Genomic DNA, 72,089 nt, shown 5'->3' on the forward strand with positions numbered 1-72,089 from the left:
AAATGACTTGTAGCTCTTTGGCTCGAAGCGTGTTAGGGTATAAGGGATTTATTCCCTGCTCAGAAATGTATAGCCTTCTCAGATGGGTTACCTGGTATTTTATCGAGATAACATGAATCAATCAGATCTTAAAATTCTGACATTTCAAAGTCACCAATTTCACTGGTTCACTGATAAGGTATGTAGATTGCCTCGTAGCGGGGTGTGAGAGATTTATTGTTCCGCTGAGAAATGCACGTCCAGCCTGTTTTCTTCATGGTAGTGTATAACGGATTTGTTTACCGCTGTGAAATGTATTACCCTCTACTCTCAGGCGGGTTATCAAATCAGAATTCGGATGTGGGAGTAAGAATCTAAAGAAACTAAAATTGAGTGATAGTAAAGACAGAACACTGTTACTAAGGATATGTTGGAGTATAAGGGAGCGACAGCGTCATGACATCAGCCCATTATGGCGCAACTCATAAGGTGTACGTTTTCGCAGGATACCTTTGATTTTCCAGTGAACCCCTCTTTGAACAGCTAATATAGGTGTATTGTATCACTAAGGTGTCAAACCCCAACTATCAGCTAAAACATATATCTGATATCCGATTACGGTGTAAAACACCATTCGTTAGCTCAAATGGACACCATCTATTTTTGCAGAACACATCCGTAAGTGAATGCCCCGTTCAAGCCAAGATGCAAATTCTCAGTAAAACCCAGACTGGAACACATGTTGAAACCGTGGGTTATATTGGGCGAGATGAAACAATGGAGCTGAAGCATCAGCTCTATCACGGCAGCAATTATGGATTTCACAACCGAACGTTGATTGTCGGGACTCTGGAGGTATTTAGAATACACTTCATAATTTCGTTGCTTTGTTCTGTGGTCTTCAGTGTAAACAGCGCACTTGAAGATCATATTGAGAACATCATTGATTTTCTGCCGTTCTCTTTACATACCATTACATTCTGTATCACAGTTTGTTAATGTGTTGATTTATACACCTGTGCATCAACACCTGATGCTGTTCTGTATATGTCTTTAAGGCTGTTTATGAACAATTGTTTAAGACTTGCTTTAAACCCTTATTCCTTTCTCTTAGGCCGGTCAGTAACTGACTGAATAGTCGGGCTAAATTGAAAACCTCACGATAAGCGTTCACTTCCAAATTCAAAGGAACCGAGATCTAAATTGAAACACAGCATCTTTATCTCAATTCTACCATGATTATTCTCTATGACTCTTTGGAGTGAAAACAATGAGGGAAGCGGAATAGGTGTACGCTGGATTAGAATGGGTTGTCTATTTCTATTCAGGAAAAATATGCTTTTCTCACATGTATGGCAGGCACAGAAATAGTGTAGCACAACTACTGTTTTCTGTGTAAGCCAGCATGAAATATGCACCAATATACACCATAGATACACCATAAGTAAACCTGAAACTGATTGTGTCAAAACTTGTAAACAGATGTGGACGAGTTTACTGCTTCCGTCGCTGTGTTCAAACAAGGATAACAGAGTTCGCGGCAGTAAAAAAACTCATTCGTGTTTTAGACTTGTAACTCATATAAAAATTTGGAAGGGTCTGCCTTAAGGGAAATTGGTTTGGTAACCAGGAAGTATACACATTTCATACATATTACATATTTACTTTGACGTAAATGACACTCTGTCAGTGCAAAATATATTTAGTAGGTTGTATATGAAGACGTCAATCATCTGGGGAGTGCATCGTAGCTTTGTATTACCGACCGGAAGCGAGCACATTTGCAAGAGTTTGCAGTTAGTTTAAGTTGTACTGAAGGTGGACCCTGAAGGGCTTCTAAAAACTTACTTTTAATATCAATGTTTCAAATGTTAATTCTGCTCAGCTATTTTGGTTAATCGCATTATGTTTATGATTATATGTGTCATTAGCAACATGATCAGCAACATGTTCATAATGTTTATAAAGGAAACAGGCAATTGTTGAAATTCATCACAGGACAAGAACATGAAATAGCCCGGGCGAGGTTTTGTCATCGCAATATTCATTGTATTGATACAGTGGGCGCCATTTGTGATCAAGAGAGTGGAAAATGGTTCTGTCAGGTTCGGCGGCCTTTGCATCCAGCTGTTGCAGGAACTGGCCAAACAACTCAACTTCAGGTTTCATTTTTCAGTGTTTAATGTTTTTTCAATGTCTCTTTGTGAGTGTGTGTGTACTATCACGAGGTGTAAAATTGTTTTTGCTTAATCATGACACTAGTATCAGCATGCAAGGTAAATCCAAGGTTTCCTTTTCGTTGATGAACGGTTGTTACTGAAGTATACTTGTGTTTGTCAGCTACACCCTCGTGGAGCCCGAAGATAGGGAGTGGAGTCGGGTACTGAACGGCAGTTGGACGGGCCTGGTGAAGTTACTTACTAATGAGGTAACAGTCATAATACACAGTAACATTTAGTGTCTGTTAAGTGTGCTGGCATAAATATAAGGTCCAACGTCATACGTCAATACTCTTATCATCGTTACATCGAAGTAAAACGTTACCTTTCAATTTGGGCATGTACCAAATTTTTCCAGACGAGTAACATCACATCACGTTGGCGTCATAATAACTGCAGTTCATATAAATGGTGTTGAGGTGAAATGGGGTTTAACTTCGCGTCCAAGATTATTGCACTTATATAGTGACGTGCATGCACGTGTGTGTGTGTGATTGCTTGTGCAAAGTCCTGACTGATGCCGATTATAGTGCTAGCACACTGAGATACCATGCCGCAGTTTAACATGAATACCCCACTCAGACACAGTATACTAACTCCGAGCCTACCAGTGCTTGTCTTAGCCCCTTAATACCAAGCGCCAGACAGGGTAACAACAAGTACCATCTTTTAACGTCTTTCGGACCTTCCGCTCTCCGGTGGACGCTATACCACTGGACCATGGAGGCTTGTCAGACCATATGAATGTTTATGGGTTAACGTGATAAAACGTTTCAAATGATGTCAGACTGGGAGTTCATTTAAAGTGATTATGAGCAACTGTGAAACCGACACATTGTATCTGTGTCATTAGCATTTGTGAGTGAATATGGGTTTACGTCACTTTTAGCAATATTCCAGCAATATGACGATGGGGGATATCAGAAATTGGCCTCACACATTGTATCAATGTGGGGAATCGCACCCGGGTCTTTGGCGTGACGAGCGAACGCTCAAACGACTAAGCTACCCCACCGCCACTTTGGCATAAGAATACGATCGGTCAACATATCAAATATTTAGTTACCAGACAAACAAAGTGGTATTCCAAAAGTGACTAGAAGTGCCAATTTTTGTGAACATAGTCCCCCTTTAATGTGCACACTTACAGCTTGTTTATTAATTCAGGAGTAAAAGTAGTTGTTTTCACACTTACAGGAAGTTGATTTAGTTGTGGCACCGATGGCTGTGAGTGAGAGCAGATCAAAAGTCATCGACGTCACACTCCCATTCTTCTACGTCAACTCAGCTCTTATATTCGGAAAACAAGATCCCAATACCAACAAATGGTTGACCCTACTCTCCCTGTTCCGCTATGAGGTTCTCATGTGTATCCTCGTCTCCCTCATCTTCTCCACTGTCTTCCTCTTCCTGATAGAAGAAGTGACACCTGTCCATTCGTGGACAGACGACAGACCCACGGATATGCCGACCCGTTATGGGGATATATTCTGGTATCATTTTGGAGCCCTAATGGCGAAAGGTAAATCAACATGGTCTCAACAGCAAAGTTTCCAAAATGCAATTCATAAGCGATGAATTATTATTGCAATATACATGTTCATTTGAAAACCTACGTTGTTTTGTGATTCTTCACAAGAATGCAAACTTGGTATCTCCGTGAAGGAATACCTGTCATATTAATTGTTGGCAACCTTTTATCTCGTTTGACATTGGTGTATAAAGCAACGGAAAAGATACCACATTACGCATTATCACCCGATGAGACAAAATCAGAAGACAGCTCATTATACTGTTGCAACGTTCGATGCAGATACCAGAACATTTATACACAGGTGCATTGATGTTTAATAAAGCCTTTATCATTATTTCAGGAGGAGCATATCTCCCCAACACAGAGTCCGGACGTACAATGCTCAGCTGCTGGTGGATGTTCACGGTGATAATGGCGGCTACCTACAGCGGTAATCTCATAGCCTTCCTCGCCGACGGGCGACAGAAACCTCCCTTCTCCAACCTGGCTGAGATGGCGCAGCAGGACACATACCGATGGGGTTTTCTCGGAGGATCGTCGTGGGTCACTCTTTTTCAGGTCAGTACATGTGCAATATGTATGAGTTTGGCTTGACCCAATACCGGACTTCTTGCGTGACGAGCCACCAGGCATGCCATACACAGTTACCCAAAAAACTGACTTCTCTTTAAACACATTACCATATGTTACCAAATCTGAAGCTCTAGCAACTGATGTATTCAGTATGCTTTCTCTTTCTGCTCACCCCTTTCGAGAACACTTTATGTCATCACTGATTTTCGGTTGTCCATTCATATAACTTTCACAGCTATTTTGGAATCTTGACGGCTATTTCACAGCTATTTTATAATCTAGACGGGTTAATCTCTTGCATTAACATTTATATTTACTATAGTGGCTGCATGAACTACTAGCACAACGGAAACAGTTTTCACAGGCAATGACGGCAATGTAATCGTAGTGATCTGTGAAAGGGAGGCATAAGATTATTAATAATATTTAATGATATATACAGAACCCATGGCCTGTTTTCAGGAATCCAACATATCCGTTTATCAGAAAATATGGCACCATGTGGAGGTAAACATGGCCAACGACCCTAATTGGTTGAGTAAAGAGGGCGATGAGCACCTGCGCCGAGCGGCCGAGAGCCAGTTCGTCTACCTCGCGGAAGAGTCTACTTTGGAGATGTGGGACGACCCACGGAGGTGTGATTTACAAATGATAAGGGACAGCTTCCATTACAGCAAATATGCAGTTGGCCTACCCAAGCACAGTATATACACCCAGATAATCTCCAAACAGTAAGTACAGGAGTTTTTCATTTTTTGTTTTATAATTATCCTCATATTAAGGATTTTCGGACGCTTCAGAAACATTCGTCCCTAATAACATCTCACTTACCTATAAAAGACATGTACACATCTTCAAAACAAGCCATCATCCAAGTATTTACGATGTCAGTGCATCTTTTTTGCTGATCAAAATTAATCTGACCTACCATGCTATGATACTTCAACTTGACCACCAATTGTTATTGAAGGATTAGCTGTGTCAGCAAGCGTCCCACCTGAATACTTTCAATAACCTCATTTCATGCTCTTTCGCACCCATCCATTCATTTAAATCTTATATCGGCTAAATACAGTCAATGAACGATGTTAGGCCTCCCACATATTTATTACATTGCAGCGATGTACACATATTAAATGATGTAACGTGAGGCGCATAGATACGTTTTTGCATAAATATTAGTTTGATGTTTTGGTAAATATTTCAAATATTTCACCTTTTTCAAAAGTTTAAATTAAATCGCCATAAAGCTACCGTTTGCGTAAATCCTAGAAATAGATTGAGGGCAATATAACAATATTAATCCGGTTTCCGAATAGACGTTTGCGCATCCCTGTTGAGGAGGATAATGTTGTATACTTTCCATTCACTTTTGCAGAATATTAAAAATATTTGAAAGTGGCCTCCTGCATATGTGGTGGAATCAATGGAAACCCAAACATCAGTGTGAGCCACTAAGCAGAAAATCGAAGAGGATGGACTTTTTAGCCTTGCAGAGCGCATTCTATGGCGCAGGGGTGGGTGTGGCCATGGCACTCGTGGTCCTTATGATTGAAATCATTAATAACCGGAGATGTAAACAAAGAGAGCAAGCACGGTCTGAGAGTGTTGAAGAGTCAGTTTGCCCTGTTAACGTATCTCAGGATCAATCCTACCAAGACACACCTTCTAGACCCTGTGTTGCAAAAGAAGGAGTGAGTAAGTGAGTGAGTATGGTTTTACGCCGTTTTTAGCAATATTCCAGCAATATCACAGCGGGGGACACCAGAAAAGGGCTTCACACATTGTACCAATGTCGGGAATTGAACCCGCGTCTTCGGCGTGACGAGCGAACGCTTTAACCACTAGGCTACCCGACCGCCCCTGCACAATAAGGACCTTATGGCGGCTTGGCGTATGTAACCCCATCTTAATTATATCAGCAGATATTAGCAGCAGTATTAGATATGTCGATTATGTTGTAAGGTATTATCGTCCATTGGTATCGCTGTATCGTATAAAATCGGAAGAAGGATCTCATCAGGATCAGCTCGAAAATCGGTCGTGTCGACGACCGTCGTAAGCATCTGTGAATAGAACATACTGTCAAATCCAACTGACATTCCTGTTGACATATCCACCAGGTAATTAGAAATGATCTACCCTGTCTGCACAAGGAGGCGTTGGAAGCTGGTTTGTTACAAGATTGAGACCCCTGCAAATTTGCCAAAATCCTTGTTGATGGCTGATTTTCTTTTAGCAATGGTCTCACCATGCGCTTGTTTTTCTTGGCAGTCTGTTTCCGTCTCCTGCGTATACAGTCTGCTAACATCAACATCAAGATTGTTTAATGATTTTAAAGCGCTAACTACTTTGGAATGAACGACTTAATGTTGGTAATTAGTCATACGTGACTGAGAGAAGACTTGATAACTTTGCAAGAATGTACATTTTTACAATTTCATGTGTTACCACAAGATTTACCCAATGCACGAGAAATGGAATCTGTTGTGGCGGATAATCAAGACTGGTTATTCACTAACATTGGCGTTTTATATTTACTTGAACTGGGTCGATGTTTATGCTGTTGGACTGAAGTCCCCGAGTTTCATCATAAGCTGAGTAGCATGTCCATTAGCCGGGGCAACTACAAGAGAAATGTTTGGGCCTGGACAGTAAAACTGAACCGCCCGCTCCCCCACTAATATGTTTTTAAACGTTTTTCTTCAGAAGCAGCAGAATCTCTGCACTTGTACATAGCAGTCGTAATACATATCGTTTTTGTAAGTTTCATCAAAATCAGTAAATGCACTATCGTGTCACTGGATTTTATGGTCGATCAATCACTTGATAATCAAGACTGGTTATTCGCTAACATTGACGTTTTATATTTACTTGAACTGGGTCGATATTTATGCTGTTGGACTGAAGTCCTCGAATTTCATCATAAGCTCAGTAGCATTCCTATGCTGAGACAACGACAAGAGAACTGTTAGGGCTAGACAGTAATACTACAGCAACCATACCCCCTCCTCCCCAAATAATATATCTAAACCGTTTTTCTTTATTTACAACAAGCAGAATTTCACTTCAAGAAGCGCTTGTACACAGCAGTCGTTATACCAAATTAACATATCGTTTTTATTTGTTTTAACAAAATCAGTAAATGCACTATCGTGTGACTGGACAGATCACCGTCGCATGGCAGAAGTACTGCTGTGCGGCGTCAGAAAATTAATACATTTTTATGCCAATTGTGTGAATAATGTATACTTTTCACATGTTTTTTTTGCTTTTTACGCTCAGTGGAATCCGTTTCGGCGGAAAATCTAAGACTAAGACTAAGATTTAGATCTAAAACTTTAAACGTGATCCCAGCTTCAACTGAAATCAATTTAACAAATTGTTTAACCCAATTCTTCGCGAAAGCGTGTGTGTGTGTGTGTGTGTGTGTGTGAGTGTGTGTGTGATTCACCCCTATCCGTGGTCCGCCATCACCACACCCGTGCACGTATAAAGACTGTGACATAAGTCATTTCTGTTTTTATCACATTAGGCTGATATTTTAATACCTTACCTGGGCCCACTTGCACAACGCGATCTCAGCGCTAAGATGATCTCAACTCCCATACTTTAACATAGGCTTACAATACTTACAACAACCAAGATCTTCTCAACTGAACAAGTAAAGTCAAAATATTTGCTTCACTTTACATTATCCTCATTAGCCCCCTCCACACGCAGCCCAGACAGCGAATGGGACTTCTCCCAGGCAGCGCTGCCTAGTCAAACCCACCAAGCCCCTTTATGCCGAGCGCCAGACAAAACGTGCCATCTTTTAACGTCTTTTGTTATGACATGGCCGGAGATCGAACCCCGTACCTTCCGCTCGCCGGGCGGACGCTCTACCACTAGACCACGGAGGCGATCTGTAAGAGTGAGAGTGATTTGGGACTGATGCCGATATTGAAGAACAGGGCACCGCGTATGTTTGTTTGGTTGTATTAAACGCCGCATTCAGCAAGATTCAAGCTACAGGACGACGGTCTGTGAATAATCGATATCACGAGCACCGATCCACGCAATTCATCCTGGTATACGATGATATGCATGAATCACGTCAGCGAGGATGACCATCCGGTCCCTTCAGTCGCCTCTAAAGACAAGCATAGTCGGCTTTTATGGCAAGCATGGGTTGCTGAAGACCTATTCTACCCCCGATCGTCACGGGTTGTGGTTACATCTAGGTGTTGCAGTTTTGAGGAGTTCCATCGGGATTTCATTGTACTCAATTCATAACAGCAAGTGTCAAAGTAAATTCATTTAATGCTTTTGTTTAGTCCTAATCTTATCCTGTTTCTACTGTATTTTCTCGTTGTTCTTCACAATTAGAACGTTGTCAGCTTATTCATAAAAAGATCATCCATATCTTTCTCGTCTGTTTTCTTTGAAATAGTGTTAAATCACGCTGTTTATCGGTACGTGTTTTGGTGCACACATTATTTCTCGTAAATATTATGGACAAATAATTATTTACTGTCCCATTTCCACATGCATGACATCAAGTTGTCATTAAAGACAGCATATCATTGGTGAGATTTATTTTATCAAAGCATATGTCATCTTAACTTTACTAAACAGCACTATTTGAAATCCTGGACTTCCACATATCTTTGTGAAATTTGGGGATAGGGCAGGACGCAGGCACTCCCATGGACACAAGTTACACTCACCTCCTTGCTCGACCGTTATGCATACAAGTCAGTGCAAAATCAAATCAAGGGATTTAGCCACGAAATCTAACCAATCTGATATCGATCAATTATTGTCAAACAGCCAGTTCCCTTTCCCTGGTTTACCCATCTGAGCTAGGAATAAAAAGGTCCAGTGAAACCGCTTCATCAGTTTCACATTTAGATTGATGCACACATACAAATATTTAAGAACCATTTGTGAAGGTGCTGTGAATAATGCTTTGCTTTCTCTATTTGCTCTCTACGTGACATAGCAATCGGCTTATTACATAACTGCCAGCAGTAGGGTTACCAGGGCCAACACAGAGACAACACAAATAAGAGCAATCATTAATGTATAGACATGTTAAACTCAAGAGACATTTTGTCTATTGCGCCGGTGAGCTCAATACGTGCAAGCGTAATGCCTACGTCAAGAGATGCCTGAAGATTACACTGCACTCAGCACGAAATACCTTCAACGTACCGCGGTCAAGTTATGTGAATACTGTGAACGTGAACCAAGAGACAACCGATGAGCATCACTGGCACGGTAGGGTAAAATTATAAGTTAAATTGGTTTTAGGTTCCTAATAGCTGATGTGTAATTATTCATCTTTTGAGAGTATATATAGCTTGTGTCTGATTCAAGCCGCGTAGTAAACATGTTGTATTCGAGCAGCAGTGAATCTTACTCCAATATAGATTGCTACCAAAAAAGGTGATCATGATTTCCTGATAGTAATCTTGTGAAATGCATTGTTTGGTGGATGTTGTAAAGTATTTTATCTTGAATCATAGGAAATTATCCGTGTTGCTCATGTCTATATATAACTAATAGCTACGCAATATATTGTTGTTATGTCCGTCTCAAAATCATCATATTTTACAATGTATTGCTATCCCCTGACCGTCACAAGGTCCAACCGACCTCTGTAATTGATAGTTCAAGGATATTTCCACAAATGTGCACATCTTGCTGTAAATCAACGTACGAGCTATGCATGTATCCTAACGTATTGTAAACATGCGTGAAATGCTATCATTGTAAAAAGAGATGTAGTTAAATTTTATTTTTGCATTTGAAAGATATGCTTATTCAAACAACCAGAAAATATGCCACGTCTACTTTATCAAACACGGTAACTAATACATTATCTTACTAGTTAGTATAGGACCATAACAATTTATATAAACTACATGTATGTAAACCTTTTACATAAGAAATCGATATGTCAGTTGGACTTGTTAGGCTTATGGTCGGTTACAGAAAATGACGCTTCAGACAGGTAATTATAGTTTTTATTTAAAATGTGCGTATCTCCGAACCACAGTGGCAAGGGATATTATCTCAGTATATGTGAATGCCATGCAAGTCATTAAGAGGCAGCCTTCCGGAAGGAGTACACTGATTTCTGGCGCCAAATGAACAAAAGCTACATTCTACTCTGTCAGTTAAACGTGGACCATCCACGACAGTTTCACGTTGTATACTTGGAATAGACCATGAAGGGGGCACGTTCCTGCATGTAGAAACCATGTAAAATGTGTCATTATTTGTCGTCAGATTTCCAACTCACCATGTATGGTCAGTTGCTTGATACATCGTAACGTATCTTGTGTACCGTCAATAAAACAAGAGAATCATCAAGAAGCCTATGTGCTTGTGATCGTCAATATACATAGTGAGTAAGTGAGTGAGTATGGTTTCCTTCCGTCTTTAGCAATATTCCAGCAATATGAAGGCTGGGACACCAGAAATGGGCTTTACACAATATACCCATGTGGATAGTCGAACTATGATCTTCGGCGTCATGAGCTAATGCTTTACCCACAAGGCTACCCCACCACCCCAGAATACAGAGAGAATGAGAACCATGATTGTACAGGCTATTATATTGATATGTTCAGTATGTAGTGGGTGAGTGAGTATAGTTTTACGCTGCTTTTCACAATATTCCAGCAATATCACGAATATCACAAGAAATGGGCTTCACGCATTGTACACATTGGGAATGGAACCCGGGTCTTCGGCGTAACGAACGAACGCTTTAACTAGGAGAGGAATCGGATCAGTGCAAACTAGAGGGCGGGTGGACGGACTTTGACGCTGACGTTAACGGTTCGACAACTTTTTCAAAAGACATTTAGTCATATCATTATGTTTCGTTGGCGTTTATTGTTTTACTGAGTGAGTGATTTGGGTTTTACACCACGTTAAGCAATATTCCAGCAACATCATGAAAAGGAATACCAGAAAGGGGCTTCGCAAAATTGTAGTCATATGGAGAATCGAACCCGAGTGTCGACGAGCAAAGGTGAATCCCACGGACTACCATTTTGGGTGAAATGGCACCGCGTGACGCTGACAGAGCAAGGAGTAAGATGAGGTTTTAACTGGTAATCAAACTTCCTGGTGGGTACAATGAACACGTGATAGAGGAGCTTTAGATCACGTTTCTACTGGCATAAAGAGTAGTTCAGTATTAAGACCTGCTGAGCCATAAAGAAATATTACCCATTATAACAGATTAACGAAAAAGTCTTGAGATAAACTTTGCTCTGTGGATGTATTTATATAGCCATGGGGTGTACTTAAAGCATTAGTGACCGACCATTTGATATTGGGGGAACTGGGATTTTATGCAAAATAATACATTGTCCATCAAAAATTTTGAAAAAATAAATAACTGTGCTTTAGATTGTTCAAAGAAAATAAAAACTGTCTGCAACAAAATTACATTGTGGCAGGGTGTTTTAAGACTTAAAAAAACCCTTCCAACCCCGACCCCCAAACTAATATGGTAGGTCCCTTAGTTCCTCAAGCCGAAAGTCCGGGTTCGATTCGCACATGGGCATAACGTCGTATAAGATATATCATGTCGTTATGTTCTGGAACATTAAGTGTCATTGTACAGGAAAAGACGCAAGTCACTACATACCATAATGCCCTAAAAGAGATAACAGAGAGGTTGATCACCCGACCCAGTGTCTTACGACAAGCAAAGGCTGCTGAAGGTCTAGTCTGACCGAGATCTTCACGGGTCGGGCACCTGATATGAGTACCACCATACCAGATAGAGGATAATAAGGATTTTTCATTTATACTTGAAATGTAGTTATACCTGATATCATTTTACCCAGAGAATATAATATATTCGAACATGATTTAAACCTGGACCGCTACCAATCACCAAGCAAATGAAGTCTTTCACTCCTCCTTAAATAAACGTCGATCAATGTGTGGAGCAAACATTCAATTTTACATTTCACGCAATATACGCAGACCTTCATTATTGCTTATCACGAATACTGCCTCCGGGCTGGCTCCAAACAATGGCGTATCATGGGTAACGTCAATAACAAGAAAGTACATTTCCCAGGGGCTTTTTCGGGAACTTAAAGACAATGTATTTGAACTGATTGAAATATTCATCCAGCCGAAGCACAACATAATTCAATCTTTAGTAATGACGGTGTATTATCTCCACAAGGTAGGAAATCAATACCATTGATTTATTTAAACTCAATTATCCCGTTGCCGTCTGAAGTAGGTACCTGTGTTCACATCGACTTTGGCAGTTAGTCTGTGGGGTCTTCACAACTCGACGGATCAGATTTGTTTCATGAGTATACAAGACACAGTGATATGGTCAACGCCAGCAGTGTTCATTTCTCTGTCTACACTAGAATACTATGTTCGGTTACACACGTCATCACGTCATACCTTACCTGTAAGGTAACCAGCGTTACTAGTGCTAATAATCCAAACGGATGCGATATGAAAACGGACGCTGCACATGTCGATAACGTTTGTCAAGGGATGTCAACCTGAAGGTATCAGACAGAAGAACATCACTTTGAGGTTGCAATACGCGATCAGGTAAAAGTTTATGGTCTGTGCTTTTCGTGCGTGTAGGTGGACTTTTACATTGTTTTCAGTCGTGTAACTGAAAGTTTATTTATACTGACAGGCAACCGTGTTGGCTTTGATGTTTGTCAAATGGATCCATGCAAGCAATAGCAGTGACAGCGACTTTCGATGCCCGGGAGATGAATATTAATCAACACAGGCTTACTCTGTAGCTGGGATATTGAGTCGATGACGTACATCGCAACAGCCATCAGAATTCACACATGTGCTAATGGACGCTTCACAGCGTTTTGTAACAGGTGTTGTTTATCTTATGTCTGGGTTTCACACATATTATGCTCTGAGGATGAAAGCCGGGATCGTGTTTTGATTGAAAGTCCGAGAGAAGTAATCCGATTTTGTCCAGACATACAGACTCGGAAACAGACGCCTGTATGATGTCTGGGATTTGTACCTTGCAGTTTATCATCTTCTTGATGTACAAATCCTCGCATGTTTTGACACTCTCTCTGAGTAAGTTCAGTTCATCATGCTACTATTTTCTACAAATATATCTATTTTAATTCACACGTATTGAGTATTTAGATTTGTCGACTTGGTAACGTACATTAACAAATGAAATAATGTAATGTAATAACATGTTTATCAAGTACCAATGTACACACGCACCCAAGAAACATAAATTTGTGTGAGCATTTGGCAAACAATTGACACGCTGCAATGATTTATTTTGATGAAACCCTTTCACCGTAATTAAACCTGTTGTTTTAATAATACCATTAGTACAATTTATTAAATGTTTCTCTCCATGAAAAACTGATATGTTGAATATGGTAGTTGTTACTTGTTGAATGGTATTGTCAAATGTGATGAAGTGAAGGTGTGCAGAAAAGATCCGTAGGAATAACAGAAAAGCGTCAGTTAATTGTGTGTTTTCAGTGAGTAAAATGGTATATGATTCTATTAGGTTCAGCATCTAATCGGAATACTTTTCCTACCAGATATCTTGCTGAGTATCAAGGAGCATGATAAATGCCCACATCCTGTGGTGTGCCATAGAAATGTATCAGTCAATAGTCAGTTAAATGTGACCAACTGGCTGATCTCGGCTTGGGACCAATTTGCTGCGTCGAAGACAGGTAACATTGTTTCTTATTTAGGATATCGCTCAGTTATCACTTAACATGTATACCTAGTGCTGACGAGTTCGTTCTTACTTCCTTTTCTAAGACTGCACAAAAAGATCCAAAAGGATAAACAGCTTCAATTCAAATATGACCCATTCGACAACTTTTATAATGTATGTAGTTATATCGGTACATATGTCCTAGTGGCACAGTTACGGCAATGGTTACGTTCATGAGTTTCAGTGAGATCGGTACATGGGGACGTGGTGATTCTAGCATCGCTCTCTCCCTGTCAACATCACTTCAGTCCCTCCTGCCACGGGAATGACATCAACATCAGCCTCTGCTCCGTGGTCTGCCCCGCCTTTCTATCCAGCCATAGAATGTACATTCAATCAGTGTTCAGCGTCACAAACACAAAGCAGTCCTACTTTAATGCCCTTACAAGACCCGATTCAATGGAGGTTGTCATGAGAGGAATTAATTTGATACTCGGTCATGTGAAATGGAAGACGTTCGTTGTTATAACGTCATCCTATGAAGGTAGGATATACAACAATCCACGTTATCCAAAATCCTGTGACAATGATTAAGGAGCATGGCCAGATATTATATAGTATTCTCCTAAAGTAACATTTCTTGCAATTGACAACTGTCAACCACGGATATACTACGCAATTTCGGACACAACAGACATTTATGGATATAAATACAACTTCGGATGCAACAGTCAATTTTGCATATGGCTTACAACTTCAGCCACAACAGTCAGTCACGGACAGTGTACAGAAATTAGTATAAAATTCGCCATTCAACAAAGCTATCATTGTACTTAGACGATAGTAACTGGCATGACAGGTAAAGCTAGGCTGTCAATTGAGTGGGGCCCTTTAACATAAATCTGAAATTCCCTATCTGCAGACAAGATCACTTGCGTTAGACCTCAGTGTGGAGTAAGATATGTTTTGGGTAAATTTATTACTTCAATGATAGCCGTCTCCTCCCAGTCGAAGTAAACCATTAACCATTTAACAATGAAAATATTATAGTACCCTCTTGGCAATTATTTTATTATATGACAAATTTATATTGAATCTTGTAACTGACTATCCTATCAGAACATCAATATTAAACACATACACAAAGAAAGCTATAACGGATATAATACCTACCAAATTACGTTATCAACAGTTTTGACTACCCTGTCTGGAGGTAGACTGGCTTCTCTCAAGTTACTGCTGTATATGATAGATGATCCCAATAAGCCACAAGAAAGTATTGACCTCTCCAGCATATACCAGCTGCTTCCAGAAAAGGACCTCAACCTTCTTGTGATGTGTCCCTCCGATTGTATACAGAAGCTCCTTAATCAGGTAGTGCCTGCAAACTTCAGTTTGACCCACAATAACCATTACTCAGCCTTCTTTCACAACGTATCAACGTTCATTATTGCGCATATTAAACTTCCAGAACGAGATTTTACAATGATTATAACATCAACAGTAACCGCAGGAAAGATGGAACTCTATGTATGGGAATGCAGAGTTCCTGAAACTTTACACCTGTTGTAAGGAATATTAATGTGTTCCATTTTGTTACGTATTTCGCACATTTTGTAGAAATATTTGAATTAGGCATAAGGGTTAGGGATATATTTATGAAGACCATATAATCAATTCTATACTGCATGGACTCTGATTGGAAATGGATATATTATGGAAACGAAGTACAGAATTGGTTATATGACGTACATAACTGTTTATTGTCAGGCTCGCTTGCTGGAATCGAACATGTCAGTGACGAGGGCATCTGGGGTCTCACAGTGGCTGGTGGTTCCTTCTTCTGGAAATGTCATGGACATTGCACACAATCGTGAACCATTCAAAACTGATGATGTTGTTTTCCTGGAGTTCAATCCGTGCTCTAGGTATTATTCACCACTGGTAAGCAACTGTGGGTTTTGGGTGTATCGTATAGTAACCATTCGGGCTGCAAACCTTCAACAGAACAATTATGTCACTAAATAATTATTGTTATTCATGGGAAATGAATTTCTTGGAAAAAAGAAAATAATTTGAATGTTTCTATGGATCATTATAATGTGGATATGTATTTTCAATCCCCCGAGGAAAAGGATTTACATCAATAATTCCAATTGAATTCCTTCATCAGAATCAATAACCTTGTAAATTGCAAAGTACATATATTCCGTATATTTAATGATGTGTTAGCTCCTGTCATATTTACAGAACCTGGAGATGATCACGAAGCATTTGTCAAGCTTGGAAAAGATTCTTATGACAGCTCAAGCGGCTGACAAAATACAATGGATACAGAAGGTATCTGTTTTCAATAGGGTGACTCACATGGGGATCGAATGGCCACAGTGCCCTCATTAACTGTTTGAACATTGTGATTTAAGCTCACTTTATGTTCTAACTAGCCGTCACATGTAAACCTGTCCTAAGGTCTATTCAGGCTTATAGTTCCAGGCAATACATAAGAACTTTGTAAAATCACTTTTATTAGCTCATATATATACACTGCATAACTAGGGTAAGGCGTTACAGATGTGTGGCCTGACTTTAAAGCCCAGCTTATACGGCTGTATTGTCTGGCTACGATATACCATAATATATGAGTAGTTAATTCTGGATGGATAAGAGAGCAGTCAAACAGTTCAGGTATTGTGGTCAGAGCAGATCGATACGTATTGTTTTCGTAAGATGACCTGGGGTTAAGATATTGAGGCACTAAAATCCCTTTGTTGAACAGCCCTGGATGAGACAAGTCCAAGTGTGCCTATAATAGTTCTCGGTGATCTGGGGAAACCTTTGTCCTAGCAAAAGGTCTTTTGGAGATGGGTATAAAGACAAATCTGTCATAAGCAGCGTGGAAAATTCAAAATCCACGAATGTAAAATAATGAAGACAAAATTAAAATGTGGTAGAAAAGAGTTGTTCGGTTGAGCTGAGGTGAATTGTGCTGTATCACTTTTACCATGTCTTTTAACAGCATGTCTCTGCCCTGGGAATATCATGACAAAACCACATATACCCCAAGTGATACAACGAATTCATCTTGCCGACATGTTTTCATCTGCCATTGTAAAATAATTAAAACAACATTGATTTTTGATAGAAAAGAGCTGTTCGGTTGTGTTGGGGTCAACTTCTGCTGTATCGCGTGACTTTTTGTGACTTTTTATATAAACGTGCAGCTCCTTGGCTCGTAGCAGGGTGAGTATAAGGGGTTTATTTCCTGGTCAGAAATTTATAGCCTTCTCAGGCAGGTTACCAAGTATTTCATCAAGATTACATGAACCAATCAGATCTCAAAATTCTGACGTGGAAGTAAGAGTTTAAAGAAACTACGATTGAGTGATAGTAATGACAAAACACTATTTCTACGAGGGGCGTTCAATACGTTTGCAACTTCAATATGAGACCAAGTCGCAGAATATCTTTTGCACTTTTACTTTTCAATATAATCTTCATTCACCTCAATACACTTATTCCATTTGTCCAAATCCGCAGATTGGCCCTCTGACCACGCCTCTGTGGCTGCCTTTATGTCCTCGTCATCCTAGAAGCGTCTTCCATGTGGGGCAAAATTCACAGGAAATAGTCACTGTGGGCTAGGTCTGAGCTGTACAGTTAAATCACCCACCCAACAGCCAAGACTTAGCCCCCATTGCGACTTGGTCTTATATTGTAGTTGCAAAACGTATTGAACGCCCCTCGTAAGTGTACGTTGGAGTACAAGGGAGGGGCAGCGTCATGACATCAGCCCATGATGGCACAACTCATAGGGTGTATGTTATCAATGGATACAATGCAGTGGACACCTTTGATTTTCCAGTGAACCCCTCTTTGAACAGCTAATATAGGTGTATTGTTTGACTACGGTGTAAAACACCATTTTCCATCTAATACATTTGTGAAATCTGATCACGGTGTAAATTCCCTTTGGTGAGCAAAAAGAGGTGTATTTGTTTCACTATAGCATAAAACACTTTTTGCTAGCTAAAACACTTGTGATATCTGATTACGGTAAAAAAAACAATTCGTCGGCTCAAATGGACACCATCTACTTTTGCAGAATGCAACCACAAGTGAATCACCCTTTCAAGCTAAAATGCAAATTCTCAGTAAAACCCATACTGGAACAGATGTTGAAACCGTGGGCTATATTGGGAGAGATGAAACAGTGGAGCTCAAGCATCAGCTCTATCACGGAAGCAATTATGGATTTCACAACCGAACGTTAATTGTCGGGACTCTGGAGGTATTTAGAATACACTTCATAATTTTGTTGCTTTGATCATACTGAGAACATCATTGATTTTCTGTCGTTCTCTTTACATACCATTACATTCTGTTTCACAGTTTGTTAATGTGTTGATGTATACACCTAGACCCGGTTGTATCAAACTTTAATGATGCATTAACGTGTCATTAAACCTCCATTAACTAATGTATCATTAAATCCAGTTGTACTTACGCGTTTTAAATACGTCGTGCTGTCATTAACTTAATGAAGGTCTGGGGCATCATTAGTGTGTCATTAAAAACAAACATGGCAGCGAACATATTGTTTGAACGCTTAGGACGCACAAGGAAAGACCGTGTTTTCAGAAAACGAACTCATCACCTCGAATCCATGAGCGATGAAGTAAGGGCCCGCTACCGTTTTGGGAGGGCAAGCATCAGTTATATCTGCGATCTTGTGAGAGATGAATTACAGCCCAAATCTGCAAGTTCGCACGCACTTAGTGTTGAACTACAGGTAAAAGTTTGATAATTAACACGTCATCACTAGAAACTCAGCAAGTTTGAAATAAATATAGTATCATACCGCCACATTGGGCAAATTTATATCGGCAATCTTTAAGTGGACGATACGCAGTTCTGCGTGGGTCTGCTCACTAATACGTGTGTTGATACAGTATATATGCAGCCTAATGATACCAACCTTGTAAATATATTTCACAATTGAAAGTAATGCAAATTCATTGATTCTTTTCACTTCACCCAAGAAAGATACGTTTTCAACTTGGCGTTGTCAGCCATAATCAGTTTCATAAAGGGGAGTTACTCTAATGACATAAACTAAATGTTTCGTGCATACTGAAGAGAACAGTCTTGCGTGTTCGATCCCGGCCAAAAGAACCTTTTAATTATTAAAGTATGCACATCTTATATCAATCATTAATACTTTACTTACTGACACATAATGAAAATCAGCAAAATAAATAACAAAAGAGATATTAGTGTTATGGAAATATTTGAAAATTTGTCAAACCTATCATAAGCCTCTTTAAAACCATTTTATCAGGTTCTGGTAACCCTACACTTCTTTGCAAGTGGAAGTTTCCTGCAAATCACTGGCGACACAATAGGCATTGACAAATCAACGGCCTCACGAGTTAGGAAGGTTTCCCTTGCCATCGCGTCTCTTGTGCCCAAGTTTGTTACCTGGCCGTCCGAGGGGGATATAGGCGACATTTGAAAGGAATTCTACAATATATCTCGATTTCGTGGAGTCATCGGATGTATCGATGGGACACATGTACGGATACAGGCACCATCAGACAACGAACCTGCCTTTGTCAATAGGAAAGGCTACCATTCGATCAATGTTCAAGCAGTGTGTGACAGCCAAGGTGCGTTAAATAAATTCTTATTTACATAATAACACATAAAAGGTCACTGTAAAACCTGTGCACGGAGCATACACGTCCTCCCTTCAAAGTCACAAGGGCAATACGTTTACGTCCCTGACACCATTCACATTGTTAAACGAAATAGCTATCAGACAAATCTTTATACTATGATATGATTTCAGTATTTGTTGTTTAGGGCCGCGATCAGCAGACATTTAAGCTATATGGCAGTGAACGCTATATAAACCAGGTTCGATGGCAATATTGGTTTATATTAGCATTGACCGTTTTGTCTTGTTCTGCAGGTAAATTTATTAACTTAGTGGCGAGATGGCCAGGTAGAACGCATGACAGCCACGTGTTCAAGAAGTATAAAGTAAACACCTGGAAACACACCATACCACTCTACAAGACGGCGTTATTCTTGGTGACAGTGGATACGCATGTCGTAAAGCCATCTACCCCCGAGCAAAGGCTATTCAACTCCTCCCATAAAAGAACAAGTTCAACCATAGAAAAAGCATTTGGGTGGCTCAAACGGCGTTTCCATGTTCTGCACGGTCAAATCAGGATGAGCCCAGAGAGAGTTTGCACCATCATTGGTTAGCTTACTAAGATAATAATAAAACTATGAAATAAATTTGAAGCTAACCCATATATAAGATCCGAAAACTGTACTATAAATAAAGTTTTAACATGAAATCAAATTTAGACATTAAATACTGATAACGTATTAGGTTTGTAAGTACCCCAAATCGCATATATAGCTGGAATAGTGCACACTCACATGACATAAGAATCGAATGATAACAATACTGTAAACCCTTTAAACAATCTTGCTATGTTTCACAGGTGCTTGTGCTGTGTTGCATAATCTGGCGATAATTCTTTGTGAACCCATGCTGGATGTTGATGGGGAGGACGACAGTAACATTGAAGGGAAATATACAAGTCCCGAAGATGGACGGTACATCCGTGATTATATCACAAGACACTATTTCACTAACTGAAATGGTCACACTGCATTTGGGTTACCATAACTATACTGAATGCAGCGATACCAGGTGTAGAGAATGGTTAAAAGTGTTGGCGGTAGCATATTTTGCCAAAATAAAATTGAAACAAATGGTTAACCAAATGTTTAAGCGTGCACTGTTGTCTTTTCATTTCATTTCATGGGATATGGTTTCCCAGCTTTGTTTAACTTTAATTTAGATAACTGCGTATTTATTGTCCAGTTTACAGTGCGCGTTTCCCTCCAGAAAAAAATACAGCTGAGCGCTACACGCATACAATGAGTGTGATTTTGTTTCACAACGCCAAGACTTCATGGTGAGCATGTAAGGTTTATTGTGTTTCTGGAGTTGGAGTCTATTATATTAATTTTATTCAAGATATATTTTAATATGGTTCACATAAATTTCGTCGAAATCGTGTGTTATCTGATGGCTTATCGCACCATCTCACTGTCACTGTTAGTTGTCTCCCGTTCGTTCAACTGGAGCGATACAACATACAACACAACACTGTAGCACATTATCAAACTAATTGCTCTTTTTAATGAACAATTGGAACATATAAAATATGAGGATGTCTTTTTCATTCTTGGTTCATCAAGCCATCCAACTCCAATCGGAGCTTCTTGTTCATGAGTTCAAAGTAAATAGTTTGCTGAATGTCTTTCTTTTTCTGCTCAAGCAAAACCTCATACTGCAGTCGGGTGATGTCATCCTGTTTGCTCTTTCTCTTGGTGACACGATTTGATTTCCCCACAGTCTGGACCAAAGGCCTGAAAAATACATTGTTTTTGGATCATGATTATCATGCGAGTCTCCGTGTGTATAAAAAGTGACTTTTACGCTGTATACGCGAGTGTTAAAGGCCAAAATTAGTATGAGTGTTTCAATCTAAGGGATGAGCGAGTAGAGAAAAGGACTTGGCATAACATGTATGTTAGCACTGCTGCAAGAAGTAAGATTCCAGTATTATATAATACGACACACTCTTCGATGGTACTGATGTCGTCATCTAATGCAGATGCGTCAACAGACAGTTCTCCTTCTTGGTAGATCTGTGTGCTGGAACAACTGGGCACAGACGCTTCCTGAGTAGGGACATCGCCAACATTTTCTTCTAAAGCCCGTGCTAACAGGTGTAAAGTCGAAAGAGAGCCAATTACATCGGCGACTTCAGTACCTGCACACACATAAAGTTATTTGCACATTTATTTAAAATAAGTTAAAATAAAGTTAATTAATATTTTTACACTGTTAAAACGGGAGAGGTACGGCACCAGGTTATTATCATTACTAAAGGAACATGATATATTAGAATTGTATGATATATTTGTGTGATGACATGGCCTATTTTATGTCTTCAGCCACCTTCAGAAAAATTACTTTGCTATAATCAGACATATTTTTTCAACCAATTTTCGTTGTCATCAGAAAATTCACTCTTGAAAAGTATAAATGCTTCACATAAAATTTGCATTTGGAGACGAAGAATGTCAAGATTTGAACTTAACATCGAAAGACACAACATGAACTTTTGGGTTAAGAATAGGGGTAATGAGAGTTGCCCGCCTTCTCGTTTCACAAAGGCTGCCTGTCGGAGAACGGATGAGAAATACCATTACAAATGTAAATGTACACTGTGTATTATTTTCACACGCGGCAATTTCATTAAAGGTGTTGTGAAAAAGGTTGGTTTAATGTTGTTGTTTTTCATTTCCTTTTAATAAATGCTCATCAAATCATGTGAAATACCCGATTCCCCATAGCCTTGTTCAACGTGTATTAGCGAATTAGGCTACTTGTTCGTTGTATCATGTAAAGTACGTACTTTTTTAACACTTCCAACAGTTTGTGTATAGATATACCCATTTGCATCACTAGATCGTCCGATTCGATGCCCGTGAGTCCAGTAAAACTGGGACATTCCTTGTAAATGTCGACTATCGTTTCACTCGTTGTGGAAAGTGGGGCAATACAGGGCCCTCCCCCGGTCTTCCTTATGTCCAGCTGTCTGTTGCTGAATTCCCTTTTGGCCGTCTGGTGCATGTTCGTCCATTTTGTTTTTATTTCTTTTGTTGTACGCTGAGAGCACCGAGAGCGTTAACTTTGGAAGTTATCTCTGCCCAAATAGCCTTCTTTCTCTCGTGGGTAACGGTGCTATACAGCTTACTGTTAAGTATAAAGAAGTGTTTCTCCACCAACTCAGCTAATAGTTGAATTTCGGAGCTGTCGAAATTCTTGTTTCTATTCCTAGGTTTAGGTGGATACGATGCCATTTTGACAGACGACCGGAAGTAATGCGTACGTGTTTACGTCAAGGAATTGTGGGAAATATTAAGGGGAAACCCCGAATTTAATGACAGGTTAATGAAGACACTTACATTAAGGCATCATTAGATAATGTTATACTAATAAACGTTTGATACAACCGATTTTAATGATGCCATTAACTAATGGTGGATTAAGAATTTAATGTATCATTAGGGTTTAATGTAGCCATTAGTTAATGAGGCTTTGATACAACCGGGTCCTGTGCGTCAACACCTGGTGCTTATCTCTATATGCCTTTAAGGCTGTTCATGAACTATTGTTTAAGATTGCTTTAGACTTTGGTTCCCTTCACTGTGACCGGGCAGAAACTGACCGAATCGCCGCGCTAAATTAAACATTTGAAACCTCACGATACGCGTTCAATTCCCAATTAATATGAACTGAGATCTAAATTGAAAATCAGCAACTTTATCTCATTTTACGATGAGATAGTGAGTGAAGCAGCATAGGTGTTGTGGGTTGTCTATTTCAATTCAGGAAACAAAACAAATGACGCTTCAGATGTTTCAACAAAAACATTGTTTGCATCAATATGCTTTACTAACAAAGGCAAGGTGTGGCAGGCATAGAAAGAGTGTAGCACAACTACTGCTTTGTCAGTCAGCATGATACATGCGGCAATAAAGATGAGCCAGCAAGCATTTCAAGGTTTAATTTTACACCGCATGTCAATATTAATCCGTTATCCCCTTCATTATGACGCAGAAAATATAACATCACTAACTATTGTACAAAAGCTCCAAATGTCAAGCTCTTTGATGTCCCCAAAGCTTGAAATACACTTTCACAGTCAATTTCTATGGTGATATCGAATATTCCTTTTGTTGTATGGTTATCAAAGCCTCGGACAGTAATGAACTTTCTCAATGATTCAACGCCTGGTTTTTCAGAAGGTGTTCATCTCCGTACATTGTTTTACAGTGTGACATGATTGTGTATGTATGATGCGTTACCTGGCAATGCAGCCGGTACGTTCAACTAATGTCTTTTCAACCGCGAGAAACATTGTTTTTTTGGACCAACTATGACTTTTGTAGTCGTACCAGAGTAACAGAGTGCAATTTACATCGTAGAAATGTTTATACCTCGATGTTACCAACCATATATCTTTAAGTTAACTTGAAATTGATTGTGTCAAAACTTGTAAACAGATGTAGACGAGTTTCTAGCCTCCGTCGCTGTGTTCAAACAAGGGTAACAGCGTTCGCGGCAGTAAACACAACTCATTCGTGTTTTAGTCTCATATAAAAGTATGAAAGGGTCTTTCAAGGGAAAATGGTTTGGTAACCAGGAAGAATACATATTGCATACATATTTACATTGACGTAAATTGCACTCTGTCAGTGCAAAATCTATTTAGTAGGTTGTATATGAGGACGTCTAGGGCGTGAATCGTATGTATTACTGACCGGAATCAATCTTGTCAGCACATTTGTAAGAGTTTGCGGTTAGTTTAAATTGTACTGAAGGTGGACCCTGAAGGCTTCTATAAACACTCTTTCTGAATCACTGTTTCAAATATAAATTCTGCTCAGCTATTTTTGTTAATCGCAAACTATTTGTATGATTATATATATCATCAGCAACACGATCAGTTACATGTAAGAGATATTGGTCATACTGCTTGGTAAAAGACAGGCAATATTTGAATACCATCATGGAACAAGAAGAACATGAAATAGCCCGGGCAAGGTGTGTCATCACAACTGTTTTGTATTGATACAGTGGGCGCCATTTGTGATCAAGAGAGTGGAGAACGGTTCTGTCAGGTTCGACGGCCTTTGCATCCAGCTGTTGCAGGAACTGGCCAAACAACTCAACTTCAGGTTTCATTTTTTCTGTGTTTAATGTTTTTCCAATGTCTCTTTGTGAGTGTGTGTGTACTATTACGAGGTGTAAAATTGTTTTTGCTTAATCATTACACTAGTATCAGCGTGCAAGGTTAAACCAAGGTTTCCTATTCGTTGTTGAATGGTTGTGACTGGAGTATCCTTGTGTTTGTTAGCTACACGCTCGTGGAGCCCGAAGATAGGGAGTGGGGTCGGGTACTGAACGGAAGTTGGACGGGCCTGGTGAAGTTACTCTCCGCTGAGGTATGTTACATACATGATACACAGTAACATAAAGGATCTGGCATAAATATAAGGTCCGACGTCAAAGGTCAAACTTCTTATCATCGTTACTAATCCTGACCGAGTAAAACGTTATCTTTCAGTTTGGGCGTGTACCAAATGTTTCAGATGAGTAACATCATGTCACATTGACGTCGTAATAAATGCAGTTCATATAAATGAATGCTTATGGGTTAATTTGAAAAAACGTTTCAAATGATGTCAGACTGGGAGCAAATTTCAAGTTATTATGAGGAACTGGAAAACTGACAGATTGTCTCTGTGTCACTAGCATAAGTGAGTGAGTGAGTGTGGTTTTACGCCGCGTTTAGCAATATTCCAGCAATATCAAGGGGAGGGACACCAGAAACGGGCTTCACACATTGTACACACATTGTGGACGCTTAAACCAATACGCTACCCCACCGCCACATAAGCATAAGAATACGATCGGTCTACATAACAAATATTCAGTTACCAGACAAACAACATGGTATACAACGAGTGCCCGAGAGTGACATTTTTTCCGAACATAGTCCCTCTTTAACGCGCACACTTACAGCTTGTTTATTAATTCAGGAGTAAAAGTAGTTGTTTTCACACTTACAGGAAGTTGATTTGGTCGTGGCACCGATGGCTGTGACTAAGAGCAGATCGACAGTCATCGACGTCACACTGCCATTCTTCTACGTCAACTCAGCTCTTATATTCGGAAAACAAGATTCCAATATCAACAAATGGTTGACCCTACTCTCACTGTTCCGCTATGAGGTTCTTGTTTGTATACTCTTCTCCCTCATCTTCTCCACTGTCTTCCTCTTCCTGATAGAAGAAGTGACACCTGTCCATTCGTGGACAGACGACAGACCCACGGATATGCCGACCCGTTATGGGGATATATTCTGGTATCATTTTGGAGCCCTAATGGCGAACGGTAAATCAACATTGCTCAATAGCAAAGGTTCTAAAATGCTATAAAGTATTCTTTGCATTAAACAAGCTATGATACTTTCTTATTATGGCAACACATGTTCAGTTGAAAAGCTACGTTGTTTTGTTATTCTTCATCATAAGAATCCAAACTTTGTATCTCCATAAAGGAATATCTGTCAAAACATTTGTTTGCACCCTTTTATCTCTCTTGTTTTAACATTGATGTATAGAGCAACAAAAGAGATGCCATATTATGCATTAGGACCTGATGAGAGAGAATCACATGTTTTACATGGCAGATGGAATTAATTGATTTTGACTTTGTAGAACATAGGTTAGTCTGTTCCATCCACGACTCCAGTGTGTGGTGTCTGTAATAAGGTTACCAGGCAAATACACATATAACAAGAAGTGAATGTGTGGAAGACAACTAAATATACCGTTGCGACATTCGGTGCAGATACTAGCACCTTTATTACACTGGCGCATCGATGTTTAATAAAGCCTTTATTATTATTTCAGGAGGAGCATATCTCCCCAACACCGAGTCCGGACGTACAATGCTCAGCTGCTGGTGGCTGTTCACGGTGATAATGGCGGCTACCTACAGCGGTAATCTCATAGCCTTCCTCACCGACGGGCGACAGAAACCTCCCTTCTCCAACCTGGCTGGCATGGCGCAGCAGGACACCTACCGGTGGGGGGTTGTAGGAGGATCATCGTGGGTCACTCTTTTTCAGGTCAGTACACATACAATATGTATGAGTTTGGCTTTACCCCAAACCGAATTTCCTGCGTTACGAGCCACCAGACACTTAACCTAAGGTGAAAATAAGACAGGCTGACTTCTCTTTAAACATATGTTACCAAATCTGAAGCTCTAGCAACTGATGTTTTCAGTATGATTTCCAATTTTGTTTACTCTTCAGAAACACTTGGTGTCATCACTCAGTTTCGGTAGTCCCTTCATAGAACTTTCACAGCTATTTTGGAATCTGTTTCGGTGTATAATCTAGACTGTTTAATCTCTTGCATTGACATTTATATTTACCGTAGTGGCTGCATGAACTACTAGCACACGTAAACAGTTTCCACAGGCAATGACGCTACTGTACTCGAAGTGATCTGTGAAAGGGGGGCATGAGATTATTGATAATATTTTATGATATATACAGAATCCATGGTCTGTTTTCAGGAATCCAACATATCCGTCTATCAGAAAATATGGCGCCATTTGGAGGAAAACATGGCCAATGACCCTGATTGGTTGCATCAAGAGGGCGAAGAGCATCTGCGCCGAGCGGCCGAGAGCAAGTACGTCTACATCGCCGAAGAGTCTACTTTGGAGATGTGGGACGACCCACGGCGATGTGATTTACAAATGCTAAGCGAAAACTTTTATTTTGGCAAATATGCAGTTGGCCTACCCAAGCAAAGTAAATACACACAGCTATTCTCAAAACAGTGAGTTCAGGATATTTTTATTTTTGTTTGGTAATTATCCTCGTATTATGGTTTTTTGAACGCTTGAGAAACATTCGTCATTTCCCCGCTAATATCTCACTTACCTTTAAAATACCACATCTTCAAAAGAAGCCATCATCCAAGTATTAACGATGGCAGTGTATGTTTTATGCTTATCAATGAGAGAATCCAGTATAAAGTGATGCTGATTTGTGTTCAATGCGAGACACAATCAAAAACCAACTTATATCAGCGAGTTTCTTGAAGAGTACGTGCCTGGGAGATCTCTCAGATCAAGCTGCCAGTCCCTACTCTCTGAGCCTAGTGTTAGAACGGCGACTTTTGGAGGTCGGAGTTTCGCCAAAGTTGCCCCTGAGCCATGGAATAGGCTCAGGAACATTGACAGTCCTACTTTGTTCCAATCAAGACTCAAAACCTATCTTTTCACCAAATCTTACTTGGAGTATTGAGGCTTTGTGTTTTCTTCGAACTGGATACCAGCGCTATATTAATCTGTAGTTATTATTAATATCAAGATAAATGTAACCTACCATGCTATGATATTTCAACTTGACAACATATTGTTTTGAAGAATTAGCTGGGATTGCTCAGCAAGCGTCCCACCTGAATACTTTCTATGGCCTCATTCCATGCTCTTTCCCATACATTCATTTAAATCGGCTTAATACAGCCAATGAACGATGTTAGGCCTCCCACAATTTTATCACATTGCAGCGATGTACATGTATCAAATGCTATAACATGCGGCGCACAGATACGTTTTTGCATAAATATCAGTTTGTTATTTTGTAAGTATAATTCACACCTATTTCAAAAGAAGGTTGACATTAAATCGCCATAAAATTACCGTTTGCGTAAATCGTAGAAATAGATAGAGGGCTTAATTAAATTATAAATCCGGTTTCCGAATAAACGTTTGCGCATCCGTGTCAAGGAGGATAATATTGTATAGTTTCTATTCACTTTTGCAGAATATTGAAAATATATGAAAGCGGCCTCCTGCATATGTGGTGGAATCAATGGAAACCCAAACATCAATGTGAGCCGCCAAGCAGAAAATCCAAGAGGATGGACATTTTAGCCTTGCAGAGTGCTTTCTATGGTGCAGGGGTGGGTGTGGCCATGGCACTCGTGGTCCTTATGATTGAATTCATTAATTACCGGAGATGTAAACAAAGAGAGCAAGGACAGTCTGTGAGTGTTGAAGAGTCAGTGTGCCCTGATAAGTCATCTCAGGGTCAATCCCACGAAGACACACCTTCTATAACCTGAAGTACAACAGTGTTGTACAAGAAGGACCTTTTTGAGACTTGGCACGTGTAATCACATCTTGATGATATCAGCAGAAATGCATTGGCTTCAAGTATTAGACATGTCGATTATGTTGTAAGGTACAATCGTCCATTGGCATCGCTGTATCGTCTAACAATCGGTTAAAGGGTCTCATCAGGATCAGCTTGCAAATCGGTCATGTCGACGACCATCGTGAGCATCTGTGAATAGAAGATACTGTCAAATCCAACTAACATTCCAGTTGACACATCCACCAGGTAATTAGAAATGATCTAACCTGTCAGGTTAGGAGGCGTTTTCACAGCTATTTTGCCCGTTACTTCAAATGGAATCTGTTTAGCGGATAATCAAGACTGGTTACTCGCTAACATTGACGTTTAATATTTACTTGAACTTGGTCGGTGTTTCGGTTGGTGGGCTGAAGTCCCCGAGTTCCATCCTAAGGTCAGTAGCATTTCTATGCTGAGACAACTATAAGAGAAATGTTTGGGCCAAGGCAGTCAAACTGCCTTCCACCGCCACCCACTCCCCCTACCCCACTAATATATTTTAAAAACGTTTACTTACAAGCAGCAGAATCTCTGCACTTGGCAGTAGTAGCACATATAGTTGTTATTAGTTTCAACAAAATCGGTAAATGCACTATCGTGTCACTGGATTTTATGATTGATCGATCACTTGATTGTCCGGTTTGATAACAGGTCACCGTCGCATGGCAGAAGTACTGCTGTGCGGCGTCAGGCAATAGATACCTACTTTTTATGTAAATTGCGTGAAAAATGTTTACTTTTCACAGCTTGCTTTGCCCTGTTCGCTCAGTGGAGTCTTTTTCGGCGGAAGATCTAAGACTAAGACAATGATCTAAAACTTTAAAAGTGATCCTAGCTTCAACTAAAATCCAGTGTCTTGAGTCTTGAATGCTTCACAAGAGGATTATTATTATTTATGTAATTTGTTTTACAGAACATGGTGTTGCCATGGAAAAGAATTATATATTCTCATGTATAGCTGTTTGCAGTGGCCTTTTACGGCAAGCATGGGTTGCTGGAGACCTATTCTACCCCCGATCTTCACGGGTTGGGGTGACATCGAGGTGTTGCAATTTTAATGGTACTCAATTCATAACAGCAAGTCTGAAATTTAATCAATTTTATGTTTTTCGTCAGTCCCAATCTTTCCCTGTTTCTACTGTATTCTCTCGTTGTTCTTCACGATTGGAATTTCTAACGTTTTCAGCATATTCATAAAAAATCATTCATATCTTTCTCGTCTGTTTTCTTTGAAATACTCACTCCACGTCTTTAATCACGTCGTTTATGGGTATGTGTTTTGGTGGACAAATTATTTCTCGTAAATATGATGGAGAACAAAAAGATTTACTGTCACATTTCCACATTGATGACATCAAGTTCTCATGACAGCACAGCATTTCATTGATGTCATGTATTTAATGAAAGCATATGTCATGTAACCTTTACTGAGACAGCACTATTTGAAATCCTGGACTTCCATATATCTTTGTGAAATTGGGGGATAGGGCATTTAGGCAGGACGCAGGCACTCCCATGGACACAAGTTACACTCACCTCCTTGCTCGACCGTTATGCATACAAGTCAGTGCAAAATCAAATCAAGGGATTTAGCCAAGAAATTTAACTGATCTGATATTGTTCAGTTAGTGTCAAACAGCCAGTTCCCTTCCACTGGTTTACCCATCTGAGCTAGAAATAGAAGAGACCAGTGAGACCGCTTCATCTGTTTCACATTAATTATGCACAAATACAAATATTTAAGAACCATTTGTCTATAGCAGTGATGTACATTGCATAGAAACTGGCCTGAATGAGCAAAGCTGGCAGTAGTATGGTTTGTTACCAGGGCCAACGCAGAGGCAACACAAATAAGAGCAATCAATGAAGTATAGACGTGTTAAATTCAAGAGACAGTCAATTGCGCTTGTGAACTCAATACGTGCAAGCGTAATGCTCACTTCTGGACATGCCTGTTGATTATTTTTCACACAGCACGAAATACCTTCAACGTACCGCGGTCAAGTTATGTGAATGCTGTGAACGTGGACCAAAAGACAACCGATGAGCACCACTGGCACGGTAGGGTTAAATTATAAGTTTAAATAGTTTATTAGGTTCCTAATAGTTGATGTGTTATGATACATCTGTTGAAAGTATTCATGGCTTCTGTCTGATTCAAGCAGCATAGTAAACATGTTGTATTCTATCAGCAGTGAATCTTACTCCAATATAGATTGCTATCAAAATAGGTGATCATGATTTCTTGTTAGTCATCTTGTGAAATGCATTGTATGGTGGATGTTGAAACGTATCCCCGTGAGATATATCTCTGTCTTTTTCTAACTAATAGCTACAGAAATATGTACATCTTAAAATTTTCATATCATACAGTGTATTGCTATCCCCATACCGCCTGAAAGCCAAACCGACCCCTGTTATTGATAGTTCAATGACATTTCCACAAATGTGGACATCTTACTATAAATCAACGTACGAGCTATGCATGTATCCTAACGTATTGTGAACATACGTGAAATGCTATGATTGGATTGTCGTTAAACTTTATATTTGCATTTCAAAGATAAGCTTTTTAAATCAACCGAAAAAGATATGCCACTTCCACTTTATTAAAAAAAGGTAACTTGATACATTATATTACTAGTTAGTATAGGCCCTAACAATATATATAAAATACATGTATGTAAAACGTATTACATAAGAAATCGATATGTCAGTTTGACCTGTTTGGCTTATGGTCGGTTAAAGATGATGAGTCTTTAGCCTGGTAATTATAATTTTTATTTAAAATATGCGTATCTCCGAACCACAGTGACAAGGGATATTATCTCAGTATAGGGCCATGCATATGTGAATGCCATGCAAGTTCTTCAGAGGCAGCCTCCCGGAAGGAGTACACTAATCCCTGGCGCACACTGAACTATAGCTACATTCTACTCAGTCGGTTGAACGTGGACCATCCACGACAGCTTCACGTTGTATACTTGACATAGACCATATGGTGTGCACGTTCGTGCATGTAGAAACCATGTAAAATGTCTCATAATTTGTCGGTCAGTTGCTAGATACATCGTACCGCATCTAGTAAGTATGTCTCGTCAAAAAAACAAGAGAATTATCAATCAGCCTAACGCCTTGTGTTCGTCAATGCACAGAGTGAGTGAGTATGTTTCTACGCCGCTTTAAGCAATATTCCAGAAATCTCACGGCGGGGATACCAGAAATGGGCTTCACATATTGTACCTATGTGGGGAATCGAACCCGGTCCTTCAGCGTACGAACGAACGCTTTAACTAGTAGACTACCACACCTCCCGAATATACAGAGAAGAATCGGATCAGTGTAAACCTGTGGGCAGGTGGACGGACTTTGACGCTCACGTTAACGGTTCGACAACGTTTTCAAATGACATTTAGTCATATCACGATGTTTCATAGGCGTTTATTGTTTTTGAGTGAGTGAGTTTGGTTTTAAACCACATTAAGCAATATTCCGGCAACATCACGCTAAGAGATACCAGAAATGGGCTTCGCATATCGTAGTCATATGCAGAATCGAACCCGGGTGTCTTCAGCGGTGTGACGAGCCAAGGCTAACTCCACCGACTACCATGGGTGAAAAGGTAGCGCGTAATGCTGATAGAACAAGGAGCAAGAAGAGGTTGAAACTGGTATTCAAACCACCTGGTGGGGACAATGGACACATAATAGATGTGCTTTAGATCAAGTTTCTACAGGCACAAAGAATAGGTCACTGTTTAGACCTGCTGAGTCACAAAGAACTATTACCCGTTATAAGAGATAAACGAAAAACCTCTAGATAACCTGTGCTCTGTAGATGTATTGATATAGCAATGGGGTGTACTTGAAGTATTAGTGACCGACCACCTGATATTCGGGAGAATTTCTTGAAAATAATTGTGCTTTAGACTGTTGAAACAAAATTTGTCTGCCACAAAATTACATTGTTGAACGGTGTTTTTAAGACAAAATATTCAGGCTCATAGTTTTGACTAAAACAATATCTTGTTTTGCAGCTGTAACTGAAAAAAATATGTAGTCTCTTTACAAAATCCCAGCCCCCTACCCCCACCCAAAACCCCCAATAAAAATGGTAGGTCCCTAAGTTCTCCAAGCAGAAGGCCCGGGTTTCATTCCCACTTGGACATAACGTCGTGAGTAAAACAATAACCACTCATGTAATATTATCCACATCACAAACATAAAATATATCATGTCGTTATGTACTAGAACATTCAGTGCCATTGGGCAGGAAAAGATTAAAGTCACAATAGAGAGATAACACAATCTCAAGCAGTAAATTTTCTGCACAGGTCCAGGAGATATTAACAGTGGCTAACAAAAAGCGAAATACATGTCAACAGGCGCCAGAAGACTAAACACCCCATGTACGACAACTATACGTGAGAGTAGAGAGTAGAACGTTTGTTGTTTAACGCTGTACTCCAGCAATATTCCAGCTCTATGACGGCGGCCTGTAAAATATCGAGTCTGAATCAGACAATCCAGTGACTGACATCATGAGCATGGGGTACAATGCCATGCATCAACTAAGTCAGCGAGCTTGATCACCCGATCAGGTTAGTCGCCCATTACGACAAGCATGGGTTGCTGAAGATCTATTCTGACACAGATCTTCACGCGACGGGCACCGGATATGAGTACCACCAGACCACATAGAAGACAATGGAGTGAATCTATTTATACTTGAAATGTAGTTATGCCAGCTATATCATTTTACCCAGAGATTAGAGTCGTAAAATATATTCAAACATGATATAAACCTGGACCGCTACCAATCATCAAGCAAATCGAGTCTTTCACTCCTCCTTAAATAAACGTCGATCAATGTGTGGAGCAAACATTCAATTTCACATTTCACGCAATATACGCAGACCTTCATCATTGCATATCACGAATAGTGTCGCTATGCTGGCTCCGAACAATGGTGTATCATGGGTAACGTCAATAAAAAGAAAGAACATTTCCCAGGGGCTTTTTCGGGCACTTACAGACAATGTATTTGAACTGATTGAAATATTCATCCAGCCAAAGCACAAAATAATCCATTCTTTAGAAATGACGGTGTATTTTCACCACGAAGAAGGAAATCAATACCATTGATTTATTTAAACTCAATTATCCCTGTGCCGTCTGAAGTAGGTGCCTGTGTTAACATCGACTGTGCCGATTAGTCTGTGGGATCTTCACAACTCGACTGACCAGATTTGTGACACGTAGTCACGTCATACCTTACCTGTAAGGTAATCAGATTACTAATACTCCAAATGTATACGATATGATAACGGACGCTGCACATGTCGATTACGTTTGTCAAGGGATGTCAGCCTGAAGGCATCAGACAGAAGCATATTACTTTGAGGTTGCAAAACGCGATCAGGCATAAGTTAATGGTCTGTGCATTAAACAAGGCGCGGACCTTACATTGTCTTCAGTTGCGTAATTGAAAGTTTATGTATATTGAGAGGCAACCATGTCGGCTTTGATGTTTGTCAAATGGGTGCATGCAAGCAATAGCAGTAACAGCGACTTTCGTTGCCCAGGAGATGAATATTAAGCGTCACATACATTATTCTGTAGCTGGGATGTTGAATTGATGACGTACATCACCAATGTCAGCTAATCGACGCGACACATCGTTTCGTGACAGTTGTTGTTTTTGTATGTCCGTGTTTCACACATATTATTGCCTGAGGATAAAAGCCGAAATCCTGTTTTAATTGACCAGGTCCAAAGAAGTTATTCAATTTAGTCCAGGCACACAGACTCGGAAACAGACGCCTGTATGATGTTTGGGGTTTGTACCTTGCAGTTGATCATGTTCGTGATTTACCCATCCTCGCATGTTTGGACATTGTCTCTGGGTGAGTTCAGTTCATCATGCTACTATTTTCTACAAATATATCTATTTGAATTCACACGCATTGAGTATGTACATCTGTCGAAGTGGTAACAAATGGTTTACAAATGACATAATGTAATGTTATAACATGTTTATCATGTACCAATGCACACGCGCATGCAAGAAATGTGTATGAGCATTCGGCAAAGTAACATTAATGCTCTTTCGTGATGATACCCTTTTACCGAAATTAAACCTGCAGTTTTAATAATACCATTAGTACAATTTATTAAATGATTTTCTACATGAAACAGTGATATGTTGAATATGGTAGTAGTTACTTATTGAATAATATTGTCAAATATGACGAAGAGAAGGTATGTAGAAAACACCCTTAGGAATAACAGACATGCCTCAGTCAATTGTGTGTTTTCAGTGAGTAAAATGGTCTATGATGCTACTAGGTTCAAGCATCTAATCGGAATACTTTTCTTACCAGATATCTTGCTGAATATCAAGGAGCATGATAAATGCCCCCATCCTGTGGTGTGCCATAGAAATGTGTCAGTCAATAGTCAGTTAAATGTGACCAACTGGCTGATCTCTGCTGGGGACCAATTTGCTGCGTCGAAGACAGGTAACATTGTTTCTTATTTAGGATATCGCTCAGTTATCACTTAAAATGTATACCTAGTGCTGACGAGTTCGTTCTTACTTTCTTTTCTTTAACAACTTCCGTTCAAATTCGACAACTTAAATACTGTATGCAGTTATACCGTTACATATTTTCTAGTGGCACAGTTATGGCAATACAGTGTTCATGAGTTTCAGTGAGATCGGTACATGGGCATGTGGTGGTCCTAGCATCTCTCTCTCCCTGTCAGCATACCTTCAATCCCTCCTCCCACAGGGATGACCTCAACATCAGCCTCTGCTCCGAGGTCTGCCCCGACTTCCTATCCAGCCATACAATGTATATTCAATCAGTGTTCAGCGTCACAAACACAAAGCAGTCCTACTTTAATGCCCTTGTCAGACCCAATTCTATGGAGGTTGTCATTGGAGGCATTAACGTGATACTCGGTCATGTGAAGTGGAAGACGTTCGTTGTTATAACTTCATCCTATGAAGGTAGGATATACAACAATCCACGTTATCCAAAATCCTTTGACAGTGATTATGGAGCATGGCCAGATATTATATAGTATTCTCTTAAAGTATTATTTCTTACAATTGACAACTGTCAACCACGGATATACTAGCAATTTCGGACAGAACAGACATTTATGGATATAAATACAACTTCGGATGCAACAGTCAATTTTGGATATGGTATACAAATTAAGCCACAACAGTCAGTAACGGATATTATACACAAATTAGTATAAAATTCGCCATTCAACAAAGCTATCCTTGTACTTAGACAATAGTAACTGACATGACAGATACAATTAGGCGGTCAATTGAGTGGGGCCCTTTTCCCTATCTGCAGACAAAATCACTTGTGTTAGATCTCCGTGTGGAGTAAGATATGTTTGGGTATATTCATTGCTTCACTGATAGAAAGATAAACCCTTTTACAATGAAAATATTATAGTACCCTATTGGCAATTATCTAATAATATGACATCGGACAAAGCTATGTCTTGTAACTGACTATCTCATCAGAAAATCAAGATTAAACATATGAGCTATAACGGATATAATACCTACCAAATTACGTTATTAACAGTTTTGACTGCACTGTCTGGAGGTAGACTGGCTTCTCTCAAGTTACTGCTGTATATGATGGATGATCCCAATAAGCCACAAGAAAGTATTGACCTCTCCAGCATATACCAGCTGCTTTCAGAGAAGGACCTCAACCTTCTTGTGATGTGTCCCTCCGATTGTATACAGAAGCTCCTCAATCAGGTAGTGCCATGCAAACTGCTGGTGTGTCTCCAGTTTAGTTTGACCCACAATAACATCACATAGCTTTTATCATGAAATACGTTTGTTCCCGGAAACTGATTCCAGTTTCACAACAGTTTAAATGTTCATTATTGCGCATATTACAATTCCAGAACGAGAGTTTACAATGATTATAACACTCTATGTGTGGGAATGCAGAGTTCCTGAAGCTTTACACCTGTTGTAAGGAATAATAATGTGTTCTATTTCGTTACGTATTTTGCACATTCTGTACAAGGATTTGAATAAGGAATATATTTATGAAGACCATATAATCACTTCTATACTGCATGAACATTGATTGGTAATAGATATATTATGGGAACGGAGTACAGAATTAGTTATATGATGTACATAACTGTTTATTGTCAGGCTCGCTTGCTGGAATCGAACATGTCAGTGACGAGGGCATCTGGGGTCTCACAGTGGCTGGTGGTTCCTTCTACTGGAAATGTCATGGACATTGCACACAGTCGTGAACCATTCAAAACTGATGATGTTGTTTTCCTGGAGTTCAATCCGTGCTCTAAGTATTATTCACCACTGGTAAGCAACTGTGGCGTGTGGGTGTATCGTATACTGTAAGGGACTCACCATTCGGGCTGCAAACCTTCTACAAAACAATCATGTTACTAAATTGTTAATAAGGGGGAATGAATTTCGTGGAAAAAAAAGAAAATAATTTGTATATTCTATGGATCCTTACAAAATGGATATGTGTGTTCCATCCCCCGAGGAAATTGATATACATAAAAAATTCCAATTGAATTCCTTCAACAGACCCAATGACCTTGTATGTACATACATTGCATATATTTAATGATGTGTAAGATCCTTTATCATATAATGGGTAGGTTTCTCGGCAGGATAAAGCCAACGGATAATAACGATAAAGGCAATTAAAAACAATTGTTGTTTTGCGTATATATGCTTCGTCACTGTATAAGAAACAGATTTCAGATGGAACTATATTGGCTACTGTCACTGTCCGACTGACACATCACTAACCCTGTGACGTAATAAATATTAATGCGCGCATTCCAGGAAAACTCGCAATGTTTCGGTAATGTTTATGAGAGAGGGAAAGCGATTTTGAAGCACAGAATTAAAGAATGACATTATATGATAAAGAGGTTATCACGCTTGTGTATTTGGGGATGGTAAATATCCTGCATTAGGAATAAACACTATGTATTTAGCTCGCCAAGGCTCGCTAAATACAATGTTTATTCCTAATGCAGGATATTTACCATCCCCAAACACACTCGCGTGATAACCTCTATGTATTTTTTCAGAACCTGGAAATTATCAAGCATCTGTCAAGCTTGGAAAAGTTTCTTATGACAGACCAAGCGGCTGACAAAACACAATTGAAACAGAAGGTAATTGTTTTCAATAGGTGACTCACATGGTTATCGGATGGCCCCAGTGCCCTCATCAACCGTTTGAACATTGTGATTAAAGCTAAGTTTATGCTCTTACCATCCACCACGTGTACACCTGTCCAAAGTTCTATTTAGGCGTAAGGTTCCGGGCAATAGATTAGAACTTTGTAAAACCCCATTTATTCGCTCATGTATGTACACTGCATAACTAGGGTAAGCTGTTACAGATGTGTGGCCTGACTTAAAAGCCCAATGCGCAGCTAATACGAATGCATTGTCTGGCTACGATATACCACAATATATACTAACCACATAAAGAAACTGTGCACGGAGAAAATATAGATATAAGGGCACACCGTCCATATATGAAAGATAGGTTTGAACACAGCAATTATTGGAGACATTCAAACGCTCATGCACGTGCCATGCGATATGACGTCATTGATAGGGGCCTATGGACGTGCAATGTGTTACTGCACGTGCATCCTGTGCAGCTGTACACAGCATGTGCAACTCAAAATTCGCTGTCACTTTGGAAAGCATGATCTGTGGTCATTCAAAAATTCAAAACTTCTCAGGCGCAGACACAAGCATATCACAAGCAAATCATGCCAAGATTGACAGCTGCACAGCGTCATGAAGCCATGGGAATGATCCGAGCGGGAATGCGGCAACAACAGGTGGCAACACATTTCCAATGCCATCGTAACACGATATCGGCATTGGTGAGGCGTAATCAGAACACAAATGACGTTGCCGACCACCCACGTTCAGGACGTCCCCGAGTAACGACGCCAAGACAGGACAGATGGATTCGAGTGACACATCTCCGACACTGGTTCCAAACGGCAGTAACGACGTCCCAGACAATTCCTGGACTGCGCCGTATCCATCCCAACACTGTCAGGAATCGTTTACGTCAGTACGGGATTCGACCACGACGCCCTGCCATACGTCCCATCCTGACACACCGTCATCGAGTCAACCGCCTAAGATGGTGGAGAAATCATGTTCGCCAACCTCGAATATGGTGGAGAAATGTTGTCTTTACAGATGAATCGAGGTTCAACATTTCCCACAGTGACGGGCGCCAACGTGTCTACCGGCGTTTGGGAGAACGTTATGCACGCAACTGTATTGTGGAGAGGAATCGTTTTGGAGGTGGCTCTGTGATGATTTGGGGTGGGATAATAGCACGGCACCGAACCCCCTTGGTGGTTGTTCAGGGCAATCTCACCGGTGTTGGCTACAAAGATCAGATTCTGAGGCCTGTGGTCATTCCTTTCCTGCAACGTCATGGCCCGGGATTGACATTTCAACAGGACAACGCTCGTCCTCACACGGCTAGGGTCGCAATGGATTTCCTTCACCATAACAATGTCATGTTACTGCCATGGCCAGATCTCTCCCCAACAGAGCATGTGTTGGATGAAATGGAGCGCCGTCTGCGTCGTCTTCCACATCCTCCAGATAACATCCGTGACTTGGCACAGGATTTGAGGAGGATATGGCAGGCCATTCCCCAGGCCTTCCATGCCCATTTGGTAGACTCCATGCGTCGCCGATGCACTGCTGTGATTCACGCACAGGGTGGTCATACCCGTTATTGACTTTGTGACTTTGTCGTTTGACCCCCTACTCCATTTTGATCTTCTGACGTCATCGTAACAGATGTTGTTCAGGTCCCGTTGACATTTTCTTATGGTCCGATCATTCAGCTGCGTCTGCATCATTTTGTTCTTGCTGTGTTGTATATCAATCCAGAATATATTTTCTCCGTGCACAGTTTCTTTATGTGGCTAGAATATGAGTAGTAAATCCTGGATGAATAAGCGAGCAATCTAACAGTTCAGGTATTGTAGTCAGAACAGATCGATAATATGGTTATCAACGGTATTTGTCAGTTAATTCTCCACATGCAACATAGGTTTTCATCACATCGTTAAGGTTGTACTTTTGAATAATGTCAAACATTTCTGAGACAAAGTCGTTTGGCGAGCTTCTTTAATCATGCAAAATATTTACCGAGTTTCCATGAAAATAGTTTCATTGATTTGAATTTAATCGTCCGGCAAACAACAGTTTACATTTATCAATGTATGTATTCATTGACCACAGTCAAAGTGTGCCTATGCTAGTTCTCGGTGATCTCTTGGGTAAACCTTGTACACATCTAGCAAAAGCTCTTTGGACTCGTTCCAGATTAGTATAGTCTGATTTTGAGAGGTTGATAAATAGTTCACATCCATAAAGTGCAATTGGAAGTATTACACGCTTGAATATGTCAAGCTGTTTTCATATTTGTTACGGAATTACTTTTTACTTTGTTTTAAAGATATCGGTATTTTATTTAAAGATATCAATATTGTTTTTAAGATATCAGAAAATAATTAAAGATATCTTGAATTCAATTCTGATATCCAAAATACAAACACTGATTTCTTAAGATGTTACTCTAATATCAACAAAATATTTCGTGATACCTCTAAATGTATTTAAGATATCATTAAACAGTTACCATCCTACTGTACATAATCATATTAGAAATAAATTCAAGATATCTTAAATTCAATTCAGGATATATTGAAATAATGCAAATGCATTACAGATATCCTCAATTCGTTTTAGATATATTTAATTCAATTTGAGATATATTTAATTCAATTCAAGATATCATTAATAATTTTGAAGATATCTTTATATCAATTGTTGATATCTGTAATTTAATTTAAGTAACATGAAGGAACAGCAAAAGAATAATTTCCCAAAGTGGGAAATGATTTACAGATATCTTCAAATACTGGCTACATATCCATAAATTCTTCCGGTTCCGAAATGGCGGCAAACAACGCCCAACTTGTTCAGGAACTAATCTCAACAGCACGCCAAGCAATTCGCGGAGGAGTTGAGGGGACTGACTATGACAGCAGTGAACAATTTGAAAACATGGTCTCCGAAGAGAGAAGAAATTTTCCGCCATTGTTAGAAACATAACCCACAGTACTGAAGTATTTGAAGATATCTGTAAATGAGCAGAAGTCTTCAATAATGGCAACATTTGAAGATATCAATACTTAATTATTGATATCTGTATTATTTAGTTTCAAGATATCATGAATTGAATATCACATATGATCATATTTTGATATCAGTAATCGAATTTAAGATATCAGCAATTCTTTTCAAGATATCAGTAATAAGCTTCACCATATCCTTAATTAATTTCGTGATATCTTAAATTTTATTGCAGATATCTACAATTATCTGTATTTAAGATATTTTCAATTCAATTCACAGTATCTTCAATTCTATTCACGATACCTTCAGTTCAATTCAAGATATCTTTAAAACAATTGAAGATATCAGTAATTCCGTAACGAATGTGAAAACGGTTTCCCATGCTTCCATATTTTAGAGCTTCAACAGAATTAAGACTATTTATCTAAAGGCCAGACGTATATAGAAAGTTCATGGCTGTGTAATTTTTTTTACACGCTGATTAAGCTCGACATGAGGAGCTTCCATTTGATGTGAACAAAATTCCTGCATATTTTGTTTCTCCTACTTGTTCTACAATAGTTTGTCCAAGTTTGAATATTGGAGTGTGCTTTGTTTCTTACTGAATGTCATGGAGAAGCTTTTGTTGGAGTTATACACGAGGCGCCAATTTTTGGTAAAGTTAAGGAGTGAGTCAATACCATTTGTGATAAAGCTCACTTCATGAGCTAGAAGAAGTCCCGGTATGTTCACATTAGCCATGTTTTCGCCATATGTAGTAGATCTTTCATAAGGCCATCGATAAAAACAAGCCATGTAAACATAACTCTTCTGTGCCCAATACCACTTGAAATATTGAAGAAATCCGACGAACACCCTTGAAACACAATATATGCTCGTGCCAAAGTGTATGAATGCATGCTTAATCGCCAGCACCTTGAGTTTATGTCCATCTCAAACACTTTGCGTAACAACTATCTTGCCATATGCGGTCAGAAGACTTTAAGTTGTCCAAAAACGTTGCGTTAAGCGATGAATTAGAGTTGACGTAATGTTTCCTGTTCTCCTTCAGTGTCCATGCAGCCATCTGGGCTCCATTCTTCTTCAGGAAGTCAAACTGTAGAGCATCTGGAGGTCGTTTTCCTCAATCCATTGTTCTGTCCTATTAAGAATGATCTTTTCAAAGAGTTTTCCAATGGCCGATGTCAGTGTGATACCTCTGTAGTTCGAGGATCCGTTTTGTCCTTGCTATTTTGTTTGTGATGAGGAATGGGAAATCCCGTACAGTATGATTTAGGAACAAATTTTATATTTTTGCAGCATATTTCAGATGTTAGGTAGGATCTATATATGCCACGTTGAATGTACTTTTGTGACGCCAATAACATGCTTTTTGCAACATGTTGCTGTAAATTCTTCATTGATTTCGGTATTTCCACCCTCGCCTGCTTTAGACCATTTCATATTTGTTTTCCTGTCGTTCATATTTGGATAGTTTTGTCTATTTTGGAGAATGTGAATATTGCTTTGAATTGGATAGTGGTCTGATGTTCAAATGTAACATTCTGATCAGTTCGATGGTCCTCCACACAACCCCGTATGTATCCTGGAATAAGTACATAGTCATTTGTGGATCTTACTGGGTTGTCTTTTGATCTGTATGTACACGTTTGGGGCTCTGGTGAAATCGCAGATGTTGGGACTAGTTATCTTTTTAAAATCATTTTTTTAGTGAGTGAGTGAGTATGGTTTTACGCCGGTTTTAGCAATATTCCAGCAATATCCCGGCACGGGGATACACCAAATAGGCTTCACACATTGTACCCATGTCGCGAATCGAACCCGGGTCTTCGACGTGACGCGCCAACGCTTTTTTAGTAAGAGTTTGAATCCTGTACGGTATGGGTTTCTTATGTTTTGAATAACGTAGGTCACCAGCTAACATGCATGCTCCGTCCATCGAGTACTGCCTTATCAAGTGATACAGAATATTTTAAATTTTTCACTTTGTCCATTTAAGTCGGGTTCCAATTATGAAGGCATATATGTCACGATTATGTGATTACAAAATACTAAGCTATTATTGCACGAGAACACTTGCATCCGACTGATTTTACGTTTGAAGGGTGCAGTGCAAAACTAACCATTATTACACTACACATGGGGTAGAGCAAGGTTTTTTTTCTCAGATGCCGAATTGTTTTATTGGATATTGGTATAACGTCAAATCTGCCATAAGCAGCGTGGTAAATTGAAAATCAACGAAGGTAAAATAGTTAAGAGAAAATTAAAATTTGATAGAAAAGAGCTGTTCGGTTGAGCTGAAGTGGATTTGTGCTGTATCACAATACAATAATGACAAAACCACATATACCTCGAGTGATACAGCTACAACGACTTTATCTTGTCGACATATTTCTATCTGCCATTGTAAAATTATAAAAAACAAAACTGATATGTGAAAGAAAAGAACTGTTCGGATGTGTTTGGGTCAACTTCTGCTGTAGCACATGGCTTCAATTGACGTGCAGCTGCTTGGCTCGTAGCGGTGTAGGGTATAAGGGATTTATTCCCTGCTCAGAAATGTATAGCCGTCTCAAGCGGGTTACCTGATATTTTCTCAAGATAACATGAACCAATCAGATCTCAAAATTCTGACATGTTAAAGTTCATGTCAATTGTGTGTGACTAGTTTAAAGAAACTAAACTAAGCGGCAAAAGAAAGTATAGGTTGGCAATTTGTAATTTTCCTAAAAACAGCGATAACTAGTGGAAAGTGGGTATTGGGAATATTACTGCCCAGGAACAGGAACCAAAAAACACCTCACCCGAACGCGCCACCTTTCACGGCGCTCGTGCGGTGACAAAAAATGGTGCAACAGGTGGCATAAACTGCACGTGCATGTTAGCTGTATAAATGCGTTCGTCTGCAGGTTATAACCACACATGATGAAAGCACACAAAAGAAATGCCACGACTGTCACAGGAGCAGAGAGAGAGAGAGACATCGGTATGGCCGAAATGGGGGCAACACAGGTCCAAATTGCCAGAAGGTTTGGTTGTACACCATTGACAGTAGCCAGGCTGATTCAACGGTACAAGCAGACAGGGAGGACACAGGACAGGCCTAGAACCGGACGACCCCGAGTGACAACGCCACTGGAAGACGGTCACATACAGCTCATTCACCTGCGAAACAAGATTCGCAACGGCGACGGCGACGGCGACGGCAGCAACAGCGTTGAGACATCCCATTAGCCAACGTACAGTACTCCGACGACTTCGTGCTGCTGGAATCCGAGCGTATCGTCCTTTCCGAGGAATGGTACTGACTGCTCAACATCGACGCCTGAGACTGCGATGGGCGAGGCAGGTTCGACGCTGGCAAGTGAAAAATTGGCGTCGAGTGCTGTTTACTGATGAAAGTCGGTTTAACTTGTTTCGAAATGACGGCAGAGGACGAGTTTATCGACGCCGAGGGGAACGCTTGGCTCCGGTGTGTATTCGAGAGGCCCATTCATTCGGCGGGGGAGGTGTCATGGTGTGGGGCGGTATTTGTGGAGATCAGAAGACTGATTTGGTGATTATACAGGGAAACCTGAACGCTGTGCAGTACAGAGACCAAGTGTTGCAGCCAGTTGTGCTTCCGTTCTTACAAAACCAACAGCAGGAGACATTTTTTCAACACACCAATGCCAGGCCCCATACTGCAAGACAGGGTCGGAACTTTCTAAACCAGCAGAACGTTGACGTTTTGCCCTGGCCTGCCAACTCAACCGATATGAATCCTATTGAACATCTGCGGGACCATCTTGACAGACAGATTAGAGCACGCCATAAGCCTCCCGTCAACAGACAAGACTTGCAGCAGGCCCTGAGAGACGAGTGGCAACGGATTCCAGTCCACGTCATCAGAAGACTGACGTAATCGATGAGGCGGCGTATCACAGCATACATTGAGGCAGCTGGAGGTCACACACGCTATTGAAGGCAACTGCATCGACAATGAACTTGTAGTGTGTCTGGCAATTTTTTGGTGACATTTCAGACAACTTTTGAAAATGAAATGTCTTAACCCACCATCGTTTACCTTGAGCTTAAATTACCTGTGATTGCACAATTTTATTCAAACTGTGGTTGATCAATCATTTGTTACCCCTCCATAGATTATATTATAATTCAGAACAAAATCTCTTCTTGTTATTTTTTTATTGATCTTGGAACTCGACCTATACTTTCTTTTGCCGCCCAATTTATTTTACTAGCTCACTGATTGGTCATGTAGATTGCCTCGTAGCGGGATGTGAGAGATTTATTGTCCCACTGAGAAATCCACGTCCAGTCTGTCTTTATGGTTATGGTCAGTTTTCTTCACGGTAGGGTGTAAGGGATATATTTTCCGCTGCGATATGTATTGCCCTCTCCTCTCAGGCGGGTTACCTAGTACTTTATCAAGATCATGTTAACAAATCAGACCTTAACATTTTGACGTGAAAGTTTAAAGAAACTAAAATTGAGTGATAGTTATGACAGAACACTGTTACTAAGGATACGTTGGAGTACAAGGGAGGGACAGCGTCATGACATTAGCCCATTTTGGCGCAACTCATAAGGTGAACGTTATCACAGGATACAATGCAGTGGGCACCCTTGATTTTCCAGTGAACCCCTCTTTGAACAGCTAATACAGGTCCATTGTATGGCTATGATGTAAAACCCTATTGGGTTTCTAATACGGTTGAATTGTTTGACTCAAATGGACACCATCTATTTTTGCAGAACGCATCCGTAAGTGAATCCCCCGTTCAAGCTAAAATGCAAATTCTCAGTAAAACCCATACTGGAACACATGTTGAAACCGTTGGGAGAGATGAAACAATGGAGCTCAAGCATCAGCTCTATCACGGCAGCAATTATGGATTTCACAACCGAACGTTAATTGTCGGGACTCTGGAGGTATTTAGAATACACTTCATAATTTTGTTCTGAGGTGTTCAATGTAAACAGTGCACTTTAAGATAATATTGAGAACATCATTGACTTTCCTTTAAGGCTGTTTTTGAACTATGTATGGCAGGCATAGAAAGAGTGTAGCACAACTGCTGTTTTCTTTGTAAGCAAGCATTAAATTGCACCAATAAAGATGAGCCAACAAGCATTTCAAGGTTTAATTTTACACCGCATGTCAATATTATTTCGCAATCCCCTTCATTCTGACGCAGAAAATATGACGTCACTAACTATTGTAAAAAAGCTCCAAATGTCAAGTTCTTTGATGTCCCCATTTCAGTCTCGTACAGTAATGAACTTTCTCAACGATTTGACGCCTGTTTTTTCTTCAGGTGTTCATCTCCGTACGTTGTATTATAGTATGACATGATTGTGTATGTATGATGCGTTAACTGGCAATGCAGCCGGTACGTTCAACTAATGTCTTTTCAACCGCGAGAAACATTGTTTTTGGACCAACTATGACTTTTGTAGTCGTACCAGAGTAACAGAGTGCAATTTACATCGTAGAAATGTTTATACCTCCATGTTAACAACCATATATCTTTAAGTAAACTTGAAATTGATTGTGTCAAAACTTGTAAACAAATGTGGACGACTTTACTGCCTCCGTCGCTGTGTTCAAATAAGTGTAACAGCGTTCGCGGCAGTAAACACAACTCATTCGTGTTTTTAGAATTGTAACTCATATAAAAATATGGAAGGGTCTGCCTTAAGGGAAAATGGTTTGGTAACCAGGAAGTATACAAATTTCATACATATTACATATTTACTTTGACGTAAATTACACTCTGTCAGTGCACAATCTATTTAGTTCGTCGTACATGAAGACGTCAATCATCTGGGGCGTGAATCGAAGCTTTGTATTACCGACCGGAAGTTAACTTGTCAGCACATTTGTAAAAGTTCGCAGTTAGTCTAAATTGTACTGAAGGTGGACCCTGAAGGCTTCTATAAACTCACTTTTTATATCAATGTTTCAAATTTTAATTATGCTTTGCTATGTTTGTTAATCGCATTATGTTTATATATGTTATAAGTAACATGATCAGAAACATGTAAGAAATATGGTTTATTAAGTTTGTAAAAGAAATAGGCAATTGTTGAAATTCGTATTGGACAAGAGGAACATGAAATATTCGGGGCGAAGTATGTCATCACAATATTTTTTGTATTGATACAGTGGGCGCCATATGTGATCAAGAGAGTGGAGAGTGGCTCTGTCAGGTTCGACGGCCTTTGCATCCAACTGCTGCAGGAACTGGCCAAGCAACTCAATTTCAGGTTTCAGTTTTTTCAATGTTTATTATAATAATTATATATATACACGAATATAACTGTGCAAGGTAAAACCAAGGTTTACCATCACTTGTTGAACAGTTGTGACTGAAGTATCCGTGTGTTTGTTAGCTACACCCTCGTGGAGCCCGAAGATGGGGAGTGGAGTCGGATACTGAATGGGAGTTGGACGGGCCTGGTGAAGTTACTTGTTGACGAGGTATGTCACAGTCATAATTCACAGTAACATTAAGGGAATGTCGTGTGCTGGCATAAATATAAGGTCCAACGTCATAGGTCAATATTCTTATCATCGTTACTAATCCTGACCGAGTAAAACGTTACCTTTCAATTTGGTCGTGTACCAAATTTTCCCGACGGGTAACATCACATCACGTTGATGTAATGGTAACTAGTTCATATAAATGAACGCCTATGGGTTGATGTGATAAAACGTTTCAAATAATATCAGACTATGAGCCCATTTAAAGTTATTACGAGCAACTGTAAAACTGACACATTGAGAGAGGGAGAGAGAGAGCGATTCTTTATTTCCTCCAGATGTCATTCTGAAGATTACAATGAAATTATATTCAATTACACGCGGTTAACACAATAAAAAAAGGCATAGCATAATTACAATTACACACAAATTATCAAATTCAGATACCTCAATGAAGACAGATTATTCACTAAAAGATATATATCAAAAGATGTGTTAATCCAGATTGTGAGTAAATTTTGTTTCAGCCCCAAATAAGAATGATAACATATCTGTTTCGTCTTGCATTTCAAAATCAACATATATTTGAACGTCAAGTAAGTCAATGAGAGAAGGAAAAAACGCATTTCTTCTGATATAAGCGCTTCACAATGTAAAATAATGTGGCTGTCATAGTCGAAAGCATGCCTATTACAGAGCATGCACTCTTTCGAAAGTTTACTGCATGATGAGACTTTCCCCCAAAGTTGTAAAGCAGGTCGATATTCCGGGGACAGAAAAGCTAATTGCCAAAGTACATGGTATGTTAATTTCGTAAGAATTCTCTTATAACGGTACATACTTGCGTTTTTGATACATTAGTAAGCCATAATTGTTCTTCGTATTTGCATATAGTTTCATTAACACGATTTCTCCATTTCAATTTTGGAGGGAAAGTACCGGACTGAGTATATGCACGAAAGTAGGTACCCAGATTGTATTTATCAAGTTTTTATTTAAGTTCTCCACAGATTGTCTTTCAATTGACAGGGCTTGCAATGGACGCACACAAAAATATTTTATTACAGTTCAGATTGCATAGACGACCAAGAAATAAAGGTTTGCATTTATCAATATATGCAGTAATTGTCCAAAGTCCATAGTTCGCAGTAGTGGATTCTGAGGGAGACTTTTTACCAAGACCCTGTACAATGCGTGCAAAATATCTTTGCGTGCCTTCCAACAGAACGGGATGTTGACCATTGATATCATAGAGTAATTCCCATCCATAAAGACTGGTTTTGAGTATCATTCTGAGCCATATTTTCACGCTAGAAATTGGATGAAGATCATAACTATTTAATCCTAAAGATCTTAGGGAGTTAATATTTTGTCCTGCTTTCTGACAGTGTTTTCAATTCTTGTTTTACAAGACAGGTTATACGTTAAACGTATTCCACCCATATACCGTAGAATCAGTTGTAGTAATGTGTGTATTACCAAGTTTACAATGAAAATTATACCCCTTACGTAAAACACAATTATTGCACTTTTTGATGGATTATATGTTAGGCGCCACCTTGAGGCATATGTATGTACAATATCAAGGGATGTTTGTCAGCCTCTCTGTGGTGCGCATAAGTGTACTATAAGCCGCAAGCAAGACTGTAGGAATATCCATACCATATGCACGAATGCCACATTGTGCTTGTCTAAGGGTTCAAATGAGGTCATTTATAAAAACAAGAAAAAATCCAGCAGAGATTTCGCTGCCTTGTCCAATACCTTGCTGAACCATATATCTGTCTGATTGTTCACCTTGGTAGGAAATATAAGCATAACTATTTGTATAACAATGATGTAGTAATGTCCATGTAGTACCTCTAATGCCGAGTTTATGCAGTTTGTAAAATAATCCATCGTGCCATATCCTATCGAATGCTTTTCCATTATCTAAGAAAGCTGCATAGACTGCAGAGTCCCTTTGTATGTAATACTAAATGCCTTTGATCAAAGTAAATACAGACATAATAGCTGCATGTTCTTTTCTAAAACCAAACTGTAGCATATCAGGAAAGTCTGGGTTAAGCCTACATAGTTTGTCTTCTATTCGTTTGAGTAGTATTTTTTCAAAGAGCTTACAGAGACATGATGTTAGAGTAATACCTCTATAATATCGAGGATCAGATTTTTCATTCTTCCCCTTATATATTGGTATGACCATGCCAAGTCTATAATCATAGGGTATCTATTGTAGTTTCATCATATGATTCAAAAGTATACATAAGCTTAAGGAATAAATAAGATGTTCTCCTGCATAAATAATATGTTCGTTTGTTATCTTATCCGGACCTGGGGATTTATTCCTGCTGAGGGATTTGCTGGTCTCTCTTATCTCTTGACATGTAAATTCTTTTTCCAATTCCTCGTCAGGCCTCTCTCGTACTTATTTAAATATATGTACCTTACTTGTTATATCTTCTTAAAATACATCATCAAATCCTTCAGTATTGTAGGGTTTGTCTAAATCTGAAAATTATTTACCCCATAATCTGCAAATAGCTGAGCGTGTAGAACCACATTCATCCTTATAGTTAAGTATATGTATCTCGACCACCCGCCCTCGTTGTTGTCTAACAGTTTTATAAAAAGAGTTCATATCAAGTTCAGCTGACCTCTCAACTTCCTTTAGGGTATTCTTTTTGTTGGACCTTTTCGATTTTCAATAGAGGCGCAAATCTGAATTTCCTTGGTTTACCGTTTTTTAGCCATGCACGTCGAGCAACTCTCATATGGTACTGTGTATCATTTAGTCCATCAGGTTTAAAAAATGGTTTAAGATAGGGTTTATATTCACGTTCAGGGATACATTTAGAACTTGCAAATAAAAGGCTTTTACTTGTATGGTCGCTGTATGTGTGATTCAGGCTGACAAGACAGATTACAGCCATGAAAGGAGTTAAGATTTGTATCAAATTCACTTTGGTATATGAATATATCATCTTGATTTCCTTTGTTCCATTTTGGAATAGGGGAGTTAGTATTGAGATTATTTTTCGACCAAAGGCTCTCAATGACAGATAATAAACATGGGAGGTGATCTGACACCGTATAAGGGCATGTATCTATAACAGCATTAGTGAGTGAGTATGGTTTTACGGCACTTTTAGCAATATTCCAGAAATATGACCACTAGGCTACCCCACCGCACTATTAGCATTTAAATACGATGCGTCTACATATCAGATATTTAGTTACCAGACAAACAAAGTGGTATTTAACGAGTGACTGGGAGTGCCAATTGTTCTGAGCATAGTCCCCCTTTAATGTGCACAATTACAGCTTGTTTATTAATTAAGGAGTAAAAGTAGTTATTTTTCGCACTTACAGGAAGTTGATTTGGTTGTTGCACCGATGTCTGTGACAAAGAGCAGATCGACAGTCATCGACGTCACAGTGCCATTCTTCTACGTCAACTCAGCTCTTATATTCGGCAAACAAGATCCCAATACCAACAAATGGTTGACCCTACTCTCCCTGTTCCGCTATGAGGTTCTTATTTGTATCCTCGTCTCCCTCATCTTCTCGACTGTCTTCCTCTTTCTGATAGAAGAAGTGACACCTGTCCCTTCGTGGACTGACGACAGACCCACGGATATGCCGACCCGTTATGGGGATATACTCTGGTATCATTTTGGAGCCCTAATGGCGAACGGTAAATCAACATTGCTCAATAGCAAAGGTTCTAAAATGCCATTAAGTAAGCGAAGATTCTTTCTTATTATGGCAACACATGTTCATTTGAAAGCTACGTTGTTTTGTTATTCTTCACCATAAGAATGCAAACTTCCTGTCTCCGTAAAGGAACATCTGTCAATACATTTGTTGGCAACCTTTTATCTCTTTTCGTTTGACGTTGATGTGTAAAGCAACAAAAAAAGATACCACATTATGCATTATAACCTGATGAGACCGAATCACAGGTTGTACATGGCAGATGTAATTTATTGATTTTGATTTTCTGAAACATAGGTCGACCTGTTCCATGCACGACTCCATTGTGTTGTGTCTGTAATAAGGTTACCAGGCAAATACACATATAACAAGAAGCGAATGTGTGGAAGACAGGTTATTATACTGTTGCGACGTTCGGTGCAGATACTTGCACCTTTATACACAGGTGCATCGATGTTTAATAAAGCCTTGATTATTATTTCAGGAGGAGCATATCTCCCCAACACAGAGTCCGGACGTACAATGCTCAGCTTTTGGTGGCTGTTCACGGTGATAATGGCGGCTATCTACAGTGGTAATCTCATAGCCTTCCTCGCCGACGGACGAGAGAAACCTCCCTTCTCCAACCTGGCTGAGATGACGCAGCAGGACACCTACCGGTGGGGGTTTGTAGGAGGATCTGCATTGGTCACTCTCTTTCAGGTCAGTACATATACAATATGTATGAATTTGGCTTCACTCGAAACCGGATTTCCTGCGTGACGAGCCAAAAGACATTTAACCTGAAGTGCAACTAAGGCAGGTCATACACATTTACCAAACAAACTGACTTCTCTATTAACATATAACCATATGTTACCCAATTTGGAGCTCCAGCAACTGATTTATTCAGCGTGCTTTCCCATTTTGAGAACACTTTGTGGCACTGATTTTCAATCGTCCATTCATATAACTTTCTCAGCTATTTTGAATCTGCTTTGGTTAATAATCTTGAATGGTTAACCTCTTGCTTTGACATTTATATTCACTGTAGTGGCTGCATGAACTACTAGCACAACGTAAACAGTTTTCACAGATAATGATGATACTGAAATCGTAGTCATCTTCGAAAGGGGGGAATGAGATTATTAATAATATTTAATGATATATACAGAACCCATTGCCCATTTTCAGGAATCCAACATATCCGTCTATCAGAAAATATGGCAACATGTGGAGGTAAACGTGGCCAATGACCCTGATTGGTTGACTCAAGAGGGCGACGAGCACCTGCGCCGAGCGGCCGAGAGCAAGTACGTCTACCTCGCGGAAGAGTCTACATTGGAGATGTGGGACGGCCCACGGCGGTGTGCTTTACAAATGCTGAGCGACAACTTCTATTTCAGCAAATATGCAGTTGGACTACCAAAGGACAGTATATATACACAGCTCTTCTCCAAACAGTGAGTACAGGAGTTTTTATGTTTTGTTTTCCTCGTATTATTTGGATGCTTAAGAAACATTCGTAGTTTCCTCGCTTATAACATCTCTCTCACCTATAAAAAAACATCTTCTAAACAAGCCATCATCCAAGTATTTACGATGTCAGTGCATCTTTTATGCTGATCAAGATTAATCTGACTTACCATGCTATGATACTTCAACTTGACAACATATTGTTATTGAAGGATTAGCTGTGTCAGCAAGCGTCCCACCTGAATACTATCAATGACCTCATTTATTGCTTTTTCGCACCCATAACTCTTATATCTGCTAATAACAGTCAATGAACGATGTTAGGCCTCCCACATATATATCACATTGCGGCGATGTACATGTATTAAATGCTGTAACGTGTGGCGCACAGATACGTTTTTGCATAAATATCAGTTTGTTGTTACAAAAGAAGGTTGACATTATATCGCTATAAAATTACCATTTGCGTAAATCCTAGAAATAGATTGAGGGCATAGTTACATTATTAAACCGATTTCCGAATAGACGTTTGCGCATTCCTGTCGAGGAGGTTAATGCTGTGTACGTTTTATTCACTTTTGCAGAATATTGAAAATATATGAAAGCGGTCTCCTGCATATGTGGTGGAATCAATGGAAACCTAAACATCTGTGTGAGACACCAAGCAGAAAATCAAAGAGGATGGACATTTTAGCCTTGCAGAGCGCCTTCTATGGCGCAGGGGTGGGTGTGGCCATGGCACTCGTGGTCCTTATGATTGAAATCATTAATAACCGGAGATGTAAACAAAGAGAGCAAGGACAGTCTGTGAGTGTTGAAGAGTCAGTGTGCCCTGATAAGTCATCACAGGATCAATCCCACCAAGACACACCTTCTGGAACCTGAAGTACAACAGTGTTGTACAAGAAGGACCTTATGGAGGCTTGGCATATGTAACACTTTCTTGATGATATCAGCAGAAATGCATTGGCTTCAAGTATTAGACATGTCGACTATGTTGTAAGGTATTATCGTCCATTTGCATCGCTGTATCGTCTAGCAATCGGATGAAGGATCTCATCAGGATCAGTTTGAAAATCTGTCGTGTCAACGACAATCGTAAGCATCTGTGAATAGAACATACTGTCAAATACAACTGACATTTAATTTTTTTGTTATCACAAATTAGAAATGATCTACCCTGTCTGCATGAGGAGGCGTTGGAAGCTGGTTTGTTACAAGATTGGAACCCCTGCGAATTTGCCAAAATCCTTGTTGAAGGCTTCTTTCAGCAATGGTCTTACCTTTACAGCATGTTTCCGTCTCCTACGTATACAGCAGTCTGCTAACATCGACGTTTCAAAGCTGTCTTCAGTTGCAAGATTGTTAAAGGAACGACTCACTGTTGGTAATTATCAATACGTGACTGAGAATGTGAATCTTCACAATTTACCAAATACACGAGAATAATGTGAATCTCATCCTTTCTCTCGGTAAGGCGGGACATGCCTACCCTTTTTGTGAACACCTTCAGTGATTTTCAGTGATCCATTCTTATACTTTTCACAGCTATTTTGTCCTTTATTGCAAATGGAATCTGTTTTGGCGGATAATCAAAACTTGTTTTCTCTAATATTGACGTTTTATATTTACTTGAACTTGGTCGGTGTTTCTGTTGGTGGACTGAAGTCCCCGAGTTTCATCATAAGCGCAGAAGCATTTCTATGTTGAGACAACTACAAGAGAAATGTTTGGGCCTAGACAGTTTAACTGCAACAGAGTTTCCTATCATGACTGAGTTCTGCAAACAATGTACTCTATGTTTTGTTCCTACCAGCATAGCCTCCGTCTTTTCGTCATGTAACGTCAGCATATTGTGACATTCATGCTTTGACACTTGCAGAACATTCTTTTGTTTGCATGAGATCCTACTGTATGTCACAAGGCTTGAAACAGTTTATTAGTTGAGTGTCGTCTGGATGTATTAATGTCATATGAACAAATGGACTATAACAATTTAATAACAAATTGTTTAGCCAAATCACATGCAAAAGTATATCAAAATAATATCTGTGCATACCATCAATACCTTTTAGCAGCAGTGATATGAATGCAACCCTAGGATATTATCATAGAGATAGTAGGTGAAGTGAGTTGAAATTGGGTTTAACATGGTGTGTGTGTGTGTGTGTGTGTGTGTGTGTGTGTGTGTGTGTGTGTGTGTGTCTGCTTGTACTAGTCCGAATATATGCCGATTTTATAGTGTTGAGATGACCTGCCGCAGATTAAGATGGATATCCAACTCTTACGCATTATGCTCCGAACTCTGAGTGCCAGCAAACAGGCAGGGTAGTAACACAAAACATCTTTTAACGTCAGAGGATCCAACCACCGATCTTCCGTTATTGCTAATTGTATGGCGGATTTTAATTGATCATATGGTGACATGTATGGTCACCTGTCCTTTTCATCGGGTGTTTGAAGTGTCTAAACACATTGCTTTGCTTTTTAATTTTCTGATCAATCAAAAAAGTGGCAAATATATATATGCATACAAAAGATTTCTTTATCGATGTTGGCTACGTTCGATCGGAATGTTATTCTGATATGTATTGTAGAATATGGCATAGTGCAAGTTCACATTTATCTCTTACCACAAATGGAACACTTAATGTATATACGAAGGATATATCGGGAAAATCATATGTAAAACACAGATAAAAGTATTTGAAGAGTGAGGCAATGGCAAGAAAAATATTTTAACCTAAAAAAGGTTTCATTCATATGTTTTATCGTAGAGTGTGAAAATACGTTCTATTTCCAACTCCAACCGCAGCGAGTATTAGACCATATGGCACGGGGTAGAGAGCAACAGTGACGGAGACCCGGATTCAGACGGCGTCGATATTGACATACATTTGTGGGGCGTTATACAGACCGCTATGCGTTGTTTTATACTACCTTGAACTATGGCAAGACAAGAGTTGCGACTTACGTTCGTGAAATAACAGTTATACTTACAACAGTTTGCAGTGGGTCTTGCTAATAACACTACAACCACCGATATCTTTTCAACTGAGTGAGTAAGGTCAGAACAATTTCTTTATATATTTGCTTTGCTCTGTTGTTATCTTGACAGCTGTTTATATGCCACCAATGATAGAATGTCGGTCATAGGACATGTTTGATGTAGATGTTTCGTGATTTATGATCCATAATGATTTGTTTGGTTTTTTTCACAATGTGTCTCAATACTACGATTACTCACTAATGGTATGGCGAGGATCTGGCCAATTGGATATTTCTCATTCATATAATTCCTCATTTATTGTAATGAATTTGTTATGTACCGTGATGTTTAGTTTTAAACAATAACAGATACATTGTATTTGATAACTATAATGTGATGGTCTCGGTATTTGACTGTCCTTTGTTGACGGGTTTTACAATAGTCGAAATGTATTATTTGTCACCATTCATCTGCAAAGCTGCGAAATATGCTTCTATAAATTTAACTCACTTACTGAACTCACTCAAATCAAACTGTAGGTTCTATATTTAGACTTTCACACTTTCGCATATGTTAGTTAAAGCAACAAAACTCTTTTCATATTCATACAAAATCTCGAATCGATTGTGTGATTCCAACTGCATCATGAGCAGGTGTTATTGGATCATTTTATTGTGATGATACCAGGTGTTCGCGGAAAGGTGGGCATATCCTGCCCCACCTGTGGCACACATGACAAACACATGCAAAAGCAAGTCAATTGGTACGGTACTAGTCAAAATATGGAAATGCATAATTATTTTACTGATGCCTCAAATTTGGAAATGTTTTCCACATGTCTACCATGAAAACTTTTCAAAGCTTTACTGAGGCCTTGAGTGTTGTAACCTTGATCAAACAGCTTCTGAGCATGAGTTGTATGACGTTCTTTGAAATCGTGGTAGAACCAAATGCTGAAGCTGCAGGAATATTGCTCGACGGCCAGGGCAAGTCGTGGATTTTGGCATTATGAAGGTAGTCTACCGTGACGTGTGCGGTGGTGCGTTGTCCTGTTGAAACAGCTCCCTCTGGTGGTCAATGATTGAGAGAAGGTGAGGATGAAGAATTTGATTCATGTAGCGATTGCTGTCAAATTCCAAGGCTGCAGGGTATGGCACCAACGCAAGCGTCGCTGTCGATGGATCTGTTGCAACACAGGGACGATAACTGGTCTTCTGGGTCGAATTCCAGCCGCGCGAAGATGGGTCCTGACAGTCTGGTCCGACATCCTCCTCAAACCAGGGATGCGTCCTGCATTCTCCGTAGCTGTGGCATTGCGATGACGTAGGTGGAGCAGTCGAATGTAGCGATCCTGTGCAGGGGTGGTAACTCTTGGTCGGCCAGTTCTCGGACAGTCTGCAGTGGAATTGAACTGTGTTTATCGGTGACAAAGGCAGCAAATGGTGCTGTGAAGGACGTTGAAAAGGCGTTAAACAGAAGACTGCCATTCCCCTCTTTGGATACGTCCTATGGCGATGTTCCGATCGGCAGCGCTGAGTCTCGGCATTTTCGAACTTGAAAAATGTTGACAATTGAATGACAAATTATTGGCTTATGCTTGCCTTTTAATAGCCACTACCACGGGTTACGAATGCCATAACTTGCACGTGCATTTTGCTTTGCTGTTTTCCTCCGTGACATTTTTTACCATGTGTGAACACAATGACGTTTAAGACATTACAAATCGACAATGGCTGCGTTTTGACGCACCGTTTGTCGAATATCGGGCCACCAACATTTTCAAATAATATACGTCAAATTTATATACCGGATTGTTTGTGTAGTCGGGTTCAATGAATTACATACTAGTTGAGTTGGGTAAATACGTGGTAGGGAATTGGCTATCTGATGGTTAATGAACGGTATCAAATCGTCGATATACCTGAAGCTTAGGTTAAACTTCCTGGCTACATTACCTTGTTTCGACTATGCCAACCCGACCAAAAATTCTTATTCACATGCATAATCGCATCAGCAAGAACGGGAGCGTGGGATAGTAGTGTACAAACTTTAAAAATCAATATTTTGACAGAATTGACCCTGGTTCTTTTCTGAGATTGTGAAACGGTCAGGCAAATCCTTTGAAATTATGAGAATGCAGATTATATTAGTTCCACTGGTTTCATACTTTCTGTAAATATGTAGTACTTCCTTGATTGTATTGATAAAGAAATTCATCCTTCTTGGTTATCGGCTTTCTTACATTTTCGCAAACACATGATATCAACACTTTTTGATGTAATTTATAAATACATGCTTGTGATATAGTCGAAATCGGACTAACGACTCTGCTTTTAGAAGATATTTCTTATGAAAATGAAAAGGGTTTTGTTGCTTTTATTTTCTGCCAATAGTAGGATCGGTGAAGCAATTGTTATTCTTGTAATTTGTTTTGCATAACATTGTGTTAGTCAGTCATTTTGCCATGGAAAATAATTATATATTCTCATTAATAGCTGTTTGCAGTTGCCAGAGTATGTGTTTTTCATTTCATCAGTTAATATTTTGTAAGATAAATAACATGTTTGTTACTTTCTGTCGTTGAAAGCTATTTTGTATAATCAAGATGAAATTGATCTCATTTGTAAATTCACATCATGCTGTATTTGCGATCACATCAATAAAGTAATTAGTAAATCCTAATCGATGTTGCTGATACAAGGCGAGTGGATTCGCGACGATACGCTTTCTGCACAGTAAATGTCATCAATATCGTGAGCATATGATAGCATGAAAGGCGAGACGACATGTTTCTTTCGATCGACTATTAGACTATCAATATGACATTGAAATGAATGTGTATTTTGTCACATTTAGTTCAAACGTCCAACGAAATGATTACATTGTCGGTACGTACGTACGTATTTGCTGAGATATCAAATTACAGGCACATGAACTGAAGGGCAAAAGAAAGTAAGCACTTGAAAATTGGACTTGACAGTTCATATTGACATCGAATAAACATTTCGTTTTTAACCACTATCAAACATGGGTATGTAATTTGATTCGTCCAGCAGTTTACGTACGAAATGTATTTTATTTCTTAAACGCAAGAAAATACATTTGGCGGTCAATTTTAGGGTTGCACTATTGCTACACACCATTATTATCTTCTCGTATGTACACTAATAGTTCGTAAGTACATTCTTATTAATTCTAGGAAAAACAAAAACAGGAAAAACAATGAGGAGGTATCAGTTTTGTCCAGTTTACGAGAGTGATTCTATATATACTAAGCCCAATAAAATCATGTAACATCACATCAAGTTACGTACGTATATGCTGAGATATTATTGGTAAAGTATAATTCTAGCGTTGTGCATTATAATTCCAAATTTGTTGTCAAAGATATTTGCATGTTTGCATAGAATAGAACATAAATAAATTTATATTTCATTTTCGTTGCTGCATCCATACAAAACATATTAAGCAAAACGTTCACATTTAATGCCCAACAGGCTTTGCCATATTTTGTTCTAATGTACTGAAAATCATATGTAAAAATATTGTCTCTTTTATAAAACAATCTCAACCAAATATTTACAATTGTTACATAATATAACCTGTTTATAGAAGATGTATTCATAACACCTCTCGTCACTAAATTATGCGTACCCAACGTTTAGCCTCAGAGTACGTTTGCAAAGTCGATCATGTACAGGCGATGGATGAAGTCCCCAATTTTCTGCTCCAAGAGACATACGAGGCAATACCTTTTCATCGAAAATATGAAAAGAAACATTAGCTGTGAGTTATGACACATATCCAAGAGATGACAGTAATAAACTGTCCATGCTTGTTGTGACATGGTCGTATGTGTAAGATACAAGGAGCACCCACTCACTTATAACTGGGTTGGTTGGTTGGTTGGGTTGTTGTTTACGCCGCACTCAACAATATTCCAGCTATATGACGGCGGTCTGTAAAAAATCGAGTCTGGACCAGACAATCCAGTGATTAACATCATGCGCATCGATCCACGCAATTGGGATACGATGACATGCATCAACCAAGCCATCAGGCTGACCACCTGATCCCGATCGTCGCCTCTTTCGACAAGCACAGTCGCCTTTTATGGCAAGCATGGGTTGCTGAAGACCTATCCTTACCCGGAGGGTGGATTGTTATAATGAGTAGCAGTAGTGGTAGTAAAAGTAGTAGCATTAGTAGTATCTCAGCTATATCACAGCAGCCTTTAAATAATCGCGTCGACCAGACAATCCAGTGATCGATATTTGTAACAACGATCCACGCTGACCCGGGGTACGATCAGCCGCAATTAACCAAGTCGGAGTCACCTGTATATATACATATCAAAAGATTTTACTATGCATACGTTTAATCCTACTTGATGTATTGCAGGTCGTATAATATATTTAAACATGACAGCTGGACAGCTATTAATCATCAGACAAATCAAGTCTTTGTCTTCTCCTTAATATCAATGTGTGGAACAAACATTCAATTTCACATTTCACGCAGTAACACATTATGTGCAGACTTTCATAATTGCATATCACGAATAGTGTCGCGAGGCTGGCTCCGAACAATGGCGTTTCAGTGGTTACGTCAATAACAACTAAGCACATTTCCCAAAGGCCTTTATGGGTAATTAAAGTCAAGGTATTTGTACTAATTAAAATAATTATCTACCCCCCGCTGGCCAAAGCACAAATAATACATTTTTTAGAAAATCCTTTCTATTGATTCAACCATACTCAATTAGCCATATGGCGTCTGAAGTAGGTGCCTCTGTTTACATGACTTGGCAAGTAGTCGATCTACACAACCCGACTGACCGGTTTAAAAGATGAGAATACAAGAAACAGTGATATGTCAACGCCAGCAGTGTTCATTTCTTTGTCTACACTAGAATATTATATTCGGTTACACACGTCATCACGTCATACCTTACCTGTAAGGTAACCAGCGTTACTAGTGCTAATACTCCAAACGGATACGATATGATAACGGACGCTGCACATGTCGATAACGTTTGTCAAGGGATGTCAACCTGAAGGTATCAGACAGAAGAACATCGCTTTGAGGTTGCAATACGCGATCAGGTATAAGTTTGTGATCTGTTTATTACGCATGGCGTGGTCTTTTACATTGACTTTAGTCGTGTAACTGAATAGTTTATTTGTATCGACAGGCATCCATGTCGGCTTGGATGTTTGTCAAATGGATGCATGCAAGCAACAGCAGTAACAGCGTCTTTCGGGTGGTGAATATTAATCAACACTGGTGTCACTCTGGAGCTGGGATGTTGAGTCGATGATGTACACGGCAAAAGCCATCAGAATTTACACCGACATATGCTAATCGATGCTAGAAAGCGTTTCTTAACAGGTGTTATTTTTGGTATGTATAGGTTTACAACATATTATGGCCTGAGGAAAATAGCCGACTTCCTGTTTTAATTGACCAGTTTGAAAGAAATTATCAGGATTCGCCCAGACACACAGCCTCGGAACCAGACGCCTTTATGATGTCTTGGATTTGTACCTTGCAGTTGATCATCTTCATCATGTACACATCCTTGCACGTTTGGACACTGTCTCTGGGTAAGTTCAGTTCATTATGCTACTATTTCCTACAAATATATCTTGGTTTGGTTTCTTTGTTGTTTAACGCCGCACTCAGCAATATTCCAGCTGTATGACGGTGGTCTGTAAATCAATCGAGTCTGGAGCAGAAATTACAGTGATTGACATCATGAGCATCGATCCACTCAATTGGGATACGATGACATGCATCAACTTAGTCAGCGAGCCTGACCACCCGAGCCGTTCGTCGCCTCTTACGACAAGAATAGTCGCCTATCACGGCAAGCATGGGTTGCTGAAGATCTACCCTACCCCGGATCTTCACGGGTCTATCTTCATTCAGTATTGAGTATTTAGATCTGTCGAATTGGTAATGGGATGACATGTTTATCAAGCGCAATTGTACACTGACACCCGAGAAACATAATTTAAACTGACGTCCAAAAGAAACTTTACCAGAGTTTGAAATCACTCTTGCTCAAAAACAACAAAACATACATGCATTAAGTAAAGTTTATTAAGAAGATCAATCTATCAACATAATCAATACTGAAAATGACAATCATACCGCGACCGAGAATGACGTCAGAGACCCCCCAAAATAGGTGTGGTACAAAACTCGAGCTTTCAGAATCATGGACAATAGGCAGAGTACATAAACAATCGCTCACGTTCAATAACAAGTCATTAGTAGCGTGTGTGACCACCAAATACCTCAATACACGCAAAAAATCTTCGACGCACAGAAAAAGTCAGTCGTCTGATGAGGTCACGTTGGATTTGACGCCATTCTTCTTGGAGGGCCAAGATCAGTTCTTGACGGTTGGCTGGAGAGAGTGGTCGATGTCGAACACGACGATCCATGAAGTCCCAGAGGTGTTCTCTGGGGGACATGTCGGGTGAGCGTGCAGGCGACGGCAGGAGGTTGACGTTGTTGGCTGCGAGGAAGTTAGTGACAATTCTGGCTGTATGGGCTCTAGCGTTGTCATGCTGATAAATGACACCACGTGGCTGCTGTTGGAGAAATGGCAGGACAACTGGACGAAGGATGTTACCCATGTAACGCTGAGCTGTTGAGTTTCCGTCAACGATGACCAGCGGTGTCCTCTCCTGCCCACAGATCCCTCCCCACACCACGACACTCCCTCCACCATATGGTACGACGCAATCAAACGCAGACGACGATGTTGCGCTGTCAATAGCTGTCCTCTGTATGGTCTAAAAGCCCTGATTCCATGAGCCCTGAGTCTCCTGGCCACTGTCTGTCGACTAACCCTGTGCGCCGATGACGTCACTGTCAGGAAGCGATTTCGGAGGTGCAAGGTACGCAAGTACCGGTCATCATGGGGCGAAGTCACCCTGGGTCTGCCTGTTCTTGGCCTGTCAACGGTCCGCCCTGTCTGTCTGTCTGTAACGTTGCATCGAGTTGGTAACGGCAACACGGGAGCAACCGAAGGTTCGTGCAATATGGGCGTGGGTGGCTCCCATCTGTACCATACCCAAGGCTCGTTCACTTTGTTCGACTGTGAGTCGTGGCATTTCTTTTGTGTTTTTTTATCACTGTGGATGTCTGACTTGCCGTTGCAATCGTTTTATACCCTTACCCGCACGTGCATTTGCAGTTGTCCGTGGTGCACGTGTTTTTCACTTTTTCGCGTGTTATCTCGCAAACATGTAACAGACGATTAACATTTTCTGCATACACTATTGTTGTATTTAGGTTATGTGTTTCAGATAGACTTTATCGAAAAAATAAATTATACTTTGTCTGAAATTTATATTTTTAGTTGGTGATGTTTCTTTTAGACGTCAGTTTATTTACACCCTGGAAATGTGCTTTCGTTTTTTAATTCTGATGATACCCTTTCACCGTAATCAACCTGTAGTTTTAATAAAACCATTAGTACAATTTATAGAAAGATTATGTCTGTGAAACAGTAATATGTTGAATATGGTAGTCATTACTTATTTATTGTGTGTTTTCAGTGAGTAAAATGATATATTATTCTACTAGGTTCATGCATGTAATCGGTATACTTTTCTTACCAGATATCTTGCTGAATATCAAGGAGCATGATAAATGCCCCCATCCTGTGGTGTGCCATAGAAATGTTTCAGTCAATAGTCAGTTAAATGTGACCAACTGGCTGGTTTCAGCTGGGGACCAATTTACTGCGTCGAAGACAGGTAATATTTGTTACTTATTTAGAATATCGCTCAGTTATCACTTAACATGTTTACGCAGATCTGTTACTTTCTTTTCTAACGGCTGCACAAATAGACCCCAGAGGATGAACAACTTTAGTTTTAATATGACTGCTTCGACTAATTAAGTACTATATTAGTAATATTGGTACATACACTCTCCAAAACGGAAACGCACAGGTAGAGTTTTAGTAAACTTATTGTACCTAATAAAGTCTATATATTTAATTTAATATCATAGATACACAAATGAAATTTTGGAGCTCGATAGTCACATGTTGGCGTTGAACAAAGGCATTCACAACTGTTCATTGTCATGTCACATAAGGCCACAAGGTTTCGCTGAACTCAGTATCTCGTGTGACCACCCCGGGCAGTAATCACTGGATAAGTGTATGAATTCAGTACCGCGGAATTCTGCGCCATTCTGCTTGTAACGCGTTGGCCCGTTGTGGGAATGTCTGCGGCGTGTTTTGACATTGTCGTACACGTCGATCGAGTTCATCCCACAAGTGTTCGATTTAATTGAGGTCTTGAGATCTCGACGACCAGGGCAAGTCGCTGATGTTGGCATTATGAAGGTAGTCAGTCTTCCGTGACACGAACTGTGCGGTGGAGCATTGTCCTGTTGAAACAGCTCCCTCTGGCGGTCAATGATTAGGAGAAGGTGAAGTTGAAAAATTGGATTCATGTAGCGATTTGCTGTCAAATTTCCCAGAAACACAACCAAGTCAGATCGCGTGGTCTAGGATTTGTCCTCCCACACCATGACACTGCCGCCACCGAAATTGTCGAATTCACGTGCACATTTCGAAGACGATAAACACCTTGTCTTCCATCTCGCCGGTGAAGAAGAAATCGTGATTCATCGCTAAAGCACACTAACGCTAATGGGTATGGCACCAGCGCAAGCGTCGCTGTTGATGGATCTGTTGCAAAACAGGGACGATAACTGGTCTTCTGGGTCGGATTCCAGCCTCGCGAAGATGATTCCTGACAGTCTTGTCCGATATCCTCCTCAAACCAGGGATGCGTCCTGCAGTCTCCGTAGCTGTGGCACTGCGATGACGTAGGTGGAACAGTCGAATGTAGCGATCCTGTGCAGGGGTGGTAACTCTTGGTCGGCCGGTTCTCGGACAGTCTGCAGTGGAATTGAACTGTGTTTATCGGTGACAAAGGCAGCAAATGGTGCTGTGATGGACGTTGAAAAGGCGTCCGACAGAAGAGTGCCATTCCCCTCATTGGATACGCATTATGGCGATGTTCCGATCGGCAGCGCTGAGTCTCGGCATTTTCGAACTTGAAAAATGTTGACAATTGAATGACAAATTATTGGCTTATGCTTGCATTTTAATAACCACTACCACGGGTTACAAATGCCATAACTTGCAAGTGCATTTTGCTTAACTGTTTTCCTCCATGACATTTTTGAACAAGTGTGAAAACAATGCTGTTTAAGACATTACAAATCGACAATGGCTGCGTTTTGACGCACCGTTTGTCGAATATCAGGCCACCATAATTTTCCCATAACATACCCTGGTTTCTCCATTTTTCAACGGTGTAAGAGAATAATGTCATCGATTGCGGACTAATCAAAACCAAAACGTATCCTTTCATAATCCATTAATCAAGTGTTAAAACAGCTTACTTTGATTTGTTTATATATATTTTCGATGTTTCTCTCCGCCGGTGCAGCGATCGATTATGGCCGGCCTATATTTGTGTACACACAAGTGACGTCACCATTTTTCGACGACAACGTGTAACGCACGTAATGTATGGAAATATTTACTCACCATAAATCGGGAATGCCGACACTTAGTATTTGTCTTCATATGAATACTTGTAGCCCTTCAAAATCAACTAAACTTTGCAAATAACAACGTATATACAGTCTGAACACCATCTAGGCTTTATTCCTCATGTGATGTTGGCTGACAGTGGGGACAAAAGAATTCGCCATGTCTTCGTACAAATCGTACATGCTTGCAGAACTTCAAGTGCACCCAATGTCCACATGTAGGTCTCGTGCACTGAGCCCAATTCACAAAAGTTACATTTGTGCATTGCCTAAGTTCATCCGGCGTGAATTTGTCACAAACACAACACGTTTCACCATCTCCACTGTCGTCACTGTCGGAGGATTGTGAATCTTCAGTTATCACTGGCACTTGTCTAGGTGTTCTAGCCTTTCTTTTCCCCTTTCCTTTCGATCCATTTCCTTTTCCTTTGCGCTCTGTGCTTTCCTTTTCAGTTGTTATTTGATGACTGTTGATTGAAGTGGGCTTTTTTTTCTTTTGTGCTTCCTGATGTTCAATAAGTTTGTTAGTAACCTCATCTTCAGTAATGGGCTTCCCTCCAACGATTTTACTCATGGTTTTTCTGACTTTGGCTGTCTGGACATTCTCTAGAACCTCACCCCCTCTCTTCCCTAAGAAATCACGGGCTTGTGACAAATCTCCTGCTACTTCACAGAGTGTCTGCTGCTTGAATGTCATGGCTGGTGCTACTGCCTCATCTGTCACAACGTCTTTGTTATATGGAAAGATGCCAGATCGTCTGAATGAAGACAAGATGTTGTTGGGTGTTAATGTGCAGGCCAAAACTTTGCAGGCAATCTTGCAAACATCGTATCTGGTGATAGCTTTGCCTCCTGACTCTCGCAGATGTCTGTGGCATGCAGCTGTCCATCCAGCTTCGACAGGTCCATAGCACCCAATGTCGAGCGGTTGCAGCAGGTGGCTTGTATGAGGTGGCAACACAAATAGGACTATGTTGTGCTCTTTCGCCCATTGGATGAGTCCAAGTGAAACATGGCTTCTGTGTCCATCATACAGAACAAGCAAAGGAGAATCAGCACTGTCACTTTTAGCATACTTCGCAAAGTGAGTCTTCATGTAACTATTGAAGATATCAGTGTTGGACCATCCAGTCTCTGAAACAGTTCCATCAGCACCTGGTGTAGCTCCTGCCATCAAATCTTCTCTCATCCGTTGGCCAGGAAAAATGAAGAATGGTGGGATCGAACTGCCAGTCGCACTCACGGCACCAATCAAAGTTACTGTTTTGGACTTTCCAGTGGTTACTGCCTGGGGTTTACACTTCGACGATGATACTATTTTAGGAGGTGTGATATCGGTCTGTAAACCTTTCTCATCAATGTTGAAGATGTCTTGAGGTCTGTCTTGGAAACTGTGCTTTTTCATAATCTTGTCTAGCTCGATAAAATAGCTATCAACTGACTGCCGAGTAGCACATCTAGCTCTGGCGTATTCAAGTTTCCTGGGCTTCTGCACGCGAATATCAGGCCAACGTGAAAGAAAATTATACAGCCAACGTAAACTGAGAGGCGTGATTCTGTCCCTGTGTCCTAGATGGTGAGCATAATCAGTTGCCAAATTGATTGTTTCATGTCTGGTATAGCCGTACCCAATCTCACTCATGACTTTAATGTGATCAACAAGCAGGGACTCCTCCTCGTGTGTGAACATAGTGGTTTTGCCAGATTTAACGACATCAATATGGATTCTGCCTCTCACACGATCTTTCAAGGTAGTAATAGGAACCCCCCACCGTACTGCAGCTTGCTGAACAGGGACATTCTCCTCCAAAACTGTCATATATGAGTTGTGTAAGTCTTCCTGTGTATAGGACGACCTATATGACCCTCGAGCTGAAGGAAGTGGCTGCAAGTAATTAAACCCATTTATTGTACACAATATTTACTGTTTTTTGTTGCTATATCTTGCTATGTGACTCTTTTCAATTACAAAGAACACTGGTCGCGTAAAAGTAAATCTAACTGATGTAGGGAGTCAACAACGTATTGTTAAGTTCAGTAAGGATGGCCCAGTCAAGCTTTCGTACTTTTTTTAGCGGCCTGAGCGTGACGTCATTAGAAAGTGTGTATTTACTGAGACCATTGACAAGTGCTAGCAGACGATTGACTTTGGTGGGATTTTGACCGACTGACTTGATGAAATCTGACATTAAAAGTGAAGACTTTTTTGGAATAAGTAATCCTGGCTTTATATGCAGTGTGGTGTGTATTTTTTGTTTAACTTACCTTACGAATCTCCATTATCGGCAAAAAAAATTTTGCGAGATGCGGGGGTCGGGTTGTTGTTTACAACTCCCTGTGACCTCTGACCTCGCACGTGTTCTCGGAAAATAACGCGATAACATCGGCCGTCGAAAAATGGAGAACGTCGAATAATGGAGACGGGAGGATATATCCAATTCATATACCGGATTTCTTGTGTAGCCGGGTTCAGTAAACTACATACTACCAGTGCGTTTCTTTTTTTTTGGAGATTGTATCTCCTGTTGGCACAGTTACGGCAATACAGTGTTCATGAGTTTCAGTGAGATCGGTACATGGGGATGTGGTTGTCCTGGCGTCTCTCTCTCCCTGTCAGCATACCTTTAATCCCTCCTCCCACAGGGATTATCTCAACATCAGCCTCTGCTCCGTGGTCTGCCCCGACTTCCTTTCCAGCCATACAATATATATTCAATCAGTGTTCAGCGTCACAAACACAAAGCAGTCCTACTTTAATGCCCTTGTCAGACCCGATTCAATGGAGGTTGTCATGGAAGGCATTAACTTGATACTCGGTCATGCGAAGTGGAAGACGTTCGTTGTTATTGCTTCATCTTATGATGGTAAGAGCACGGCCGGATAATATACTCACAAGCAAAAGAAACGCAAATCGAGCATGCAGTATACATGATATTTATTTATCTTGTAAAGACAAGAAATACTAATAGGGCAAGATTGACAAAAAATTGACCGAGGACAGTTTAATGGATTAAAAGGCAGATGACATAATGGTTTTTTTTCAAATGTTAAGGGCTTACACAGTTTCGGGTCAACACCCAAAATGTCAGTCAATACCTGGTGTGAACACCATTAGCATTGATCACTGCCACACATCTCCTGTACATTGAGTGGATCAGACGATTTGTGAAGGCCCTAGGGATCCTCCTGCACACATCCAGAGCGGCTGTGAGTAGTTCATCGGCAGTTGTAGGGACTGGGCGCACATTGTGCAGACGCCTTTGAACCTCATCCCACATGTGTTCGATGGGGTTCAGATCAGGGCTGAGGGCCACGGTACAACACGGATGTTGTGTTGTTACAGAAAGGCCATGGTAGCTCTGGCGACATGGGGACGAGCGTTGTCCTGCTAGAATGTGTTGTTGATGTTGTGCAAAAAATGGAACAACGTGGGGTCTGATCACTTGGTCGATATACCGCTGAGCAGTGACGCCGTGTCCCCGACCTTGACCAACATTCAGAAAGCACATGGGTCAAAGTCTCGCATTAAGTACAATCCCTGCCCATATCATGACGCTAGGTCCACCCCATGGATCCCTTTCCACAACGTTTCTGCCAGAGAAATGATCACCTCGACGCCGCCACATTCTGACTCTTCCGTCTGCATGGGAGACACAAAAGCGACTCTCATCAGAGAAGATGACACGCCTCTACTCACGATGACGCCAATTGCGATGACCCTGTGCCCACTGAAGTCGTGCTTGTCGATGCCGTGGTTGGAGAACAGGACGATGTGCTGGTCGGCGACATCTGAGTTTGTTGGAACGGAGACGTCGGATCACAGTGTCCCGGCTAATGTGTCGATTATGTGTTGCTATGGTCTGTCGAGCACTTTCACTTGCAGTTAGGAACGGATGTCGCTGGTGTTGACGGGTAATCTGCCGATCTTGTCGAGGTGTGGTGACCCTAGGACGACCGCTCCGAGGAAGGTCATCTGTGGTCTGTGTAGCATTGTATCGACGCAGGAGACGGTAAATTGTGGTTATGTTAACGTTGAAATGACAGGCAGCATTTTGGACAGACTCTCAAGCTTCCAAACGTCCGATAGCCTGGTTTCTCTGAATTTGAGTTGGGCGTGGCATTGTTGACCAAGGAGTGGTAGGTCCAAGAATCGGCCACAGTTTTATACCCACCAGAGTTCGTGACAGTTCGTGCATTTTCGATTTCGCGAGAAATGGGTGCATGATACCCACATAATTCATTGAAATGGTCCGTTTTGGCGATTCGTTTTTTATGTTACGTTTTAACTCGGGGCTTCCAAAATGCAACCAAAAATATTGATAACACCATCAGGCTTCACTCCATGCTAAAACTCGTATCAATTTATGGTTCTGTGTTTGTTACCTATTTGCTTAAAACCACTTGGGTTTCTTTTGCGTGTGAGTATATACAGTATTCTCCTAAAGGAACATTTCTTGCAATTACAACAGTCAACTACGAATGTTATATACAATTCAGACATAACATACAATTATGGATATAGTATACAACTTCGAACACAATAGACAGTTACGGATATATTACACAAATAGGTATAACAATTGTCATTTAACCAAGCTATCGTACTGATAAGACGATTATAACTGACATACGTACGACAGTTATTAAGCTGGGCTATCAATTGAATAAGGCCATGTCACCTATATCCGAAATTGCCTAACTGCATGCAAGATCACTTGCATTAGATCTTTCCGTGTGGAGTAAAATATGTTTGGTTATATTCTATACTTCCCTTATAGCTTTCTCCGCTCGAAGTAAAACATTAACCATTTTACACTGAATGTATGATTCTTCCCTATTGACAATTATTTTAATACATGACGTAGGATAAAGATATGATTAATCTTGTAACTGACTATCCAATAAGAAAATCGGTGTTAAACATATCAGCAAAGAAAAATACGGATATAATACCTACCAAATTACGTTATTTACAGTTTTGACTGCACTATCTGGAGGTCGACTGGCTTCTCTCAAGTTACTGCTGTATATGATAGATGATCCCAAGAAGCCACAAGAAAGTATTGACCTCTCCAACATATACCAGCTACTTCCAGAGAAGGACCTCATCCTTCTTGCGATGTGTCCCTCCGATTGTATACAGAAGCTCCTCGCTCAGGTAGTGCCTGCAAACTGCTGGTATGTTTCCAGTTCAGTTTAACCAACAAGAATATTACATTGCTTTCTCAATGGAATGAGTTTGTTCCTTGAAACTCTTTCCAGTATCACAACATGAAGAAAATACATTATTATGCATATTACAATTCCAGAACGAGATTTTACTATGATCTACATCTACAGTAACCACAGGAAAGATTCCATTTCACAACACTATGGATAGGAATGCATAGTTTCTGAAGCTTTACACCTGTTGTAAGGAATATTAATGTGTGCTATTTCATTACCTATTTCTCAAATTTGCACAAGGATTTGAATTAGGCATAAGTGTATGGGATGTTTGTATGAAGATCATACAATCAATTCTGTACTGCATTGATGTTGCTTGGAAAAGGTGCATTAGGGAATGGGTACAGAATTGGTTGTTGATGTACATTACTGTTTATTGTCAGGCTCACTTCTTGGAATCGAACATGTCAATGGCGAAGGCAACTGGGTTCCCACAATGGCTGATGGTTCCTTCATCTGGAAGTGTCATGGACATTGCTCAGAGTCGTGAGCCAATAAAAATTGATGATGTTGTTTTCCTGGAGTTCACTCCGTGCTCTAAATATTATTCACCACTGGTAAGCAACTATGAGATGTGGGTGTATACTATAGCGTATGGATATGTATTTTCCATCCCCCCCCGAGGAAATGAGCTTATAAAAATACTTTCAATTGAATTCCTTCATCAGAATCAATACCCTTGTAAATTGAGTATATGTATTATTTATATGTAATGATGTGTTAGCTCCTGTCATATTTACAGAACCTGGAGAATATCACGAAGCGTTTGTCAAGCTTAGAAAGGACACATGTGACAGCCCAGGCGGCTGACAAAACAGAATGGATACAGAAGGTATCTCTTTTCAATATCAGAAGCTAGAGAGTGAACTATTTGTGGCCTCATTAACTTTTGGACAGGGTGATTAAATCCCAGGTTGCGATCTAACACATGTATGTCTGGCCCAAGTTGTATTCAGGCTTATAGTTCTGGTCAATACCTTAGAACTTTGTAAAACCCATTTATCAGCTCATATACGTTCACTACATAACTTGCGTGCGCTCATGCAGATGTGTGGTCTGCCTTCAGTTTTAAAGCATATACATTTCCATTATCTGACTACGGTGAAAAACCCCGTTGGTTCAGTAAAGAGTTGTATTACCTGACAAAGGTGTACAACTTTTATAACTATATAGTTCAAGCACCAGCATTTGAGTGCTTTTACGTTTGAATATTTCAGTGCAAAACTGTACATTATTACACTACACATCGGGTAGAGCAAGCTCTTGTACTGATCTTAGATGCCCAATTGAAGACAAACCACATGTTTTATTGGAGATGGGTTTAAAATCAAATCTATCTAAAGTAAAATAAATAAAACAAATTTGAAATTTGACAAACGAGCTTTTCGGTTGAGCTGATGATGGTAATGACAGAACACTGTAACCAAGGATACGAGGGAGGTAATTGACGTCAGCCCATTATGACGTAACGCAGAAA

The 72,089-nt window shown here is 40.0% G+C and overlaps 4 protein-coding genes across 4 annotated transcripts in view; all 4 read left to right on the forward strand.

The window, feature by feature from the left end:
* Nucleotides 1–12,593: 12,593 nt before the first annotated feature.
* LOC124148474 (glutamate receptor ionotropic, kainate 3-like) lies at nucleotides 12,594–30,081 on the forward strand. Its single transcript, XM_048403545.1, has 14 exons — nucleotides 12,594–12,900; nucleotides 12,992–13,404; nucleotides 13,893–14,030; nucleotides 14,262–14,561; nucleotides 15,210–15,391; nucleotides 15,788–15,961; nucleotides 16,268–16,357; nucleotides 18,120–18,305; nucleotides 24,756–24,856; nucleotides 25,036–25,123; nucleotides 25,751–26,075; nucleotides 26,597–26,814; nucleotides 27,270–27,538; nucleotides 28,531–30,081. Exons 2-14 carry the CDS (start codon nucleotides 13,326–13,328, stop codon nucleotides 28,829–28,831), a joined length of 2,451 nt encoding a protein of 816 aa, XP_048259502.1. The 5' UTR covers nucleotides 12,594–12,900; nucleotides 12,992–13,325; the 3' UTR covers nucleotides 28,832–30,081.
* Nucleotides 30,082–34,086: 4,005 nt separating this feature from the next.
* Nucleotides 34,087–42,243, forward strand: LOC124148444. The gene is made up of 8 exons (XM_048403235.1): nucleotides 34,087–34,186; nucleotides 34,672–34,807; nucleotides 35,285–35,422; nucleotides 35,617–35,916; nucleotides 36,518–36,699; nucleotides 37,111–37,284; nucleotides 38,034–38,120; nucleotides 42,193–42,243. Exons 2-8 carry the CDS (start codon nucleotides 34,729–34,731, stop codon nucleotides 42,241–42,243), a joined length of 1,011 nt encoding a protein of 336 aa, XP_048259192.1. The 5' UTR covers nucleotides 34,087–34,186; nucleotides 34,672–34,728.
* Nucleotides 42,244–51,008: 8,765 nt separating this feature from the next.
* Nucleotides 51,009–52,791, forward strand: LOC124148458 (glutamate receptor 3-like). Its single transcript, XM_046519555.2, has 3 exons — nucleotides 51,009–51,325; nucleotides 51,830–52,047; nucleotides 52,519–52,791. The coding sequence occupies exons 1-3, from the start codon at nucleotides 51,025–51,027 to the stop codon at nucleotides 52,789–52,791; spliced, it is 792 nt and encodes a 263-aa protein (XP_046375511.2). The 5' UTR covers nucleotides 51,009–51,024.
* A 7,882-nt stretch (nucleotides 52,792–60,673) lies between these two features.
* Nucleotides 60,674–72,089, forward strand: part of LOC124148476 (glutamate receptor 1-like) — a 17,769-nt gene continuing 6,353 nt past the window's right edge. The window contains exons 1-6 of the mRNA XM_046519574.2: nucleotides 60,674–61,395; nucleotides 63,427–63,564; nucleotides 67,951–68,250; nucleotides 70,363–70,544; nucleotides 70,996–71,169; nucleotides 71,355–71,444. Coding sequence (XP_046375530.1) covers nucleotides 61,317–61,395; nucleotides 63,427–63,564; nucleotides 67,951–68,250; nucleotides 70,363–70,544; nucleotides 70,996–71,169; nucleotides 71,355–71,444 — 963 coding nt within the window. The 5' untranslated portion in view covers nucleotides 60,674–61,316. The remainder of the gene's footprint in view (nucleotides 61,396–63,426; nucleotides 63,565–67,950; nucleotides 68,251–70,362; nucleotides 70,545–70,995; nucleotides 71,170–71,354; nucleotides 71,445–72,089) is intronic.

The sequence above is a fragment of the Haliotis rufescens genome, unplaced genomic scaffold (genome assembly GCF_023055435.1).
Source record: "Haliotis rufescens isolate VD_foot unplaced genomic scaffold, xgHalRufe1.0.p SCAF_3, whole genome shotgun sequence".
Classification (NCBI taxonomy): domain Eukaryota; kingdom Metazoa; phylum Mollusca; class Gastropoda; order Lepetellida; family Haliotidae; genus Haliotis; species Haliotis rufescens.

Excerpts from the sequence above, each read along its gene's own strand:
- LOC124148474 (XM_048403545.1), top strand. The coding sequence starts at position 13,326 with ATGATGTCTGGGATTTGTACCTTGCAGTTTATCATCTTCTTGATGTAC. Across the intron at positions 25,124-25,750 it reads TGAAGTTACTCTCCGCTGAG|GAAGTTGATTTGGTCGTGGC; the intron begins GTATGTTACATA and ends TCACACTTACAG. Across the intron at positions 26,076-26,596 it reads TGGAGCCCTAATGGCGAACG|GAGGAGCATATCTCCCCAAC; the intron begins GTAAATCAACAT and ends TTATTATTTCAG.
- LOC124148444 (XM_048403235.1), top strand. The coding sequence starts at position 34,729 with ATGATGTTTGGGGTTTGTACCTTGCAGTTGATCATGTTCGTGATTTAC. Across the intron at positions 37,285-38,033 it reads CTAAGTATTATTCACCACTG|AACCTGGAAATTATCAAGCA; the intron begins GTAAGCAACTGT and ends GTATTTTTTCAG. Across the intron at positions 38,121-42,192 it reads AAACACAATTGAAACAGAAG|TGTCCATGCAGCCATCTGGG; the intron begins GTAATTGTTTTC and ends GTTCTCCTTCAG.
- LOC124148458 (XM_046519555.2), top strand. The coding sequence starts at position 51,025 with ATGTCTGTGACAAAGAGCAGATCGACAGTCATCGACGTCACAGTGCCA. Across the intron at positions 51,326-51,829 it reads TGGAGCCCTAATGGCGAACG|GAGGAGCATATCTCCCCAAC; the intron begins GTAAATCAACAT and ends TTATTATTTCAG. Across the intron at positions 52,048-52,518 it reads CATTGGTCACTCTCTTTCAG|GAATCCAACATATCCGTCTA; the intron begins GTCAGTACATAT and ends GCCCATTTTCAG.